The 61,676-nt window shown below is 52.9% G+C and overlaps 1 protein-coding gene across 1 annotated transcript; it reads right to left on the bottom strand.

Annotated features, from left to right (window-relative positions):
• Nucleotides 1–16,374: 16,374 nt before the first annotated feature.
• On the bottom strand, nucleotides 16,375–35,245 carry LOC119101349 (transient receptor potential channel pyrexia). The gene is made up of 2 exons (XM_037224672.1): nucleotides 35,084–35,245; nucleotides 16,375–19,270 (listed from the first exon to the last, which is right to left on the bottom strand). Exon 2 carries the CDS (start codon nucleotides 19,266–19,268, stop codon nucleotides 16,965–16,967), a length of 2,304 nt encoding a protein of 767 aa, XP_037080567.1. The 5' UTR covers nucleotides 19,269–19,270; nucleotides 35,084–35,245; the 3' UTR covers nucleotides 16,375–16,964.
• Nucleotides 35,246–61,676: the final 26,431 nt, after the last annotated feature.

The following is a 61,676-nucleotide window of genomic DNA, read 5'->3' as shown; positions in this document are numbered from 1 at the left end:
CCTGAGGCCGGCACGGGCGGATGGCTGGTGGCCTAATTGTATGTCTAATCGTGTCGGACACGCTATCTTCTCCTTTTCCATCGTCACGTTACGCCACAGGTGCCTGAGGCGGTGGACCGGGGCACGGTAGATGCATGGCTCGGCATTAATTACGCGGCAATGAACGTTGACGATACAAGACTGCATGATGTGCGAAAACGGCTTCGTTTGAATAGAGAGTCGTGGTGGATGAGGAAGGTGATAAAGCAAGTTGGCGAACCCGACCAAGTCTGCCCGCTGAATAAGAGGAAGGTCGACTCGGCAGTGGATTGTTTTTAGATGTCTGACTGGACCTCGGTTTCCGGCTTAGTGTGGTAACTTTTAACATGGACCCGCATTGAAAACATTGAGCTCGTCTTTAAAATGATTAGAATCACACTGTAGTGTCATACTATGCGGTTCGGCTGCGGTTTCGACGGGCTTTTTGCGACATCGGTGTTTATCCGCCAAACCCAGCAGGCGCACGGGACGTTGGTGGCCGCTTCGGTCGCGTCCTGCGTGTCCCGAGACGTTGGTGGCCGTTTCGGTCGTGTCCTGCGTGTCCGGGACGCCGGTGGCCGTTTCGGTCGTGTATGCGTGTCCCGAGACGTTGGCAGCCGTTTCGGTCGTGTCCTGTGTGTCCCGGGACGCCGGCAGGTGGCCTCAGATACCTACCGAGTGTCGCTGTGCACGCCTCGTGCTTGCTCGTCGTTATATCGAACAAGCGTACGTGCATGCTGGCGGTCTGCCCTGTTGATGCCGCGTCACACGCCTGTGTGAGTCTCCTTGCGAACAGTGCCGGCACTGGTGCACCGCCGGGCGTGCGGCTGTGGCCGTCGCCCCGCGTCCCCACGTGGCGGCGGCCCGGCCAGCGCGCGCGACGCCCTGCTCGCCACCGGTGCGCGGGCCGCGTGTGCACCGCCGTCTCCGACCGAGGCGTCCCCTGCCGGCAGACTGGAGCGTGCTGTACGTCATCATCGTGTCGTTCTCGCTGGCGGTGGCGGTGGCGGCGGCCGGCTGGGCGGCCGTCTGCGTGCTGCGGCGGTGGCTGGGTAGCGGCACGCGCGCCCGCCGCCCTCGCTACGCGCTGGTTGGCGACCCGGAGAACCTCGAAATGCTGCCCAAGAGTAGGTCACCTGCCGACTCGTCTGAGCTATCTGTCGCACTGACAAACACGCGTGCAAAGGGAAGGACGTGGGCGTGTGGTGGAATCGTGTAGTAAGTGCGGTGCTAGGGTGAAGTGCTGCTCCTTGGCTTTGTTTGTCAGCGGTCGATGCGTGCGAACTGCCGTTTGCGTCCTGGTGTGATTGGCGACGAAGCCTGTGGACACGCCGGCGCCTACTCCGACGTCCGCTTTGCTGCTCACCTGCCCCCCCCCCCCCCCCCCTCCCCGACCCCTACGATCCCTGTCGTCTCCTCTGCTGCCCTTCGCTCACTTGCCTTTCCGCCGTTCCTTATGCTACTTACGACCTCGACGCCAGGTCAGACGCCAGCCCGTCCGGGTATTTCACCGTCGCCGCGGAACTCACCGTCGTCCGCCCGTCCGTTACAGACGGCCATTCTGCGAGCAGCATGATGGCCTCCGAGTCGGACTCAGAGAGCGAGCCGCTGTTCGAGGCCGGCGGCCGGCGCCGCCCGCCCAACAACAACAAGCGCCGGAAGCGCAACGGTCTGCTCCGGCCGCCCAAGAACGGCAAGAAGATGTAGCGCGGCCGGCGGAGCGGGGTGCCTCGATCGGCGGGCGCTGTCCGGTCCGTCCACGCTGCCGGGGGAGCGGTCCCGCTGCTCTGTTCCGGAACGGACCGGCCCCTCCGGTCCGCGGCACAGACGTCGGCCGGACATGTCGCGTCGGTCGGACTCTGTGTGGGGACGGCGCTCCGCGGCGGCGCTCGAAGGAACCAAGTCATGCACCCAGGTCATCGAAGTGCTCCGTGATGGCCGGGCGCGGCGCGCGAGTCGCGCCTCGCGCCGGCGCCAGTTTTCTCTGTGATAGCTCAGGATGCATTCCGCTAGCGGCAGCGCCCCGGGGCCGCCCGCTGCGGTGTGGTGGACATGCCGCGGGCGAGGGCGTGAGCACGGCGGCTGCAGGCGCCGGGCGGGCGGCGCTCCTCCCGCGGACCCGGCGCGGCGCCGGGGACCAGCCGTGCCGCCCTCGCCCGACCCGCCACGCCAGGTCAGGTTGCTCGGCGCGGTTCGGCTCCGGTTGTAGTCACAAAACGCGCGCGGTCAGTTGGGCCGACGTCTGAGCCGGCCACTAGCGCCACCGGCATGGGGGCTTCATGCGTGCGCGTGATACCCCTGGAGGGGAACGGTCCCGCCCGCTCCCCTCTCTCTCTCTCGTGGCCATTGAGACCGGAGCGGCAGTGGGGCGCTTGAGCACGGGAGGCCGACGTCTGCGCGGCGGATGACTGCTGTGGGGGCCGGTGTTATATTGGGTGGTCGGTCGGGTTATGCACCCTGTTTTACTCGTGGACGAATGTGTTCTTTCAGACGAGAGGAACCAAGCAAGCCGTGGAGGCTTGTTTTATCATATGTGATGGCTCTGGTGATTGGTTTCCGCCATGGTGTTGAGTTTTGCCGATTGTATCACGCATTTGACGATTTTTGCTGACCCCAGCCCGTGCGGCGGCTGCCGCTGATTCCGTTGTGCGACAATGACTCCCAACGTAGCAGAATTAGGTCGGGCCGTGAGTGAGGTACACTTAAACCCGGCGTGGCGTGTGTTGCTGCTCGAGGCTGGGTGGAGCCAGCGTGAGACAGAACTGGCCGGCATGGGGACTGGGACTGCGATCGGGCGTATGGTGCGCTGTGCTGACGCCTGCAGCCCGCACGGACGCTGCCGACGTCGCCATGCTTTTGAGACTGTCCGGGCGAGGGTAGAGGCTATCAGCGGCCAGCACGCTCTCGCGGACGGCACCAGGGTAGCACCGGTCAGTCAGCGTCGGCGTCCGCGATGTCGAATCGCGTTGTGGCGAGCTTCGCTCTTGCCTCCGGCCGGCGCCGGAGAGCCGCGACCGTCGTGTCGTCGTCAGCGTCGGCGCCCGACCCCGTTGTGGTGAGCTTGGCTCTTGCCTCCGGCCGGCGCCGGAGAGCCGCGACCGTCGTGTCGTCAGCGTCGGCGCCCGACCCCGTTGCGGTGAGCTTGGCTCTTGCCTCCAGCCGGCGCCGGAGAGCCGCGACCGTTGTGTCGTCGTCAGCGTCGGCGCCCGTGTGCGGCGGCGCCGGCCTCGATGTCCGGCCGGCCGGGTCGTGCGAGGCGCCGGAGCGGCCGCACGCGGCCGGTGACCGCCTCCGTCCGGGATCTCGGGGACGCGGCACCGCGCTTTGTCCGCGCTGCAGAGCTAGTCGTCGCTAGAGTTGGCCGCTCGGTGTTCGTACTTATGGGGCGGGTGCTGCGCTGCCCCCCCCCCCCCCCGCCGAGACTGATATTTCGCAGATGGTGGTGACTGGTGAGTGCAATAGGGAGGCCAGGGCCCCGGCGCTACTCCGCATGCCTGTCCATGTGATTCCGTTTTACGCAAAGGCTTGTTCGGTTGAACAAGTCGTGCCCGTCGCGACGATACAGCTAGAGCAGAACCACTGGGCACTGATTCCTGTACTTGCCAGTAGTTTCGTGCCGATTGTTTTAGTAGCGGCAGTGGTATGTCGCGCCTGGCGCGTCTTGTTCGGCACCAGAGATCCGGATCGTCAGTAACCGCCGAGATCCGGGCCGTCGCTGACCACCGAGATGCGGATCGTTGGTGACAGATGATATCCGGATCGTTTCTGGCCGTCGATATCCGATCGTTGGTGACCGGCGAGATCCGGATTGTTGGTGACCGGCGAGATCCGGATCGTTGGTGACCGTTGAGGCCCGGGCCCGGTCCCCGGCGGCCGCCCTGTGTACCACGGCTAGCCCGATGTGACGACGGTTCTGCCACGTAATCTCCGTGTCGTTTACTCGTCTGATATGCCATCTATTTATATACGCGGGTCCACAAACATGAAATACAAGTGCGTGTTCGGGTAGGCGTGTTTTATGTTCCTGAAGTTTTGCTGGATTTCTGAGCTGTAAGTAGTGGGATTCAGCGTGGTCGGCAGGCCCGAGCACTGCGCCAGCGTCCGGGTGAGCTCCCGCGCGCGCCACGGACACTGCGCCGCCATCCGGGTGAGATCCCGCGCGCGCCACACACACACACTGCGCCGGCGTCCGGGTGAGCTCCCGCGCGCGCCACACACACTGCGCCGCCATCCGGGTGAGCTCCCGCGCGCGGCAGACACTGCGCCGCCGTCCAGGTGAGCTCCTGCGGGCGGCAGACGCACTGCGTCGGCGTCCGGGTGAGCTCCCGCGCGCGGCAGACACACACTGCGCCGGCGTCCGGGTGAGCTCCCGCGTGCGCCACACACGCTGCGCTGCCATCCTGGTTTTTAATGTACGCCATTATACGACGTCGCTCGAAAGGCATGCCAAGCCGCTGAAAAGCTAAGCGTATGGGCGCCAAAGCCCCGAGGACGACGTTTGCATGTTCCGCCTCTGGGAAAAGATTACGCTGTGCAACAATTTTTATGCCCTCAAATGTGCATGGTCTTGCCTGTTGCTAAAATTTTTACTTTAAGGTTGGTAGCTGTTGCACCGTGCTCCATTGCCGTGTACTAGGCGATCAGGCTGCCATGAGTTAACCTGGTGGTGTGTACGCTTCCCGAAAACGTCCCTTTCCAATGTGATCATAAAATCGGCACGGACGTTGCGATTCGTTTTGCTTTCATACAATATTCATGGGCAGAGGTTACAGCCACAATTGTTTTAGTATACTACGCCCCTCCCTGCGCATTTTCTCCCAGCCGATTGATACATGTGTGACGAACGAGCGAAAAGTGCGCCGCGGGCGCGCACAATTTTGTGGGATCATAAAATACATGGCATGTTCTCGGTCTTTTTAGCTTGACGTGTCTACCTGTATTTTTTACCCGTGAACATTTAGGCGCGTCCATATTCATACATACCATAAATTGGGTGCGAGGCGAGGCGTGTCCCTGGGGGCTACAAATCGAGAAGGTGCTGCGCGAGCGGCGGACCTCATTCATGGCTACCGGCACGCGGTCTGACGGAAAAGAGGGCACGACGACGCTCTTACGACTGCGGGCTAGAGGACGCACAAGCGCGCAACGCCCTCCGCATTTGGGGTATAAGGTCCGTTTTTTTAGTGATCATGGAGTGCGCCGAATTATAATGCATATGGTAGCGGCCACGGGTTTAAAGACCAGTTCGAAGTTACGTCTTTCCCCTGATTGCATCACAAACAGCGTGTCGAGGAGTGAAATCGATACAGTTCGTGTCGTGTGCTACAGAGTGAAAAATGTTAGCGTGTTACTGCTTGATTTTTGGGAAGAGGCCTGGTCATGAACACAGCTTTGAATAATCGAATTTTCCAAATACGGCTATTGCTTTCTCGATAACGTCGTTTAACCAGAACCTTCTCACAAACTGAAGGTCGGGTGCTTTCAGGGAACTCCTAACTCATAATGCCGAAACATTACGAGCGCAAGGTCTTTCTTGCTTATATCACCATCAAACTCATGCCAAAGCGCTGGTCGCGCTATTCAGAAAGACGACCATCCTGGTTACCCGTCCAGTCACCAGGCTTTGCCTACTCTGTCCTTTCAGCTATTGACATTTTGTGGAGGTCGTGCAGCCTCAGTTTCACTTTAAGGTGTAGGCACTTTCTGATAGCGCACGTGCAGCATTTTCCGCAGCCCCTGCGTGGGAAATATATCTCGTCTACACTTCTCCAGCATGCATGCGTCAGGCACACCATTTTGCGTAGAATTGTGCTTTTGCAGCTCGGACCGCCTTCTCTGAACAAGAAATGAGACCTATTTCTAGTGTTCAAATCGGGCCGCCTCACTAAGATGTTTTCCGTGATGTTACCAATGCTAACCTTCTAAAAAAAAGCTGCAGTTTCACGTGGCATGGAAATGGAAAATCACTCTTTAATAAACAATGTTTTACTGACCGAGATTTTGAATGCAAGCCTTGACATCGGAACCAAAATTGCATTGCCTGAGGCCAGGGATAAATCAGGTTTTGGGGTAGGTTTGGTCAACTTTATCGGCTGACCTCTCCACCTATTGAAAAAGTGACGCCCATGCCCACAAGCCACACCAACATAGATTGGAGGTGTTTGGTTCAAGCCTGACTTTGGTAGGCTTTCCCTCAGCCGGCTCCTACCAAGGGGATGGCAGCAGCCGGGAAGTGACTGACCGCCCTGCCGCCGCATTGCCAACCAGCGCCCGCGGCGGTGAGTTCACGGACGTGGTCGGCCTTTAACTAGACGTCTCGCTCCGGCAACCCACCCCGAGCGCACGGCCTCGCGCTGGTGTATTGTATTGCGCGTGTATGTCTTGAATGAACAAACACGTCAACTCGTTGTCGTGTGTTTTACTTGCGTTTGTTTCCGGACAAAATGAGCCAGTTTCATATGACGCAGCACTTTTTCCCCTTGCTTTGCGACGGCATAAGCCGACTCAACGTAGCTTTTTGCCTGCCCTTTAGCCAGAGGTAAATTCCCCGAGCGCATGTGACTCTAGGTCCGTTGGAGCAAAAGCCGCCGGAGCCCAGCCTCCTGACCACCGGGCCCGATAAATCGGATGGGTCCGCTGTATGCAAAATGTATGCGTGCGTGCGTGTGTGTATGCGTGTGTGCGCCATACATACACATTACGCGCTCGCGCATAATACTTCTGACCCGAAAAGGCCCCTTAATGGCGCACTACATTTTTAAAGTCGATACCCGCACGGGCCTTTTTACTTGCTTCATGCCGGTAAAGCTAGCTTTGGGTGCGGCTAAGTCCTCCGGTGCCAGTCTAGAGCCTGCGCCAGATCCCACAACTGGCTCTCGTCAGTCGCAGCATCGGGCTCTGCTGAATCAGCTAACTCCGCGCTCTACGCCGTCGTTAATTACAGACAGATTCCTTACTAGTCACGGGAGTCGGCAGAAACTCCCGTTATTCTAACACTAACTGGCAGATTCCTTGAACCAACTACACTCATCCACATCCAGTAATATAAACAAGAGTCAGGATCTCGGAAAAACCATGTCGGCGAAGTTGGTATGAGATTCAGATATTTGAAGGTTCGACGCGAGCGATAAAGTGTCGATCCCTTCGAGTTCCTTGAAGCCCTAGCATGATGTACCACTTGGGTTTGGTCACATGCTTGCATTATAACAGATTAACACTTTTTATGCTTTGGGAGCTATCGGTTACTGCAAATCTAATCTGTCATTTGGTTTCATATAAGCATATGATGCTTTTAAATGACACCATCCGAAATAATACTACGCCATCATCTATACCTATAGTATTTTTTTCAACGAAGCCAAGGCGTGATAAAAGGGTATTGATACGAGCTGTCATTAATGGATGCATGTTATCGCTAAATGCTGCCCCTTGCTATCTCCTCCGAACTCTAGCATGATATGCAACTGGACCTGGCCATATGTTGATATAGTCGTTGAGTCGCACTTGCAATAATTTGGTGATTATCGGTTATCCAAAATCTTATCTTTCAAAGGGCTTCATGTAAAACCTCGTTTGTTTTTGAAAATAATACCATCCAAACCGAAACTGCATCATTATATGGTATCTTATAAACGAAGCCAGGGCATGATAAAATGAAATCGATAACCTCTTGGTCGGTATGGGGGAAAACTATATGGACCATTGATGATTTCCGAACGCAGCGACTTCCTAGCATGATGTATGCATAACTGAAGCCTGGTCACATGCTGGTAAAATTATCCAGTTTCGATTCAATACTTATATTATCTTACAAATATATTATGTTCAATTCCATACAAACTTTGCAGACTTCGCTGATTTCGACGTTTGATAACCGTCACCCCGCAAAGAAGGCACGTGAGTCTCATCTCTCACTGAAAAGATAAAACGTTTTCGGTACGTCACTTAAAGAAAACTTGGTACCACCGATTACTAGCTTACACTGTCTGATTCAAACAAATACACCCCATGAACACTTTTTCGAACTGGCGAGCGATATCGCATAGGTATTACTTTTCCGACAAGTCCAAAAAGCCAGGACGGCATAGGACGCTGTTTTCTTACCGTTTGGACGCACACACGTTGTTGCTGGTCCACCTCATATCATTCGTTATAATATAATTACGTAACGCCGCAGATGGACAGTCCTGTAGGTTACTCAACTTGAAACCATCGCTCAAGCTGCATTGGTAGTTCCTGCGTCGTTATATTCCGGTTTTCACTCTTTCTGTATCCTCGCAACTGGCAGATGCGCGATCGCTTGGCGCGCGGCAGTCGATATTATCCGCTGCGCAGATAACTTTCAAATGACGTGGAGCCCACCGTCGCCAGTGCTGGTCGTATCTGGAAAGTTTGTTCGTGCCGCAACACGCACGGTGGTCCGATCTGGACCAAAGTATAATAAGCCTCTCTCTCATCCTCCACTTCAAAACAGATGAGGTTGCTGAGGTCCGCCAACGACGGTTCTCGAATTATCAGAGTTGTCAAACGACAGTCACAAGCACGTGAAAACGTCCCAGTTGTAAATGATGCTAGAGCATCAACGACATTGCAGGGGCGGCAGTGATCGATAAATTGAGTCGGCTGAATTGAGAGGAAAACAATACATTGTTTTCTCCACACTCCAGAGATGACAGATCACGTTTTTGGCTTTCACTTTCCATTTTCACTGAGTGGATGACGAAATATGCGTTCCATGGGGCTTGACAATATCTCTGAGAGCCACTGATGGCGACGAAGATGGGCCAACTCACCGCCGTGGGACAACACTTTCATACAGCGCGGCAATGTTGAAAGTTTTTAAGTCTAATGTAAAAATTAAATGTTTCCGACTTATATGATTACCAGGTGATACAATATAACCAAGGTGTCACCCGCCATTTTGTTCTCTAGAGTTGGTTGCAGCACTGACACGCCCTGGCTGTCTTCTGCCCGTCTGCGCGTCACGTGGTCTGGGTCGGTCCGGAGCTCGGAGCCGGGTTACCAACCACAGGCGGTCCCGCACACCACGCTCCAAGGCAAATACGCCGGAGCGGCCTTTTTGTGGGCTGGCCGGGGCCGCGTCTGCCGGGCGGCGACGGCTGCCACAAACAGCTCCACGTGCGGAGGCCGGTGCTGGCGCTGGAGGGTGAGGCGCGGTGAGACGCCTCCCAGGCCTCCGCTGGCGACGGGCGCGTTGAGGTTGGACCGCCAGCGGCGCGCGTGTGGGGACTCAAACGGGGAACGGCAAGACGCCGTGTGTCGCAGAACTGTGCTGCGGAAGATGCACTTATTATGATTTATTATAAGCAAGAAAGACCTAAATCCCTGTGTTTTCGGTGTCATGATTGCAGAGTTCCTATGCTGAGTTACCGACATTTGATATTCCAGCAGGTACTGGTTCAACGACAAAATTGTCGTTGGACACTGGTTAACAGCAAACATTAGTTGGCATATAACATAGATCGGCATCACTCAACGCCATCTCTAGCCGCCTTTAGTACACTATAGCAACATACGGAATTCGAAATATTTTGGGGCCCTCGATAGTCCTAGATAAGCTCAAAGAGAATGTTCCTCATTTGAAGATATTGAAACAAGCATCAGGTGAGATGACACTAGCTCACTTGTAGTCACTGGTGTATTTGTAAGTGGAAAAACTGTTCTAGACTACAACAGTTTTCTGTTTAGTGAAATGCTTCTCAATACGTCATTGTTTGATTGTGTCACGAAACATTTGTATGACGTTGAGGTGCTGCCAAACTGCCCGTGCGAAATTGCCACCTAGCACTCACTTGTGGCACTTAAATCTCCCGATAGGTTGCCGGGTGCTGATGGAGGTGTTACTGAACTAAATATCGTTATGTGCTCGTTTTTGGGCCCTTTCTATTGCTTTGTTATTGATTTTGTATCGGTAAGCTGCAGTGATTCGTGACTGAAGCTGTTAAAGTCCGCGCAGCATTGTTTCAGAGCCAAATAAAGCCCGTTATATCTGGAAGTCGTGCTCACAGACGCCAGATGTGCACGACTCGACTATTGTTTTCTTCGTGGCACGGAACGCCACTTGGCCAATGGAGTGGCATGAGTTGAATGACGTGTCTATGACGTCATGCAGGCCTGAGTGATCTTGAAAGTTTGCATGAAATAGCCTGCATATCTACGCGGACGCGCAGTTCAGAAACCAGAGTGTTTTAGGTCTAAAGCAGGGCAGGGCTGCGAGCTGCATCGAATGATCCTCAGGATGGCTATTTCAGTTCAAACCCCTATGCAAATGTGGAGCAATCCTTTTCTGATCACTCATGACCACTAAAAGCACAGCTTGAAACGTCGAGTGCTTTGTACATCACCAATGTCTGCTCTATAACGTTTGTTAACCTTCTGACATATTGAAGGTCGTTAACTCCTCATGAAAACCAGGTCAAAATGACGAAAAACTAGGAGCTGAAGGCCGGTTTTGCTCATATCGATATAGTAACCCCCAGTGCCTCAGATGCTGTGACGTGGCCTTCATGTCAGCGTTTCTCTGGAAGCATCGGGGACCCCAAAATATGTCGATGTGAACATATCTGTCATGTACGGCTGAAGACAGCAAAGTGGCCACTCACTGACGTACAATGGGATTTCTTTGATAAACAAGGGACGATGAAATTGTTGAAGGTCTCCCAGGGAGCTGTCGGAACCCAAGGCTGCAAAAGGCAGGCCTTATGACGTCATAGGCCTTCCGGCCTATGAGCCTACGTCAAAGGCGCATGCCTTCCGATCCACCCACCCGTGGCGGGGTGGGTTCGAGTCGTTTTAGGTGCTCGCTATTTGGCCTTGACAGGTATGGCCTGCGGCCGGTGGCAGCGGTCGCGCTAAAAGTCAGTCGACGTCAGAGGGCAGGACGGACCGTACCAGGCATTGCGGTACGTTAAGCTTTCGCCACTAAATTTTGCCGTTGCCTGGATTTGCGTGACCGGATGGTGGGGGTCAGGGCTCACACAGCATGCACTGCCTAGCGTGAGCGCTGATCCCAGAAATCCATCCATTCAAACGGTTCGCATCAAATTTGTACAGAAACTAAAAATAGGGCGGATACTGAGAGGGACGATGAATAGCGCTGAGGGTTGGAGGAAAAAGAATGCAGCGTAATGAATTACGATGGTTCGGAATCCTGGAATAAAGGAACTCTAGGACCGTCAGTTTTTAGCTACAATAGCACTTTCCAGGCCAAGGAATAACGTCGAGGAGGAGAGTGTACTCCGAGGCGACTCATCATGACATTTGTTGAGACATGCATGGTGATCGATCAAAGCTTGAGTGAACACCCCAGTATGTTAAGATCTTCATGCGCCGGACTAAGCACACGACGAACAGTGGCCTTCCTAAGGCGCGCTAGCAACCGTTGAGACAAGGATATCGACGTCATGATTGGCATCTACCTAACGTAGTGCGTGAAGTGACGTAATGACCGAGAACTGTGAAAACAACGACGAAGAATTAATTTAACGATCGGAGCAGCTTTGCTATGTGGAGCTTGCGACGTCTCGAAGGGGATAACAAGAAAACTGACGTTTGCAAGCCAGTTAAAGAGGATGCGTGAAAAAGCCTTGAGAGCCTAGGTTGACGGTGACGTAAACCATAGATTAGATATCACTCAGTTTAGGCCCTATGCTTCACCAAAATGTTCCACATTGTTCATCTATGACAGACGCAGTGAGATCACTAAGATTGAAGAAGATCCAGACCGACGGAGGGAATCATCGCTAATTGACGGCTTATTTGCGACTGGATTCGAAAATCGCCCCCCGGCCGCCACCGCTGACCTTGCCATGACCTTCGCCCGCCACGCGCGCCGGCCGGCGGACGGCTGGTGGTTCGCCGTCGCCTCGCACCTCGGGGCAAAGGACGAGTTCATGCCCTGACCCACAGTCGGCATGCATTTACATCTGAACTGGCGTGATGGATGGGAACGGCGCGGAGGAGCATATTCAATATTCATCACAAAGGGCATCCAGGGATCTGATTCCGATGTCAAGGAAACGGCGGGATACGCCACGTATGAGTGGCGGCGCCTGCTCTGTCAGTGAGGCGTGAATCACTTTCGCATTGTAGTGTGAGGTAAATCGAGAGTTTGAGGTAAATCGAGATTCCAATACGCTCTCGATGGCCGATGCATCCTGCTTTGGCCTTTGAAGTTATCGCGTGGCATTAAGTGTAACATAAGGGGTACTCCTGACAGTTAGGAATCATGACATTTTTCAGAGCGAGGTAGTATTGCGATTCAATCTGACATATAATGCATATATGTACTGCATATAGAGTGCACGTAACGTGGTCGGATAGCAGGTTATTACGAAGGTCACAAGCCCAAACAAACTGATGTGATCTTTTCAATAAACTGAGACGGGTGCATGCCCCTTTGGGGCAGCAAGCCAATTCTAACATCCTTAGGCTACTTTGGTTGTTTGTGTATTCGTCCATCGCGCCAGCCGTGTAGGAAACACTGGAGGTAACTGGGCTTCGGGACAAGTACACCAGCTGTCTGTGTCCGTGTGCGTGTGTGTGTTGTGTGAGCGTATGTGTGTGTGCGTGTGCGTGTGCATGGGTGTGACTATGCGCACGTGTATGCGTATCAGTGCCTATGCTTCGTAATCTGCTCCCCTGCTCTCCATTGGGAGCACAAAAGGTGAGCGCGTGTGAGTGAGACACAAGCGCTCGGCTGGCTCGCGAGCCGGCGGTGGTCGGGGCCTTCTCTTACGTAATTCACTTATTCCTAGCGTCGAATGCATAAATACTTTTGATTTTGTTTCCTGTCATGGGAATCTTTGGTACGCCCTTCGTTTGGTCAAAAGCGCGGTGCGTGGCCGCAACAGATAAACAAAAAAGACGCCCACGTAGCTTTAAGAGGGCGTCCCACATTTGTACTGAGTTTTGAACCGAGATGGCCATTTGGATAATCATTTAATACAGTTTACAGGCATGTTTTTTAATGGCTTAAAAATCCCGTGTTTTTTAACTTGGTGCCCGCAGACTTGTGCACACTGTGTCGTGCAGACTACTTCAAGGTCACCCCGGGTATTCATAACGCCGTACAAACGCCACGCAAACACCGTGTCGTCATTGGTCATGTACTGTTCAAGGTCAATAAAAAATATAATGACCGGATTATTCGTGTTCAGCGTACGTCAGCACGATTCATGGCATCAGCGGTCATCAGTGTCCTGTCGACAATTTTGATGCGTTGAGTGCAGGTTTCGAACACAAATCACGTTTAGTGCTGTATAATCTAGGGATCTTGGCAGTGGTACAAATTATGACGGAAGTGACACTGCGATTCCAAAATCTGACAGCGGCACCAACGGCACTTCGTCCGTCTTTGCCAGGAGCGTCGACCGCGTCCCCGCCGTCGAGGCGCCCCTGTCCATGCCCGAGGGCGGGCCCGGAACTGGGCGTCCGGTCTCGCCGCGGACGCCTGGAACTGACCGCCCGGTCTCGCCGCGGACGCCGTCCAGGGCGAGCTGAAACTGCTCCATGTTGCTGACGCGAAAACCTCTGGAGCCTTGATGAATCTTGAAGTACATCTAACCATGGCTGATGTAGGTCGTGTAAGTAATCCCCTGTCTTTTAACGAACATCCATTTTACGTCTTTTAGCGTGCATTCACCCTTTCCCGCTTCTTTGGCGCAACTGGCTCGGGGACGTATATCTTTTTCTTGAGGCCTGTCTGTGCCTGTTCCGGTCCAGAAATCTCTCACATATTGAGTCACGCAGACAATTTTCTTGCAGAATTTGTAAATCGCCGTATCGTCGGCCTGCTGCCGATGCGCGGCCTCAGATGTCCGTTGGGCGCGCTTCAGCCCCTGCGCTGAGGCAATACCCTGGCGCGAGCTCCAGGTTTACTCTCGAAAAATTCCAAGTTGGGAGTTATCTCTAATATCAATCCTTCTAATCCACCCTCTTGAAAATTACGCCTGCCGCACCGCATCCATTCTAAGCCGGCTTTCGCAACGCAGCCGAATGGTAACCGCCCCCGGTATACAAACCGCCGATGACGGTACAAACGTAACAAACCGGAGATGGAGTGCGTCTAATTGTAGCGCAATTATGTTTTGTTCCATCTGGAGGCGACATAATTTTCGTGGTTAGGACTCCAATGGGAATTATTATCCCATTAAAGCCAACATCCGTGAGTGGATCACCAATGATGACAGCCGCTCTGGAAATTGAGTAGGCAGCGTGTCCGTTAAAGTCCTGACTGCGTGATCAGGCAGCCCACGCCCGTTACCAACGACCGCCGTTACATGACATTTTTAGAAGCACCGGTGCGGAGCCATGCGTCGACACTTTGTTCAGTCTGACTAAAGCACCAGTGGTTGGCCATTCATTGACACCATTTCCAGCCTGACTTTCACTGGGCTCCTGCAACTGCGAATGCCGCTAAAACGCTCACCCCCATGTTCTGTGGCAGAGTTTGAGAGCTCGCGGCGGGCCATGCGACTTCAAACGTCCTCTCCCCTGCACCGGTGCAGCAACGAGCATAATACGCACCGCAGTGCACCACATGCCAAGGTTGCAGAATGCGTCATTCTGCAAGGGTTGCAATCCAACATCTGAGAAATAAGTATGCCCAAAACCTTTGCCCACGGATTACTGAATGCACTGTAATACTGGCACAGCCTGACCGTAAGCTCCGAGCAGAATGCCGATGTCAGGTTTGTGTTCAGAGCGTATCAAGACAGAGGTTAGCACTAAGCTTCTACAGAGAAAATCTTTGGAAGGCGATGTCGAATATTCAGGTCAACTTAGCAAGTGATGCATTCGTCCGAACGCATCACCGAATGTCAGAAGTCAGATAAACTGCATAATACAGCTGAATAGTAGAAGGTTTCTTCTGATGACGGATGCTACAGAGCGTAGCCATGTTTCATTTTCCAGCCTGCGCAAGAGGATATCAGTATCCGTTTTGCGTTACACATCTGAATAATTATTTTTTGGCTTGTTTCTAGTGACTATCGCAGTTTTCACCATGTCCTACAGCAGCAATCAGTTCTGAAAAATAACTATGTATATATTAAGTAAATTATGCGTGTGTATGTCAATGCGCCCGCGCGCGTGTATGTGTGTGTGTGTGTGTGTGTGTGTGTGTGTGTGTGTGTGTGTGTGTGTGTGTGTGTGTGTGTGTGTGTGTGTGTGTGTGTGTGTGTGTCCGTGTATGCGGTAGTGTTACTGGACCGTAATGCTAACGCATACGCAGATTGAATGCCGCGACACAGTGCTAGTACGCATTGCTGCATGTCTTCCACTGGGCCCAATCTGCAGACAGTTTGGTAAAAATATTGCAGTGCTTAGAGCAAACGTATGGTAAAAAGAAACATACAGCACGCATGAGTGTATGCAGTAGTCTTCTACGTAGCCGGCCACGATTTGTGGCTTTGTTTTGTTTTTTGCGGGAACCGACCCTGGTATCGGGTTGGAATCGAGGTCAGTTGAAAAGTTCAGGTCTGAATGCAGGTTAGCACGCGTTAGAATTGTCGCATTTTGTGGAGCGCCACGGTGGTTTCATGTTGCAGTCATGTATAAATAATGGCTGTCCGGCACGCGCAGTCGGCATTGTTCACTGCGTGTGCATGCCAAGGTCTGGTTGCATGCTTACATGCAGTACGTCCAAGTGGACACCCAGCCACGAGAACAGGACACCCATAGGTAGCAAGGCATCATATCACGACGCTTTCACAAGGCTACTATTTCAACACCACGCAAGGGTTCACGAGAATGCCGAATATTTCCTAAAACTGCAGGATTAAAACCGACGGCCTGCATGATGCGCAGCTGCACAGCTCAAAATAGCTGACGAGTTTGGACAGCTGACAAAGCTTCTATGGTAACCCCTGCTTGTCTCATTTCCTACCAGACTTTGGTTCGCCGCTTATCAGCAGCTGCGTGGCGTACACGGCCGCTGGTCTGCGGTGCCGAGGCCGGCCGCTATGCGTCAGCGCCGATGACCGTGGGCTGGCTGACTCGGGGCCCTATCGCGTCCTGCGGTCGCTGGAGCCGCGCTGGCCGGCTGCAGAGCGGAGGTGACAGCTGTCCTCTGTCTGAGTATGGCCGCCGCACAGGCGGAGATCCTGCCCGCCGCCTCACTAGACAGGCAGGAAATCCGGCCGTCTCCTCCCTCCCCCCTCCTCCTCCTGCCCCGGCGACGCGAACATGGCGACGCGCTCCCCGACTTCGAGCAGCGACGCCAGACAGCAGCACCGGTGATCACTATCGCAACTGCACCTCCATCATTCGCAACTGGTGCACTTCATAGCCTTCGCTCACGGGCTTTGTTCCGTCAGAGAACCAGGTGAAGACACGGAAACATTTATGCACTTCAATAAATACGCAGACCACAGACTAGCATGCATTTCTTCACTTCACGTGGGACGCAGGCGAGACTTTTCAGCGAGACCCACAGCAGCGTTTCTGTTGAAAAGCCGCCACCGAGCGCCGGACCGCAACAGGGCGCCGGCCCTACTCCCTCAGCCCCTGCCGGCCTATATTTGTTCGAAAACGAGTTCGGAGGCTCCAGAAGCAGAGCGATAGGCACCGTCTCACAGCTAGAATGCTTCGCAAGGCACGGGCACGTGATTACACGTCATTAACGACTCCAAAGCGAGATCGTTTACACTGGGAAATGGGATTGCAACGCACCAGTCCGAAGCGTGCTAATGCCCAATCCTTCTGTCTCCTCCTCTCGTCACAACCCTGACCGCCAGTCCACTGCCATGAACGATTGTCAGAACACCTAAAACAAACGGACGCGTTCACTGCTGGGGCGAGGAGTCACGTGGACGGCGTGGCTCCGCCGGGACGGTAGACTAGCATTTCGCCGCACGACCCCACTGCACCACGCTCATGTTCGCCTGACCAGTGCGGTCACCCCATAACAGAGGGCGCAGGTGTCATCAGCAGGGCTGCTCCTGCGGCTCTCGCTCGTCGCCGGCCTCTCCGGGGAGAGGCTGCGAGCCGCCGCCCTCCTTGGCCTCAGGCCAGGGGCCGCTGCGCCCGCCCACATCCCGGCGAAACTCATCCAGCTGGCGCTGCAGCTGCGCCGACAGCCGCGCCTCCATGTTGCTCAGCAGGTCCTTGATGTCCTCGAAAGAGACGGCGCGCGCCGCGGCGACCTCGCGGCCGCGGTGCATCCGCAGCATGCCGTCGGTCTCGGGAGACCGGAGGGAGGTGTTGCGACGACCAGGGGCGGCCGGCGCCGTCGGGCGTCCGCCCCAGGAGCCGCCGCCGGAGCCCGCCTCGCGACCCTCCTGGTTCTGCAGCGCGCGCCAGATCCGCTCCAACATCTCCTTGCTGATCTTGTGCTCGCGGATGCTTTTGGTCTTGTAGTCAAGGATCTGCAAGTGGTGCGACTTCTGCGGATGGTTGGGAAGGAGGAACACGCGCTTGGAGAGCACGTCCAAATGGATCGAGTCCAGCACGGGTTGTGTGGCGACCTGCAGCCACTTGCAACTGCACAGCGACTTCATGAAGGCCGTCATCAGTTCGGTGTTGTATATGAGTTGTGACTGCTTTTTGAGGCGCTCTAGGTGGGCGCCCTGGCGAAGGCCCTGCACGTCGTTGACGGCCAGCGCCACGAGCAGGTTGGACAGGATGATGGAAACGAGGACGAGGAACAGGAAGAATATGATGTGACTCGTGCCGCGCAGCGGAGGCTGGGTCTTGTCCAGGAAGAGAGCCTCATAGTCCACCTCTCCTAGCATCAGGGTCAGCGTCTTCATGAACGAGTTGAACGGATCGGAAAACGCTCCCTCAGTGCGGAAGGCCAGGTGGAAGCTGATGGAGAACGCCACGAGAAGACTGAAGTAGACGAAGAATATCTTGCAGAACACATTGGCGACACGTATGAACATGCTCACGTAGATGCCGCAGCTGGGGAACTGTCCGACCATGTGCATGGTTTTGGACCAGAGGAAGAGCACGTAGAAAGCCGCCATGTGTGTCTGCCAGGCACCGCCACCCTTGGCGCTGACGGCAAAGAACATGAGGAACAACAACCAGTTGAAACAAGACACGGCATTGGTGAAGTAGTTGGACGCGGACGAGATGATGTTGAGGACCTCGTGCACCACCAGAATCGCAACCATGGTCACGGACGTCCAGTAAAAGCCCGCTTCCCACTCCATGATTTTGGCCGTGAACGTAGAAGTTCGTTCCTTATCACTGTCGCCAGATGCACCTGGGGACTGCGTGCCCTCACTGACGTTGTTGGCACTCGCGTTCGCCGCCGGGTGGATCACCCGGTTTTCTTTCTCCCACACGAACTTATTGAGGATGAAGAACGTACTCACAACCACAAACACCATGTAGAACAGCAGTTTTAACACGAAGAGTTTGACCACGCGATGCCACTTGAGCGCCAGGAACGCCTGGCACACGGGGTGGATGAGAACGTCCGACTCGCCGATCCGAATGAAGTTCCGGAGCATGTCCGTGTGGCACATGGCGTCGGCGCGGATCAGCGGCTTGAAGTTGACGGTGATCTCGAAGTTCTTGTTGTTCTTCGGCAGCTTGTTCGGCACCAGGCAGTGGTCGAGGATGCTGTCGAGCGCGTTCGGGATGTTCCTCAGCATCATCGCCAGCGCCGTCTCGCCCTCCGAGTTCTTGGCCTTGAGGTCGGCACCGCCGTTCAGCAGCGCCACCGCGTTCGGTATGGAGCCGGCCTTGGCGCACTTGTGCAGCGGTGTCTCGCCCTGGTTGTCGGGTAAGTTGACCTCGGCGCCGGCCTCCAGCAGCTGGCGCACGCAGCGCACTTCGTGGCCCAGCGCGGCGTCGTGCAGCGGCGAGTAGCCGCGCATGTCCTGCACGAACACGGCGCTGCGCCGCCGCGCCAGCAGCACGCTCAGGCACTCGGCGCAGCCGGCCACCGCCGTGAAGTGCAGCGGCGTCTGGAAGAACTTGTTCTCGATGCTGGCGTCGGCGCCGCGTCCGAGTAGCAGCTCCACGCCCTGTCGCCATTTGACGCGCGCCGCCTGGTGCAGCGCCGACTCGCCGAAGAAGCCGTTGACGGCGTTGACGTTGGCTCCGCGGTCGAGGCTGGTCGTCACCAGCTCGAGGCTGCGCTTGTCGATGGCCTGGAAGAGCTGCTGGTCGGCGGCCGTCGGCTGCGGCGGGTTCAGCGGCGAGTGCCGGTGGCTCATCTGCCGTCGGCGCGACATCTCCAGCCAGCCGGACGTCTGGTGGCGCAGCGACCGCGCCATCACTGCCGCCGGCACAGAACGGGTCAGCATGCGTCATCACATCTCGGCACGAGCCAGTGCAGGCTGACGCGGTTCGGGTCACGCCGGACACGGGTCAACAAGGGTTAAATGATTTCAGCAAGAGGTGACGGGTCAAGTCATCATAGGCCAACAGAGTGAATCAAGGGTCAGCACAGGACTGTAACCAAGGGAAAGTACAGGTAAACACAGGTCAATACAGGTTAGCTAAGATCGTTATGCATCAGAACAGGTCAGAGGCAATCAGCAAAGGCCAACACAGCCATCACAGCCATCATAAGCCGTGAAAGGCTGACACGGGTCAGACTTGATCAGCGCATGGCATTGCAGAACAAGGGCATAACAGTGTTGTCTGCCTTCAGTTCGGCGGTTTGGGAACAGTCAGTGCGGACCAGTTCACAGGGGATGAACACAAGTATAGCATGGCGACCAGGCAAGCGCAGTACGATGAAAGATTTAGAACGTCAGAGGGGGCAGCGTCAGCTGAAATGAGACTCACTCTTGCGTGGTGTTTATGGACAAGAATGATGGTTTGCACAAGACAGCGGTTGACTCTCTTACTCACCTTAGAATATCGCGGACGAATAATGAGCATGTACTTTTTTAGGTTCAGTATTTTTACCGCACGCCGAAACCTCTATTTCTGCCAGAAAATTTGTACTGGCAGAATACAAACATATTCGGAGCTGCGACTCCAGCCCAGTGTTAGCAGACCATTGTTTGCCAGCAGCCATGACATACCGGCCATGGCTCTGATAGCGTTGCGGGGTCAGGAGATCAGCGAGGGACTCCATCTGAGAGCGGCCGGCTCCACTCGAGCGAGACGGCCGCGGTACGAGCGCGCCGGCGCCGCCACCGCCTGACGGGGACGCGCTGAGCGGCGGCTCACCCCAGACGGTGCCAGGCCTCACTGACGCCTGTCTGCCGCAGACGGGCGGCTGCAGCGCTCCCCTGACGTACCGCCGCAGGTGGGGCGGCGCCCCAGCCAGGCACGCCACACGCTGACGCACGGCCGCGGGTGGGGCGGCGCCCCCAGCCAGGCACACCGCAGCCTGGAGTACCGCCGCGGGTGGGGCGGCGCCCCCAGCCAGGCTCACCGCAGCCTGGCGTACCGCCGCGGGTGAGGCGGCGCCCCCAGCCAGGCTCACCGCAGCCTGGAGTACCGCCGCGGGTGGGGCGGCGCCCCCAGCCAGGCACACCGCAGCCTGGAGTACCGCCGCGGGTGGGGCGGCGCCCCCAGCCAGGCACACCGGTACAGGCACACCGCCGAGGCGGCGCCCCCAGCCAGGCACACCGGCACAGGCACCCCGCTGAGGCGGCGTCCCCAGCCAGGCACGCCAGCACAGGCACACTGGTGAGGCGGCGCCCCCAGTCGTGTACGTCACATCCCCTCACGTTCAATGACATGTAATGATGACCTGCCCTGCTTTCGCTGTCGCCTGACATGGCCTATCTATCTGCAGCTTTACCACATCATTTGTATCTAAACCACTGTCCGGCATTGCAACGGCGTTGTATTTCGGCATGAGTGCATGCCAAATGTAATACGAATGCTGTGGAAAGTCGGACAACTCTAACGGCTGTAGCTGAATGTCTAGGTAATTCTCTTAGCTTCGAAGTTTCTTTAGTTTTAAGTTTAAAAAGTGTTTTAATTCTCTTCCATTCCAATATTTCCAGCGGCTTCTTTTTGATGTAACAGCAGATGACATTTTACAGCATTCCGGTTCCAAAATACCACCGCCACCAATCAGATCCTAGTGTTTGATCCGGCAGCCTTCCAGCATTTTCAGCCAGTCAGTGGTCGGGCTGGTGCCGCTGTATGATATCACAACAAACCCAGAAAACACCGTTAACATCACAGCCCGTGCCTCGGACAAGTGCGTGACGTCATTGCGCACCCTGGCTCAGCTGACAGCCCGCCGTGCTTACTTTACACCAGATTTAGCCTCTGTCGCGGCCCCATCCGACGGCCTCCCGGACACAGCGCTGTCCGCGATTTAGCCTCCGTCCCCGTCGTCGCGGCCCCATCCGACGGCCTCAGGGGCACGCGAGAGCGCGACACAGCGCTGTCCGCACCCGATATCCCGTGGTTTGGCCTGTGACGTCAAAGACTGCGCAAGTCACGACTCGCGTGGGGGACAGCGAACAATTCACATGTCTGCGTCACTCCGCCACCTGCCGTCATCTCGCGCTAGCCGCGACCATCGCCACTCGGCGTCCTCACTTTGTCTCCAGGGGGACGCCACCGCAGACGACAGGCACGCTTCACTGCCAGTCAACAGACGACCACGCTCATTCGAGCTCTTCGGGCACGCGCTGGGAGGGTGTGCCTGCACCGCGGGGCCGCCGGAGTCGCGCACGGCCGGCCAGGGACCCCCGGAGCGCGCCGCCGGCTGCGCCTCGTCTCGGCGGCCAGCGCGCCGCCACTGACCGCGCCGCGCCGCCACTGACTGAGCCGCGCCACTCGGTCAGTGCCGCGCCCAGGTGCGAGCGAGACCGCCCAGCACACCTCAAACACACGAGCGTGTTCATTCACCGGCACGATTAGACGATAAACAAACATCGGCTGGCGGAGTCGGGGGGCCGCTGCCTCCAGCAGGGGGGTCGCTGCCTCCAGCGGGGGGGGGGGGCCGCTGGTGCGGTGCTGGCCGCCGTGCCGGCTCGTTGCCTGGCCCCTGGGACGGTGGGTTGGGTCATGGCAGGTCACGGTGGGATAGTGGCAGCGGTATGGGAGGTCGCGGTGAGATGGTGGCGGCGGGATGGAAGATCAAGATGGGATGGTGACGTTTGGGAGGGAGGTCACGATGGTTTGGCGGCGTTTGGGCAGCAGGTCACAGTGGAATGGTAGTGCTGGGATGGGAGGCCACGGTGGGATAGTGACGGTGGAGCGTGAGGTCACGACGGAATAGTACCGGTGGAATGAAACGGCTCGGTTTGATGGTGGTGGTGGTGGGATGGAAGGTCACGGTGGGATAGCGGCAGCGGGGTGAGAGGTCACGGTGGGATAGCGGCAGCGGGGTGAGAGGTCACGGCTGGATATCGTCCGCCACTCCTCGCCAAGAACGGAGCGCCATCCCGGGCCCGCCGGGTGGACGGGCTCCGAGCCGTGACGGCTGGCTCGGGTGGACATCAGTCGTTCGCAGCGTCCGGGATAGGCCACCACCTGGTGGCACGGTGGCGCGCCGCGGTGTGTGTACCGAGCCCTGCGGCGATTTGGGGCAGGATCTGCCTGCCGTTTGTTCATTCTCGTTCGTGTTGTTCAATCGAGTGCGCTATTACGATATGTTCGCAATTTGGCTGAGTTAAGGATTCTGATGCCTAATGACCAAGGTAGGTCGGTGTTTGGTCTGGATGCCAGCAGCCATGCGCCACGTCTCGCTATTCATACCGCCCTCGTGCCAACTCATCTCCTAACTTTGTGCCGCTCCGCCACTTAAAACAGGAGCCGGGTGGTCGTTTACCGGCAGCCGTCGGACGCGGGCCCCGCATAACTCGGTGAAATGGCGACGGCAGGTGAACTCGATCAATATCGCACCCCACACGTCACTCACCTGACACCGAATTCACAAACACCGGCGGCCAAAATGCCACCGGTAAACAGGAAACCCGGACCACCTTTTGGGGCTAAATCTGGCGCGCGAAGAGGCGGCCCGGTCACCAGCAGGAGGAGGCGGCGGTCTTTCCGGCCGCGTTGGCAGCCTGCGCCGACGCCGAAACGTGTGTTCGGCGTCAAGGTAAGTCGGCCGCTGCCTATTTCCGCCCACTTCGGCTGGATACTATTCTGGGCGCCACCCACGGCGGCGGCGCTCTGTCGTCGGGAGCCATGCCCCATACCCTCTCCATTGTTCGCACGGCGTCTGACGAGGTCTGACGGCGCGGCGTCTGAGGAGCGTCAGCGCCGGCGTTGGCCAGCTCGACCTCGGCTGGCGGCCAGACTCACCCTCCTGCGGCCGTCCCAGACAGACGGGCACGCCCAGTCTACAGCGAGGCCTAACTCCGGTCTGAGTACAGGTCAGACGGTAATACGGGTGGCTGTCTAAACAGTGCCGGCAGCCGGACGCGGACCGCGCACCGGACGCCGTCGGCCAGCGATCGCGGTGTGCGCGCCAGCACACGCTAACCTCCCACGTTGCGACGCGCCCCATCCGGCGTTTCTCCGGGATGGAGGTGCCAACCAACGCTGGCGCAGGCGTTGCGCAAAACACTGCTGATGATTCGGCGGCGTGCGGTGCGAAACTCCCACTGCTGTCTCGCCAAGCCCGCTGAGAGACTGCCTGGTGAAGGGAGCGGAACCGAGTGGTGGCGTCAGTTAAACGGATGGCTACACAGGAGAACGGGGCCTATGTCGCTACGGACGACGCCCGGAAAATCATAGTTTTCTGCTTTCAATATATCACGCATCGATTGCGCCGGTCTGTGACAAAACATAGTTACATCGCCAAAGACTGGAGAGACTTTAAACTCGTCAAAGTGCCTCAGAGCTGATATTTGCCACACGACTGCATCTGGCGGCGACAGCCAGTTGGCTGGCAGTAAACCGACGTCATCCGATCAAGGCGCACCGCTAGCACCGCGTGATCACTAACACTGATCTACAGGCTGCTAGCATGGGTCTCCCACATCCGGTATCATAGCAAAGCCAGGTGATTTTCAGCCAAGCAGACTTTCTCTTCAATGCGCCAGTTTCACTTGTGCTGAACCGTCAAAATCTGGTCATTTTGGCGTACAATACCTCAAAAAGGCGAGCGAGAATGAAGCAGACAAATGCCACAATCCTTGAAGTCAAACTCGCTGCATCACAGCTCAAATTTACATAACGTGCATATGTGTCATAGCCCAGCGTCTCACTTGCATGGTGCAAAAGCTGCAGCAATCTTTCGCGACCTCACACGATGCTGACCTCCGCAGTTATACGGTCAAGGTGCCTCCTCTCCGCGCGTGTGGTCCAGGCCCGGCTACCCGCTGACAGCTCTCTTCGCCGCTTTTCTCCGACGAAAATTAGCACGTGCCCTCAAGCGCACACGAATGAATATATTCTGTGTGTGCATACAAATGTGCCGGACGGCGCTGCCGCTGCCCGGCCGCGGTGGAGCTTGCGCCAACCGGAGTGCCGAGCTCCAGGTGCAGGCCAAGCTCGCACTCACTGGGGAGCGTGCTCCAGGTGCAGGCCAAGCTCGCGCTCACCGGGGCGCCGAGCTCCAGGTGCAGGCCAAGCTCGCGCTCACTGGGGCGCCGAGCTCCAGGTGCAGGCCAAGCTCGCGCTCATTGGGGCGCCAAGCTCCAGGTGCAGGCCAAGCTCGCGCTCACTGGGGCGCGCGCTCCAGGTGCAGGCCAAGCTCGCGCTCATTGGGGCGCCAAGCTCCAGGTGCAGGCCAAGCTCGCGCTCACTGGGGCGCGCGCTCCAGGTGCAGGCCAAGCTCGCGCTCACCGGAGCGCGTGCTCCAGGTGCAGGGCCCATCCGCCCGACACCGTCATCCAATATAATGTACGTGTATTAATAAGCACGTCGCGGTGGGCGGCTTTTCACGTTCATTAAGTCCGACCAAAACGGATAGTTACTGAGTTTCGAGAGAAGGTCCATTAGGGCGTTCGGTTTCGAAACCGGCCGGAATACCAACTTGGCCCGTCGGCTTTTGTTATTCAGATGTCTTCGGCCGCAGGCCGGTGGCGGGCCGACCGGCCCCTGCCAGACCCGCGTCGGCGGGGGGTCGATTGAAACTGTGTGTCGACAGCCATGTCATAATTAGTGGCGACGCCGGCCCGCACCCGCCCACCGGCGCGACACGTCGCCGAAGTTGCAATGCATGCCAACAGGTGGCAGCAGCGGGGCGCGACCGACAGGGTGGCGTCGCGTGGCGGCGCGACGCGCGTGCCTGGTTGGGAGCCGGATATGGCAGAAACCTCGAGGCCATCTGCGTCAGGTAGAAATTAACGCGCCTTAAGCTGCCAGCCTGCTAACGTCGTGAGACTGAGCTGTTGACAGCGGTCGGTGAAGTAAAAGCCGAGGGCATATCATAGTCGCCGGACATCACCGCCGATCGCGCATCGCTGTGGACACAGCTAGATAACGCACGTAGCTGCGAACGGAGAATAAGCCGTGGCGCATACACGCCAGGGCTGGTCCCATTCATGGAACGAGCGAACGTGCCACAACGCCCCGAAATCATGGCAGGATACGCATGATGCGGGCAGGGAGTAGGCGGCGGTACAAACGAGATTCGCCCTGACCTTACGATGGAGGTTGCGACACAGAATGAATGTGGGAACCACGTCCGCAGACCCATGAGCCGGGCCATCAGCGTCATTCATGTCGTAGTTTGACTTCTTTACGACGCAGGTAAATAGTCGGGTCGGACGGGCATGACCCTTCACATCGTCTGTGCCCGCGCCTGCACATACTGCGCCTGCACACTGCCTGGGGCTCGGTGGCACGGGCAAACTCTGCCACTAGTGACACCACGTCCGCAGCAACAACCCATAACACCGCTGGGACTGAATGGTGTCACAACCCGGCTTGGGCAGCACCGGCACATTTTCACTGGTTTGAACGGGCTGAAGGACTTGTCTTTCGTTAGGCTGAGCGCACCCGAAGAAACCGGGCTCATTTGTGGCACTTCCACGCATGTGCCAGGCTGGAATACGTGACTTAACCGCTGACCTTTGCACTCTACGCCTCTGCGTCTCAGAGCCAGTCATGCAGCGGGCAGCCGAGTGGCTCCCCCGAAATGGACTGAGGCACACAGCACCCACTCGATTTTCTCCGACGCGCCGTTAATCGGCCGCGGCGAGGCGTCGGCCACCACTCGATCATAATGAGCCGATCACACAATCAGGCCTTAATCAGAGCGGTGTTTCACCGCGCGCACCGTGTTATTAATATCGCCGGCAGGATTTAGCCGTGCTGCGGCTGATGCGCTCATCACGGCCCTCCCGCCGGCAGGCGACCATTACCGGGCGTAATGCCGGCGGACCGGCTGGGCAGGGCGGTCAGCCGGCCGGCCGCTCCCCCAGCGTGCTGGCGACCGGCCGCGAATATGACGTCAGGACAGGACGGCGGCGCGCGCGCCTTGCGTCACGGCCGGACAAAGCGCGGCGGCCCGGCGGGGCGTCCCATCGGCCAGCCGCCGACTCTCGACTCTCCCCGCAGCCGCGGCGGGGACAGCACGTCCGTGACATTGCAGGCGCGGCCAGCACCTGGCACGTTCGCCGGTGCCGTACGCCGAGCCGTGCAAATAGTCCCGTGTCATTGGCGCAACATTGAATAGGAGCGCTTTAGTATATGACGCCATTCATCGCACCGGCTGCTTAAGGGGCCCGTCGAAAGCAGTATTTACAGAGCGGTTTCTCTCGTGACGGGGCGACCATCTCCAAACGGGCGGGTCCAGCTGGCACTTGGGCCCGGGTCAGCCGCCAGCCAGGATCGGCACCACGGGATCACCTCCGGCGCGGCCGCTCAGGATCTGACCCATCAGTGAAGTACCATTCACAGAAGCAGGCGGAAAAAGGCAACGTGCACAAAAGGCAGACGATTTTTTGTGTAAAGTAGACCCGAGCCGAGCCGAGCCGAGCCGAACTTCCCCTCGCACTACCGGACGACCGGTTACGATCTATCAAAGCTTGCGTTCGGTGGAGGAGGCTCAGCGACGGCTCGAGTCCAACGGCATGGAACTGATCAGCTGAAAAAGACGCCAGCCACGAGGACGTCAGCGGTCCCATTGCCACTCAGACGTCCGGGCCGAATGGGCTTCATTGCTCCTCCATCTGCGGCGTGTCATGCTGGCATGGATTCTGAACAGAGAATTACTGAAACCAGTCCAGGCCCATTGTCCACGTCACCAGCGGCTCTGGTTATCAGCAGCGGCATCAAGGCAGCGATGGCGCGTTAGTTGACTGAGCTGACTACACGGACCCGGTCGACGGCGCTGGGTGGCCATCGTACTTCTCCCAACGCTTGCCATCGTGGCAGTCACGCCTGCGCCAGTACAATGCCGCGTCTGATAGCAGTCGTTAGCTCGGGCAGACGGCAGCCAGACGGCAGGTCGCTAGGCTCGGGCGGCGGCGGCGCGGTTGCATGCGGCAGCCTCTCCATCAGAGCTGACTCGGTCTTGAGGCGGTGGCAGGCGGACAGTGTGAGCATTGAGTCAGCGCCAGTGCCTCGTGTTGCGTCTCGCCGCATCCGCAGCAGACATCGCCCACCCGCTCGTTCTGCCCCCGCGGCGCAGTGGATGGCGGTCGGCAGAGAGGTCACCTGAGCGGTGCACCGTCTTGCTGGTGGGTGACCCCCAGCACACAAGAAAGATGGCGGAGTAGTATCGCAATACAAACATGCGAACGGGGGATCTCTAATTAACGGTACAAAATAATATAAAACACTCTCTACGCATACGCTGAGAAGAGAGTGGATGGAGATGGTTGGATGGACTTGGGACGGAGGACAGTAAGAAAGCATGGTCGGCATTTTTTTCAAAATGGGCAACCAATTTGTTTGCAAGATCTACCACATTCCTGTAAGCATGCATATGAATACCTGCACATGCAGACGTTCACTGAAACTTTAATTCATCAACTAGTTCCAAAATGCGTACGAAAAATAATAAATAGCCATTGTCTCATCTGCGTCTTTTGTGGGGTGTCAGCCTCAGCAGCATCTTTTGTGGAGTCTCAGCCCCGGTACCTCACAAAAGATGCGGCTGCCTCGGAAAACAAGCTACACGTCAGACATTAGAACAGTTAACGACCACAGCCCGGAAGACACACTTGCGTACCAGTGTTGCCACGGGCCCACGCATCGCACGACTTGGCGCATCAGGCCCAGACATCCTCGCACGCAACGCAATTTTGTGAAAGACAGACATGTGCTCCATGGCACAACCAGCATGCCGGCAGTAGTCCTGGCCCACCAGAAGGCAGAACGTATTGCCCCAGCTATTCGTGCAAAATGACCTCGAGCGAATAACCTTGTGAAACCACGGCAGTTCAGCAGCGGAGGTGCACGAATGAATTATGTGAATAGGAAGACATCAACCTAAAACGTTCGTCGTCGGTTTACCGCTGTGGGTTCTGCTTGACCGGTTGAGCAGCTCAAGGTGGACTTGCGTGTGAATAGGTGTGCAATTTACTACGGTTCTGCGACGATCTGGCATGACCCAGTTTCTGCTCCGCACCGCTTGGCTACACTCTGCCCCTCCCCTTCCATTGGAGTGCTCGTTCTTGGCTGTCGATGCGTAACTGCGCTTGCTTGCTTGTGTTTGCCGTCCACTAACCAGTAGTCGATGACAAACGGTCACTAATAGCAGGGCTCCTGAGCCAGCAACAGCACATCGCAGCCACCGTAAATAAGACGAAAGCGATTAGCTCAAACTTTTACTTCTTGAGCATGGCCCATTTCAATAGCAAACTGAGGCAGCCCATTCCTTTGCTACAAAACTCCAGTCTCTCCGAGTCGACTCTCTCGGGCTGAGGCATGGACCGCACACCTCAGCAGCCGGATCGCCGAGCCGACTCTCTCGGGCTGAGGTATGGACCGCACACCTCAGCAGTCGGATCGCCGAGCCGACTCTCTCGGGCTGAGGTATGGACCGCACACCTCAGCAGCCGGATCGCCGAGCCGACTCTCTCGGGCTGAGGCATGGACCGCACACCTCAGCAGCCGGATCGCCGAGCCGACTCTCTCGGGCTGAGGTATGGACCGCACACCTCAGCAGCCGGATCGCCGAGTCGACTCTCTCGGGCTGAGGTATGGACCCGCACACCTCAGCAGCCGGATCGCCGAGCCGACTCTCTCGGGCTGAGGTATGGACCGCACACCTCAGCAGCCGGATCGCCGAGCCGACTCTCTCGGGCGCCCCGCTTCGCCGAGATGCGGGCCGTGCCGTGGCATACACACCGCCGCCTGATCCGGCTAACTCCAGCCAGACGGCGCCGCGCCGCGCTGCGCCGCGCCGCTGACGGCGCACGGCCCCGCGCGCACGTACCTCCCACGCGGAGCCGCCTGTCACTTCCAGGAGAAAACCCCACATAACAATTTCATAGAATTCGTGCACAAGATGTCATCTGCACATTATTGTATCGTATACTTTTGTAACGCATTTCTTCGCATGCAAATCTTCGCGAGCACAAAACTTTGTTCGGACAGATTTTAAAAACGTAAGACCTTGTATCCGCAAAGCTATTTGTGATTCGTTGCAACTCATTCTCCGCGTAATGCATTGTTGGGTGCACGGAATTCTTTATACCCTTGTACCACATTCCTTCTCGTACGCAATGCCTTATATCGCATTTATTGGTACACGCATCTCTTCGCACCACTATTTCCTGGCAGACGTAATTCCGCATACCTGCCTCTTCATACGCGTCAATATTCGTATCGTAATTTTTCGCGCCCTGAATTCATCGCATTTCTTTAATTTAAATTTGTCAGTTTTGGCTGAAGACGTCCGAAGCGTTTCAGTCAGGTAAGATGCAAGCTAGTGCGTAAACCACGTGCGATTCTCAAATTCGGAGTCGCGGCGCACGGCACGCGCGCGCCTCTGCGAAGTTGAAAACCACACGCGGCTTGCGCGCTGACTTGCGCTACACGACTTGTGCGCACTTGGACTCCTTCAGCTAAGTCTCTCAGTTCTTTACATTGACCAGTGCACCACAACCAGCTTTGCTCACCACTGCAAGCATTTTATGAGACCAGGAGGGTGGGACGGATTTATTGAAGGAAGAGGCATATGGGCATACATCCCTCCCCAAACTCACGGAACATTGCTCCGCGCGGAGTACTGAGTTCTGAGAGGAAGGGACGCTTCCTGGAATTCATGCATATCTCTCCTACAGACCCAAGGTAAAACATCGGCGTTGGTAGATCACCACCAACAGTATTTTGAAATAGTATCTAGATTAAAGATAACATGTCTATGGTCCCGAGGCACCTGCCTTGACCTATGCAGAATAGCTAACGTCATTTTTGGACTGTCTTACAGGATTGGAAACCATTATCTCATGTTTACCACCGGCGCTAAGGGATAGAGGCATGGGAATCAGCACAGAGCCGCGCCAAACACCAGCCTCATGCGTTTCCATCGTATGGAGCTAGAAGGTCCTGTACTAAGACTGAGCATCATCGCATACACGGTCGGTGATGGGACCCTTCTACATGCACGTTTTATAGCTCAGAGACAACTGGAGAGCAGCATTATGAGGAATGAAGAGCCAAACAACGGAGAGAATAAAGAAATGCCAACGTTTACACTGATAATGTCAGATAGTTCTCGCGAAGGATTACACCCGCCAACGCACACGAATCAGAGAGTTGTTGACAAAGGAATGCAATACGATGAGATGTGATGCGGAGAACAGCGTGTATGAAGATAAGCGATGCGACAAAAATCGGGTATACGAATAAATGCGACACGAATAATCCCAGGTACGAAAAGGCGTAACGCGAGGAATCGCGTATGGAAAAAAGCAATGCGAAGAATCTCCTATGCGACCAAACGCGGTGCCAAATCATGCATGCACAACAAAATGCGATACAAAAAATGCAGCAAAGAAATTCGTATGCAAACATGTCAGACAAGTAACTGCGTGTACGAGTACCTGTAATAATTGTGTACACGAAATATTGCGGATACGAGTATTTGCGCTAGAAGATTTACGAGGAGCCTTTGCTAGACGAAGACTTAGGCTCCTACCAAGATTTGCGTACAAATAAATGTCATGTAACTACTTCCGCACCATGTTTTGTGCCCGAAGTAATTACGCGCCACGCACAAAATTACTCATTGTTGCGCCACGAACTGTTGCGCGGCCACACAGCCAGCTAACCCCAGCTGGAGCGTGACCTCCTAATGCAGCGTCACACGCTCCGCCGCTGCAGGGCGCGCGCCGGCCAACCCACGCGACGTTGATCAAGTCGCCACCGGAATCTTCGTCAGTGAACATTAAATGCGTGTCTCCAAACTTTTAGTAACAGGTTATGTAAAAACCATTCTGTGGTGGGACCTAAACGTGTACATTGGTAAAAAGCAAGCATCAAAACATAACCACACCACATCCAGGTGCATCAGTATACTATTATCCCTGCGGTAAATATCAAGGCACAAAATACAAAATAGGCACATTGCAGGACCACATTCACATTACACGAAAATCCGCAAAAGTTGACCAAGTCCAATTCAAATGTGAATAAATGGTCTGGATTAATGTCCAGATTTCCCGACGTTACCTTCGCCCGATTCATCTCCAATATCTCACCCGAGAAAAATTGTTTTCCAAACGTTTGACGTTGCCCCGGACAAATAAGCACCTGTCACTTCATGAACACGCAGAAAATCACGTGGCCCACCCAGATTTCATCGCAAGGCGTTAAAACATGTGGCATACGAGCGGATATGACTTCGTTCTTCCGTCCAGCGCGACACGAGACAAGGGCTGCGGCGCTACTGGTGCCGGCAGAGCGAGATGCGCCCCCCGCCGCGCATTGGAGGAGCACACGAGGCTGCAGCCAGGTGGGGCGGCTTGACCTGGTGTCGACACTCGACGCCGCAGACCTCCAGCACGGCAGGCTGGGGGCGGGCGGACTCGTAATGGCGTGACGTAGGTGACCTGAGCAGATCACCTGCACGTCATCAAGTGTCCGGTCATCCGGCAAGGCCACGGACCGGGCCAGGGCAATGTGTCACGCGACAATGTCCAGCTGTCTGACCGTCGATAGCATCTGCAACGATTACGCCGCCGTTACGTGAAATTAGTCCTAAATTATCCCGAAATGGCACGTGTTGCGACATAATTGCACGTCGTGTATGTAGAAGGTTCGAGTGGATCTGATTGGTAGTTTATGGGGGTGACGTGACCTCCAGCCCAGCGGGGGACCGCCACGACCCGAGCCCGGCACAAAGCCGTCGGCAGTCCCGCGTCTGGGCTCGGTGACGTAACTCTTCCAGTGGCCTCGGTGCAGTGCGGACTCGGCGCTGACCCAGTGCTGCGTTGAGACACGTGCGCCGCGTCACCACCTCGTCGCCCGATCCCTGTGGCGCCAGGCCCGCCGGCGGCGTGCCATCCCGCTGGGAGGCAGCCGGTCAGACTTCGTGTCATTTGTTTAACGACGGACAGGGCGCTCAGTTTGACACCATCCCGGCTCCGAGATATGAACAAAGTCGACAACCAAAACCGCGGTTTATGAGGAATGCTTGAGAGAGATCAAATGAAATTAGAGCTTTATAAGTAGGTCGTTTTTGCAACTTATAATCAAAATAATCACATGGCTTATTGCAGTCTCTGAACTGCGCGCGCAAGTTACAAACGATTAGAGATTAAAGCATGGGAGCTTTCGCAAAGGAATCGCGATGAATTTATGAGACGCAAGCAGAAGCATCTCCGTGCTCTCGGAAAGTCAGGGAATGTCAATCCATAGAGCACAGTAAAAAAATCAATCGGAACCCCCTGAGAATTATATGGAAGCAATGTATGGAACAATGTATAGCTTAACGCATAGAATACACAGAACGTACCTCTCGAAATACGTTGTTAAAAACAAAGGAAGGGAAACAAGTGGGAGGGAGCAAATAAAATTTCGCGAAGAAATACACCATATTTTACAAAGACTACACTGCGCGCAATTTATTGCAACGGTAAATCAGCGTTATCAAATGCAGGCCTTATTCATGGCGATATGAATCAGCCATGCTAATAACGGTTCCCCTATGAGGCCAGCCGCCAACGTGCAGCAGCGACGGGACCCCCAGTTTGGAGGGTCGCAGGGCCAGCCGCTAACGTGGAGCGGGGACGGGACCCCCAGTTTGGAGGGTCGCAGGGCCAGCCGCTAACGTGCAGCGGTGACGGGACGCCTGGTTTGGAGGGTCAGAGAGCCAGCCGCTAGCCCCGAGCTGGGACGGATCGCCTGGTTTGGAGGGTCACAGGGTAGGCCGCCAGCCCCGAGCGGGGATGGGACGCCTGGCTTGGAGGATCGCAGGGCCAGCCGCCAACGTGCAGCAGGGACGGGACGCCTGGCTTGGAGGATCACAGGGAAGGCCGCCAGCCCCGAGCGGGGATGGGACGCCTGGCTTGGAGGGTCGCAGGGTCAGCCGCCAACCTGGAGCGGGGACGGGACGTCTGGTTTGGAGGGTCACAGGGCCAGCCGCTAGCCTCGAGCTGAGACGGGTTGAGGCGCGTGCCTCAACAGCGGGACAGGCTTCGTTATCAGAAGCGACGCCCCCCCCCCCCCCCCCCACCAACCGGCGGATATCCGCTGCCTGCGACCTTCGGGTCGGTGGGGCGCGCCAGCGGCAGGCGACTGCGCAGCAGCGCGACTGAGGTCCCTAGAAGTTGTGGAGGCGTCTCAACCCGCTTATTGTGGTGCTGGGAGAGAAGCCTGTAGTAAAGTGGTCAGGGAGCAGTTGACTTCTGTGTTAAATTACTGGTCAAAATTTTCGAGTCGGCTCAGCTCGGAAAATCGAATAACCAAAGATGAGCAGTGACGCACGATTAAGGAGTCAATAAATTAACGGCAGCAAATTTACGTCTACTTTGAATTGTTATGGTGACGCATAGCACCCATATCAAGTATGGCTTATGCGTCATCAATAACTATTTTGCCCCGTTGCCATGCCTGAAAGAGTGCAATCCAGTGTCATTCTTGCTCAAATTTTTATTATTTGGCCTGCTAAAAGCATGAAATAAATGCTTAGAGCTCATGCCTATTAATGGCAACAACGGACGAAAACATCTCAGCCAAGCTCATAAACACTGCACATATCTACATAACTCGAGAAAAAAAGAGCTTCTTGCGAACACTTTCATGCATTAAGCAAAGAAAACTCACAGCGGGAAAGGAAAAAATTTAAAGGGGCTCATTCTTAGATGTGACAGTCTCATCCAAAGCCGCTCGCTCCTGCGCTCTAGCATTACGAAACGATGACTGATTAAATCATGTTGGTGTTAACGAACAAGCGCTTTAGTTGTACACACGACTTCAGTTATTCTCCGAACATGTGAATGCACGGCATGAACGCTCGTGATGAACGACCTTTCGGAGGCGAGAACCTGTGGTGAGTGAACAGCGTCCTGCCACCTAAAAGGTCAAACAGATCGCATTTCATCCACGGTTGAGTTGTGTATTGCCCGACTCATTTGTTCCTTCGAATTCTCAATGGCCTGCTAATTTACGCCAGCAGCTTGTTTGGCCCATCCAGTTTGAGAAGGTGGCGTAGCTACGACATTTCAGACACGAAACAAGCAAAACATGTGCGGAACAGGCGACGAGAATGCAAGAAACGTGATCGAGGAGTCGAGCGATAACACCAGTGAGCAACGCGGCGACTGTGGTGATTACAGGGCGCACGGGCCTAGTCAGTCTAATGCGTTTCCTAAACCGCATCATTCATTTGTCTTCCTTGCGGGCTGAGACGCCAGTCGCGAGAGTAGCCGCATACGTTATGCGTTATGCGCGTGTCGACACCAAGAAAGAAAATACGATCTATGGTCTGAGAAAGCTCCAAGCAGCGGGGGCGGGGGACGAGACATCATAGCACCATTTGTAAGTGTCACCGAAACCTCAGTGTCCGGTGGTCCCTTGCTCGGGAAAGGCCAACCACGCACCGCGTAGACCATCGGCAGAACGGCCGTGGGAGTCACGTCACCGCAGCAGTCAGCTCGTGCGGTCGAGCTGCGGTGGGCCTCGGGTGGGGCGGACGTCACCGCCGACCAACTCACCTGACACACTGCCCAGGTTCGGCACGGTCCACCGGGGTCTAATGGGCGGGCTGCGGTGGGGCTCAGATGGGGGCGGACGTCCCCGCCGACCAACTCACCTGACACACTGCCCAGGCTCAGCACGGTCCACCAGGGGTTGCGCTTGCCGCCGGGCCGCGGGTGGCCGCGGCGGCCGTCGCCGCTGCCCTCATCCGTCACGTACACTTCCACCGCGTGCGGCTGCAGCTGGTCGGAGCCGCGCCGCCCGGCCCCATCCACCGGCGCCGACATCGCCGCTACGTCTGTCGGCCGTGCCCGCGCCGTGCCCGCGCGCCGCGCTCCGCCCGGCGGCCGCCAGCCCGCGTCACCGCCTCGCGCTCTGCGGCGGGCGTCGCGCCGCTCCGCGAGCTCTCACGGCGCGCCGGCCGGCCGGCCGCGTCCAGAGGCTGCGCCGAGCCGGCGTCGCCCTGTCAGAGGGTGTACCGTTGCACGTACGCGGCGAGGTGGACCCAGCGGTCTTTAACTGGCGCCCTAATTGGAAGAGCGACATGCCGGGTGCCGTCGGGGGCTCCTGCAGCCGGCAGGTCCTCCGCCGCGCCGTCGCCACTGTCACCGGGCCAAGGTCGCCACGACTCGAGTGTGCTCGGCGCCACGGACACCGTCGCTTGAGCCTATTTCTTCTAATACGGTCACTATGGGAGGTCGCACTTCCAGCTCTTACTGTGGTGCACAATGGGCACACACCAGTGTGCGCCCGCGTGATACAGGCATATCAAATACCACAACTAGTGCGTTGTAATAAAGAGCAGATTTAAGGAATGTTTCCTCTGTCTTCATGAATACCGGATGAAATCTTCCAGATTTCCAGCGGGGCTAGAATCCCTGGTGTGATGAGTCACAAGGAGATCAATGCTTTTCATGCGTCATCCCGCAGGCACGGCTGACGTCGGCTCACCATCTTCCCCGAATCTCAATCCCTGGGATTGGGACTGGGCCCTGGATTACGGCTGCATAAGCTTCTCATTAGTACGCGATAGTGTATCTAACAAACATAAATTATCTCCGAAAGATCAGCACCCAAACCATGCCCGTCAAACTTGTAGGATTACTGGCACTCAACGTAGCGAGAACCGCCATCAACTGCCGCCGCTGACTGATCCGTTCCCAGCCAGCACGTCATATATAAATTTGGCGCAACGATGTGTTGTACAAGCATTTTAAGCACCAAGAATCCTTCTTATATATTCATGGTACATGAAATCTGTATGCTGACCTCCAATAACCTTTCGTGAGAGTTTTGCGTGAAATGAAAACAGTTCCGAGGGTCAGTGAAGGTTGCTTCTGCCGCGAAACGTATGTCACGGGGTAGTCGATAATGATTGGTCGGTGCACGACATGGATCACTAACGCGGTCACCTGCCAGCCGAGGTGTCCAAATGAGGCCCGTGTAAACCGCAGTGGTCGAAGACTGGGTGAGGCGGTACTTTTCCGTGGTGGGTGGGTGGGGCGTGGGGCGAGGTATCGAGTGCTCCAATGGTCCCGCCGGGGGATGGAGAGGCTTGCAAAGCGCCCCTTCCGTCCAGAGGGGAGCATGCAGGCTAAACGTACCCCCCCCCCCCCCCCCGCAAGGGCTCTGACTTCGATCAGAGTAGCGATCAGCGACCCTTCGGCCCAAGCTTTTAGTTTCATTAGGGTTGCCGGGCTCCGTTGGGCTCCACAGGAGCGATAAAGGGCTCCTGAGTGCTGAGGTGGCCGCCTTACGGGTCAGTCTCGGCTACCACCTACAGCAACCAACAATCTCGGACCGGATTTGCCAACATGTGGGTGCCTCTTGTCGACCCCCCACGCGGGTAGCCGGCTTGTCAGGCGCCGCCTTCGTACAGCACTGGCCAGGAGCCAAGCAAGTTGAGCGACAGGCGCCGAGGGAAGCCGTCGGGTGTGGTGTCCGCCTGCTGCTGCAACTGTGGAGCTGATGTTCCAGCTGCCCTAGCTCGCACCGAGGAAGTGCTAGGCCAGCCCCTCGTGAGTCAGGGCACTGGCTCCCGCGGACTCGCGCCCGGTGGCTTCGCGGCAGCACTTTGAGCGTGCGGGTTGTCTTCTGTGGCACAGAGGGTGAGGGGGGGGAGGGGCGATTCAGCAGCAGTACAACAGGGGTGGGGGGGGGGGGGATTCCAATTCAATGGTCGGGGAGCCTGTGCGTCGAAAACCAAGACAACTGCTCACGAATCACCATGCCACGAACAGGGCTCTCGCGGGCTTCCAATACACAGTGTCCCCTCCCCAGCAGGGTCCGAACCATGGACCTCGTCGACAAGCACTTAAATGCAGCGCGGCGCGGTTCCCAGTCATGAGGAGCGAGCAGGAGAGACCGAAACAGCGAGATCTGAGCCCGCTCCGACGCCTGGGCGGCGTGCTTCTAATGACCGGTGAGCCCACCTGGGGCCAGGGGCAGGTCGGGTGGCCGGTCTTCGCGACGGTCTTGACATGAAAAACAGTGAGAGAGATTCTGATGTAGACATAATGCAACTCTAGGCGGCGTCTCGAGTGTGCAGTGTCAGGTTTCTGTCTGACGTCATAATACATTCGACAGCCTCTCGAATCGGCGGCAAATTCATGTTTATGCTCCGGCGGTCACAAATATGTTCCATCTAATTTTCAAATATGTGCAAGATAACGCACTCTAAATACGAAGGCGCCTGTAAAAAACTTAGTCACCACCACTTAGTTGAAATTATCAGTGCGCCGGCCTTTTGGAGGGACCGGCCCCGCCTGGCAGCGGGCGCCGGTCGCCGGTCTCAGGGTCAGGTCCAAACCGGCCGGGGCCGGACCGGCAAGTCAGCCTGTGTGCCCTCAGCACTCACATGCGAGCGGTACCTCGCGGGGTTCGGCCCGGTGGCGGCCGGGTATTCCCGCCGTGCCACCACCTAGCCACTACACTATCGGCACTCTCACATTGGTTATCTGCACATCCCTGATGAGTAGCAGTGTTTTTATAAGTAAATGCTCGCACACGCTGTTTACCTTATTTATTGTCACAGCTACATTGATGATGTGAAATGATATTTTGCTTCTTTACAGGCGCCTTCGTATTAACACGCGCCCGGGCCGCCGGTTGGATACCCTTCGCTCGGGTGGGGGTCTATTTGCCCCCACGAAGATCTCACGAAATAAGAGAGATAGAGACACTAGATTTACAGGGCCTTTTGGCCTGTACCTGGACTCACCTTGGTCGATGTTTGGAGTTCCTAGATCATGACTTTCGAGTCAAATAGGGTTAAATAAGGCCAATTTCAAGACTGGTCTCTAAAATGTCCCAGAACCTAGATGTCTGTTTTAAGCAAAAGGTCCCATGTTCATTTAAGGTCAGTGACCCTTTTTGACCTTTCGAAGGTCATGACGATCAAAATTATACAAGACTGCTTTGAGTATTGCGTTTGAAGAAGCGACAAAAATAGCGCTAGGCAGTATGTTCCCAAAAACGAGATGTTGACCTGGGTCATCTTAGGTCATTGTCCTATCCTGACCTTTGGCAAGTCCATGGAAAATGTATATGTGGTTATTCATTATCTGTTATCAACAACTTTGAAATGAGCACTAGAAACTACCCAATACAGCAAGCCCTACTTTTAAAACTGACCTGATGTCAACGGAAATTGTTCATTCAATCATTGTGTTGCCTAAGAAAGCGTTGCGGGGGTGTATGGCTTCGTCTATAACTCTCCGTTGTTGCGTCAGATTGAAAGATTCCCTAGAAATTCCCTTCGCAATATCCATGGGCTGACTTGGACCTGCCGTTGGTCAGCGGCCTTACAAGGTACATCTAAATTTTTAGTACCAAACGATCTGTTCTTCCATTGTCTACAGCCATTCGCAAACCATTCTGGAAAAACGTTCGGTGTAGGGTAAATTTGACCTACACCCGAGGGCGTGTTGAGAGTGCCCTATCTTGCACGCATTTGAAAAATTCACGGTAACATATTTGAGATCAACGGAACATGACCAGGAGTTTGCCACCGATTCGAGACGCTGTCAAATGTTTTGTGACGTCAAACAGAGACCCGTTAATGCACACTCGAGACGCCGCCTAGAGTTGCATTATGTCCACATCAGAATATCTCTCACTGCTTTCAATGTAAAAAATTGTAATCGGTGGGTGAATCGCGTGTTCGTATTTATGTTCTCAATATATCAATCACTTGAGGAACTCCAGGTGTTTTACCTTTATTGCGAGCTTTGTAAATCACCGCTTATTCTGTGGCACTGAGCAAGACCTGAATCGGCTTTGTGTCCTGTAGTAACCTGTGACTGTACATCTAACCGGAAAACTACTTGATACTGAGTTAATGTCTTTATTTTTGTCTGAAAAAGACTTGCACGGCAGGACAATACCAAAACAGGTATTGTCGTTGAGATGAGATATTTCGTCGTCGCTTTCACAAAGGGTGCAGTCACTGGTGTTAAAAATATGTACAGTAAATATAATTACATGAGTCGTTATTATCCTTCTCACAACTTTGTGAGACTACCTGGATAATTTAATAACTTTGTAATGTAAGATCGTAGATACACATTTTTTGTTAATTCTTTCACTTGTAGTAGGCGTCATCCACAAAAGTCAGTATTGTGGACCCATTGTCTTTCGTTTTCTTACATGTGTTATTAATTTTGTCTGCAGCACCCCAACAAGTAGCGAGTAACAGTAGCTAGCAAAATCCGGCTGATGCAAAAAATAAATTTAATCTAAATGGAATATCTCGCCTTTCGGAGGGGATCTCATGGGCTGCATTTTCTGTCTTCTAAGGTAAGCGACGTCTGAAAGCGTCACAGCACATGGATGTCCTTGCAATACGATACTGTCGTTATATTCCTTCCCGTGTAACCATGCCGGCATTTTCTGCATTAAAAAGACATCCAATAAACCACAGACCGCAATTATCCAATGGTAAAACACATGTTTTGAGCTTTGTGTACTAAGAGATCTACATAGTTACTCTTCCTAACTCTCAAGGTTTGGTTTGTACGCAGCGTTATAATGGATAAGCAGCTGTATGATATCCTTCCAAAAGACTTTCTTAAGATGCGACTTCCGATATAAGTGGAGTGCAATGTCTCTCAGGGTCTACCAGCTCCACATATACCATGATGGTCTAAGTGCCTGTTGAGTTTGTCAAATGTTGTAAAGTGTATTTCATATTTGTATGAGGTTTTGAACTGAAATAGACGTGTTTGAAGACCATTCGGTGCAGTTCATAGCCCTGCGCTTTTAAAAACCTGAACCCGTCACGTTTCTGATCTACACACCCGCGAAGATGTGCAGACTATTTAGGGTAAACTATTTCAAGATCACCCAGGCATCCATGACGCTATTCTATTAAAACGTCATTCAAATCCTGCCATTCCGTTGGCCAAGCGGGGATCAAGACCAAGAAAAAGTTCGGTTGTCGAGTCATTCATATCTGGCGTTCGTGAACACGACTTCCAGATATAACGACCGTCAGTTGTCTCTCAATCAATGTCGTGCAAGGTACGATAACGTGATCAAACAATGACGCACTGACGAGCATATTTGATGAACAAAGAAATTGTGTTGTCTGCGGCAGACTTTTCCATTCAAAAGTATACCGATAGTTATAAGTGAGCTTAATTCCTGATAGCTGATGCATGTTTCAATATATCCAACTGTAGAGCATTTCCTCTAACCATAACCGTTGCCAACTGTGCATAAAGGCTGTCCAGCTAATTACATGGAGGCCATGGTGCCATGGTGCTGATTAAACTGCATTTTTTCAGTCGGATCCGGTCTCTCACTTCATAAGAAGCTGCAAAATATTTTTGTGACTTTCGTCATGCACGCTAGATAAGGTGTTCGGAACACCATATAAGGGTGCACCAGTTATGAGAGCGGCATAGCCCTTTCATTATTATTCCTCTTTACGTTTGTGGAATGTGGTCTTTTTCATTGAGATCATTTTCTAACAGCGGAAACTTTTCTCTGGAATCGCTCACGTGGTTTGATGAATACTGCTTCTACCGTGAAAGCCTACAATTGCAATTTCGCCGACTCATTCCGAAGTGCTCTAAAGTGTCCTTTGGTATAAGCGAACCAAGTGGCACGCATGATGTTTTGTTCCAATTGACAAGCCTGCCAGGGAAAAATCGGCGAGCTCAGGTCTGGTTCCTCACAGCGAACGATCAGGCCTATCTAAAAGCAACACGATATCATCTTCATGTTGACTGATACGGACTTCTACGTTTGTCCCAATTTGAATACCACTCAGTTCGTTGGGCTTTGCTATTTGAGTTGCAAGATTTTCTACAGCTATGCTGAATGAGCAACCGGAAACGGGATCACCTTGTTCTGCTCCTTGATGCGGGTAAATGTTATCACCAATTTCACCAATTTGCTCTTTGTTGTACATTGTATTAACCTACATGATAGCGTCTGTGCTCAAGTCTAATTGTTCTGCGCGTGCGCATTGCTTTTTTCAGGCTTTCCAGACTATCGGTCCTGCTGCCTCTAAATCTGCTGTCATAATCAGACCCGACTGCCTTGTAGATTTACTCCTGTTGCCACATCACACGCAAAGCGACTATTCTCGCCGATCTATCCTCTGCAAATATACTACTGGAAAGAACTGTCGACATAATATCGTATCGACGTGCAGTAGGGGCAGCGGGAGTCATCTTTTCAGTTAGTGCTTCGGTTGGCTCTTTTGGGTATCAAAATTTTATATCAGCATCGGAAATGCTACTCCTTGCAAGACACAATGAAATATGCTCGATACAAAACGAACTCAATTTCTTCCAGAATATTGAAGAAATCGACTAAAAAGTCGTTGTATTCAATGATTCTGCCTTTTCTATGTCCTGTATTGCTGTAAGTCAGCTCTTGTACGGTTAATTGTGCCTCAAAGTCAAGTAAACATTCCATGCAAACGCTAAGTCTGGTACAATTACATCAGCCACGGCATATTTTTAAGTGTTTTAGGAAATGGTTACACAAATATTACTCATTTTGTAATTGTTTGACCTCCTTTTTCGATATGTGGCACGGGCCTCCGAGCAATGTTCCGAACTGGAAAATATACCAATCGAAACAATTTCTTAAGATAAAAAGTACTTGGAATTTTTCCCGTCCTCCTCATGCCACTATATTCGAGAACGCTCAATCAGATTGTCTAATAAACTTTGCCACACCCTTGTTGTCATCTTCTTGCTGTTTGCTTTTGTCCCGATTTCTTTTTTACAGTAATTGCACCTTTAAAACCGACTTGTTAGCTTTAAAGGCCAGATACGCTGTGTCCATTCTGCTTCGCAAGGTTTTTGCTTCATCTCGCTGACGAACAGCTTTTCCTTTAAAGTACTGTGCAGTTTCTACTCTAATTTAGCAAAAGTGCTTCCTTAAATTAATTGATGTCATTTGAAAACAACAGTGAAGTAAAGTGACTTAAGTTAGTGGCATATTTCTCGGCATGAACGGGAATAGCATATTGTAGAACAGTATCTCTGTTACACGTTTTTAAAAGTAATACGTCTTCTGAATCGCGTAATGCCGAAGTTTAAACTACCCAATCTCGGCCCTTGTTATAATTTTGCGACAGGCAAAGTCATTGCTAATTCGTTGTGATCTGCCCCATACTCGGGCCTAGCTGATATCTCACTGACAAAATATTCTGCTGAACGTTAACAAAAAGTGAATATAATCTGCCACATTTCAAAAGGATTATTTCTGGTCCAGGTGAGCTTTAATTGTTTTGGATATTCTTCAATTGTTTTGGATGTTTCTCTCGTCATATATCTTCAAACTCATTGTGACTGATCTAAATTAAAAGTAAACCTGTTGCATTTACGTTACATTCGCGAGCATAATTAAGCGAATCGGCTTGGGGATCCGCCACAGAATTGAAAACCCCGGAAACTCGCCTGGAGCTGGGCGCAGGGCGTCCGCCCCCGCCCTTTGCGAGCGGCAGCTTACGGGGTTCAGTCTGGTGGCGGCCGGGTATCCCCCCGCCGCTACCGTGTCCCCCGGGCGAACACAGGCTTCTGGGTAGGGTTTGCTTCGAGACGGGGAAACCGCCTCGAACCTCCTCAAAGAGCGCCGCCTCTTACGCTGGGGGCGATGCCCCCCCCCCCCCCCTCCTTCCCAATGTCACCGCTAGAGTTGCAGATGGGGACTAGATGTCGTTCCCTGTCAGACGCGGCAGGAATCGAGCGCTCCCCTTTGGCCAGTGTCCCCCTCCGACGGCGGGAGTCCGAAGCCCCCCGCCTGAGAGTGCGATCAGAGTCCGCCTTCACAGTAAACCGCGACGTCCAGCAATGGAAGCTATGCTTCAGCTCAAGGACGGGAGTCGAGTCTCATTTTGAAAAGAGGAGTGACTCTGTTCCCTGATTTTACCTTTCCCGTGAGTGTTTATCGGCACATTGGTAGCCTTATGACACGACCGGCCATTTTGCGAAAGGGATGTTTTGGACTCGACCTGATCGACTTGCAGAGGATTTTACACTCCAGAAGACCAGTTGTGACATGTCTGCAAGAACAAAGTTCGCTCCGCACACCACTCGCTCTGTGAAGTGCTACAGCATATTCCGAAAGTATGTTGGTACACACGCCTTCGCCCATAGTGATACCGCAATCTTAGCCCACCACGGAGTCCCGTGCGTAAGCGTAAGCGTCCAAATCGCTATGCAAGCAGCTCTGGTGATAGTGATCTTGGCTCGTTAAAACCAGCTGTTTGTTCCGCATATTTACGACCTAGAGAAGAGCGTGACATCTCGGCCCTCCAGCATTCATTTGATCAGTTGCCGCACCCTTTTCTCCTCGTTGGTGATTGAAGTGCACATAGCGGGTCTGGGCATCGACTACACAGGCGGCACAGGCTGTCGTGTCGTCTCGAGGACGTCCTGCACAGCTCGTGTGTTCTGAGTACTGATCACCACGCGCGTACATCACTGCCATCTGTAATCACCTCAGCCATTGGTCTTTTAATAGGCACTCCAACTTTAGGCGCACAGTTCCCTTGAGATGTGGATGGCTGCCAGACTAGGATCATCGCCAGGGTGAGATGAGTGCCACTGTCGAATCTGACTTCATCTGAATGGTCCCCACCCGGGAGTCAGACGGTGCCAGTGGGACCTTCGGAGGGCCGGCTGAGGAAAGCTTACAACTGAATACGTCCTCAGTGTTGAGCCCGGAGGTGCTGACACGGCTATAGTGCTCATACATTCTGTCAACCACGCCATTCTTTTAGCCGCCAGGACATCAATCTCGGCCATGTCATGCAAACCCAGCCGTGCTCCGGTGCCATGGTGAATGGATGATTGCGTGGCTGCCATCCGAACTAGGAAAAGACTCCTAAACGTTTTAGTCGTTCTTCGACGCCACCAAACCTTATCGCGTCTCAGAAGGTGAGAATGCAGGCGGGGTGCCAGTCCGCGGGGCAAAGTGCTTCTCATGGCAAGACTTCATCAGTGGTATCGACCAATCTATGCCCTCAGCTGATGTGCGGAACCATCAGATCTGCTATTAATGGCCGTCAGAGGAATTGCTATGACGGGCAATTCTGAGCTTGCAAACGCATTGGACCGTGCATCGCAGGACGGTCCGAACTGGGCTCAATTGATCCAGTGTCCATGCATCACAAAGCCACCAGGCGAGCGCTATCCTCTGTGCTTTAACTCAGATAACAAGGAGACGTACATCCCTGTTCTCATAATGGCTGAGCTCACAGTTTCGGTCACTAGCTCAAGAGACGCGGCACCAGGCATGGACAATATTGCAAACGACGTGCTCAAACACCTGACAACCCGATCGTCTGCGTCTCTAGTAGGGGTTTTCAACTTGATCTGGGTGGCCGACACGTTTCCACAACGCTGGGGCGAGTCGTCTGCTTACGTACGGCAGGTTTTCGAGGGGATGGGGATGTCATTCTGTCCAGACTGATATCATTTCCGGAGGGAAGGAATCTCATATAGCATATACAGTGTGGTTTTAGGAGAGTTTGATGTACGGTCGACCATTTCGTCGTTCTCGACACCGTCGCTTGAGAAGCTTTTAAATCTAAGCAAATGCAAAGTTGTTTGACGTCCAGGGCGCCTTTGGCGCAACTTGGCGTCGCGGCATCTGATCAAAACCCCAGAAATGGGGCATTCGGGGGTACATAGAATGGTTTTTAGCAGGCCCGCTTGACTGCTCTTTCCAAGTTCGACTTGGTAAGATGTACTCACATGGACTTGCACAAAACAACGGTGTCCCGTAGTGCGGCATTGTAAACGTGGTTGTATTTGCCATGACGAAGGTCACACACTGCTCGCTCACGACTTGAATAATACGTATATATATATATATATATATATATATATATATATATATGTATATATATATATATATATGAAAATTGTACAAAGCATGTTTATAATTTTAGAACTAATTTCGGACTACCGTTGTTGCTGCGAAAGCTTTATAACCACTCAGAGAAGCGATTGGGGATAAATGGCATTAATGTTAGAATGGTGTATTCCGAAAATTTCCGGTGTTGATAACGACGACGATTGTAGATCGCGGCCCATTATTTATTATAACGGTTAGACTGAATAAACACTTCAATTGTCTTTTCATAGCCCGCCGCTTCGTTTTCATAACTCAAGTCAACTGGAAAGAATGACTAAATTTTCTTTGCGTGCAGACATCCAACGACATTCCGTGAAAAACATGCCACGCTTCGGCCGGAATAATTTCAAGGTACTTGGTCGCTTTGGAATTTTTGCTTTCGACCTCAGGTGTTCACCAGAAATTTCACCAGCGACCCCAGTCCTGAAAATTATTTTACCGACCTCGTGTGATATTATACAATCTTAAACCAAGGGATCTGGAATATGACGAGTTCACGCCCTTTCATAACATGCGCTCGGGTGGGATCAATTTAACCCTCCTCCCCGAAGGTTTTTCGAGAATGGTTTCCGAACGGCGTAGTGTAGGCGCACCAAAATCGGTATGGATGTAGGCAGTTGAATAACGGATCGTTTTTGTCAAAAATTTACATGCACCTTGTAAGGCCGCTGACCCGTGACAGGTCAAATTTAGGCTATGGATTCCGCGAAGTCAGTTTCTAGTGAATCGTTTAGTCAAGTGCAACGACGGAGTGTTAGATGAAGCCATACATCTTTGAGACACTTTCTTAGGCAACACAACAATTGAATGGACAATGCCATTGGTTTAGGATTAGGTATGAAGGTCAGATCAAGGTCAAAACCAACCTGTTTGATTATTCTACGGCTTGTTGTGTAGGGTAGTTTCTGGTGCTCATTTCAACTATATTGATAACAGGAACTGCGAAATACGTCTTCCATGGACTTCTTAAAGGTCAGAATAGGTCACTGTCCTACAGTGACCCAGGTCAACACTCTTTGTCATTAGGAACAAATTGCTTAGTGTTATCTTTGTCGGCTATTCAAATGCAAAACTGAAAGTATTATTGTGTGATTTTGGTCACCGTGACCTTAGAAAGGCAAGTAAGGTCACTGGCCCTAATGAGCATGTGACATTTTTCTTAGAACAGGTGTCTAGGTTCTGGGGAACTTTGAACGCCAACTTGGAGTTTAACTACGTTTGACCTCATTTGACCCGAAACTCATAAACTAGGAACCTCAAACTTTGACCTCAGTGAGTTCAAGTACAGGCCAACACACCCTGTAAATGTATTGTCTCTAGCTCTCTTATTTCCTGAGATTTTAGCGTGGTCAGCTTGATCTCCACCTGAGCGAAGGGTATTCAATGTGTCACCCGGGCGCGTGTTCAAAATATTCAGTAATGCGCGTGATAAGGCACATGTGGTTATCGGATATTTTCCTCACCATATCGCCCTTCCCTCACAAAGCCACAAAGCCTGCACAAGCTTAAAGTTTTTTTGGCATCACAGAAGTTTAACGACCACAATAACATAAAGAACTAATCTATTGTTAAACATTCCGGCGTGAAACCAGTACCTATACCAACACCGCCTCTATTAATCATACAACGGCAATATTTACAGTTAACCACAAAGTTGTTGAAAGCCATTGAAGACGTATTAATTTTCGCCAGCTGCGTAGCCGGGCTAGTCGAGCTCGTTTCACCACATGCTCGAATAGTTGAAATTAAACGCACAACTGTTGAAGGCACTGCTGACAACGCATTTATCTTCACCCGCTGCAGCATTTGGATCAGCTCGTATTTTCCTTGCACGTCTGTCTCGCTGCTGGCCGACGTCCATGCACCAATTGCGGTCAACTGTGCAGCGTCTTCCGAATGTGCACGTCAGCCGTAGCGTAGGATGCCAACGGTGTTACTGACCTGTGCCCGTCAGGTATAATGCCAGCTGCAAGCTGCAACGAGCGTAGATTGATGACATTAAGCGCTAATAGCACTGACCTGACCGACAGCATTGAATACACTGACACTTAAAGTGTCATCTTGCAGCGGCAGGGGTTCGATAGACGAGCCGCCTACTTTTTTCTCCTATTCGCTTTTCCCTCTACCCACTTGCTGACAGCAATCGCCAAAAAGCACTCTTCTTCTGATCTTTCTTATCTACCAGCCTACAACTCTTTGACAGCAGACAGGTCAGTCTTTATGGGTTAAGGTCATCAATCTCCTCTCAAGTAGAGCGGCTTACCTCAATGTCGTAATTTGAGCACTACGTAAGCTGTATTGCCGTTATGTCAACAAAAAATGTGAGCTGAAAACGGCCTTGAGCTAAAGTACCATCTCAAACCACAAACATATAGTTCATTTTACAAAAAGCAAAAATTCGCTACAATCTACACTTTACAAAAAAATGTAAAGCAGTGAAGCCTGTGTTCGGGTACGACATAGAACAGTTAACCACGCGGCTGTGGCAATCTTGATTTAAACGCCTCTCCTGCGCCCATGGTCCTTGAATGAAGATTTCCACACCCACAGGGATCAATCTATCACGGCATGATCTCGAAACGGTTCTGTTGAACTATTCCTCGACACAATACGCTTTCGTGGTCATGAGAAATTGTCAAATTGCCTGAAAACAAGCAAACAAGACGAACTTGGGTTTGATCTCACCTGCATGCCAGCGCTCGCTTACTCACTTCGCTCGCCACTTACTTATTCTAAATAAAGAGGTGAAATTAGACACATGGCACCACGGTCCTCAGGCTGGACCCCGAGAAGATGAGGTAGCGGTGACGGTCTCAGATTAATCGGACCTCCAAACTAATAGTGAAAAAGATCGCACAGAGGGTAGCAGCGAGCTCTGGCTAAAAATCCTGGGGAGGTCAGGAAGCACAGGACGGGCAGGAGTTTAAAACGGTCACAGATCAGAGACTAGATAACCGGCCCAGATAAATGAAAGGACCCGTGGAAAACCCTGTTTATCGATTTCGACAGCCTTTGGCGATTCACCATATTAAACCGAGGACTTTTCTAGCATCGCGGCCGACCGAACGTGCCCCATACGAGATAAGCAAACGGGAATTAGAACACCCTGTAGCGGCAAGATATAGTGCTGACAAATAATAAAACATTGGTGCGAACTGTTCCAGTGAGGCGCTTCCAGCTTTCCACACAAAACCCATGCCCTTTACAGCGGCATCAATGGGCCCAGCGGTTCGGAAATCCTGGAGCATGTTGCTCGCGCGAATAAATATTAATCACGTCGCTATCACTTCTTCTGAGCAACCGGAACACCCCGTTCTATTCTGAGCAGCCGTTCCTTGTAAGCTGGCGTGCCGGGATATCCACTGTGGCTCACACTCAGCTGGCAAACGACGGGCACGGATGTCCGGCCACGGACCGTCGCAGCTGCCTCCAGAGAAGTCCGCTGCGTAAATAGAAGTCTGGCCTGCTATTTACAGCCGCAGTTGTGAGATGCGTTGGCACTGTGTCCGTATTTGGAATTTAAGCACTCATGCACTAGTTAATTTTGATCTCATTTACCATGCACATCACGGTATCAAAAGGGATGACAACATGGCGGAGTTTGGCGCACGGCTAACTTCGCGCTAGAACATCAGGCTGTGGTCAATGTTGTGTCCGAGTAACAGTCGGTCCTTGAGAGCAGCGGGGACTTGTGTCAGAGGATTCTGCCATAGGACCCCTTTACAGGACTTGGTCAGCGGTGGCCAAGGCTCGGGACGAGCTGGCACTGGCTGGCTGCTCGTGAGTGGGACGAACCGGAGCCCGCCCCGCTCTTGCACCGCACGAGGCAGACCGGCTTCTATCGCACGTGCTCCGGCTGGGGTATCCTGATGTGGCGTGGTAAAGTAACCACTCCTAGTTTGGATGCTCCGGCTGGGACATCCTGATGTGGCGTGGTTAAGTAACCACTCCTAGTTTGGATGCTCCGGCTGGGATATCCTGATGTGGCGTGGTAAAGTAACCACTCCTAGTTTGGATGCTCCGGCTGGGGTATCCTGATGTGGCGTGGTAAAGTAGCCACTCCTAGTAACCACTCCTAGTTTGGATGCTCATCCGTGTGGACGTGACCACGCTTTGGATGCTGCCGGGTTCATTTCTGGGTCAATGCTATTTGATTTTGTCAAAGCACAAAAATAGTCAACTTGCTCAAAACATGACGAGGTTTGATCCAACTGGTCCCCGAGGCGGTCACACCCATGCTCGTGCATGTGCTCGCCGAGGGCTTCGGTAGATCGTAAGCTGGTTGCTGACATAACGCATGACCGCGAGTCTTTGTTATCACGTTTGCAAACTATCACTGCCTCATCGCGACAGTAGTGCGGGCGACACATCACTGGCATTAGAACGCACGTCAATGGAGGTCATGCCATGTTTGAGAGGACCAGTAATCATTTTTCCAAGCAACATTCAAAAAGTTAACGTTACCTTCTCCAAAAATTGAGGAACTCAGCCCTTCCCCTCCCTCCGGCCTGCCTAGTTCTTGCTCCCCTGGTAAATATGGACCGTCTTTCGTACTTCAAACATAAGGTAGCTGTTTTTATGAATGTAGAGAATTAGATGAATTGGTGAATGTCACCGGCCTACAGGAGTATTTTTTGTACCATCATTCCCAGCGAGAACTTGACCGGCGTCGGCGACGAGCAGCACCGCCCCGACTCTTCACCGGTTGGCTGTGCTGGCGCAGAGCGCACTGGGCAGCCATCTTGCCAGCCCCGCCCGGGCTCAATTTGTCATAGCTGAGATGATGATGACCGCGAATTCGCAGATTGCACTTATTTCATGTGAGCACCGAGGAAAAATAAACAACCAATCTTTGCGCCTAACTACAAATGCCTAACTGACCTGAAGTTGCATTACACAGGCAATAGTGCCGGAGGTGAAAGCTCCAAAAAGAGAGCTGGCTGCCCGCACCACACCTGGGCCTAGTGCGACAAGACCAAGCCACGTTCCACCCGGAGATCGCACTGCGCACCGTTATGACCCATGTGCCTACCGTATTATATTTAATTGCACCTTCGTATCTTATTCCTGAGTAACATGGAAATGGAAATATGCAGGGAATAACATATTTGCGGTCAACACATTCACACGGCTTTACCTTGAAGGGCTTGAGTTCGTAGTTCGGTCTAGAAAACCTTGGCTCCGGACCAGCGCGAGAGGACGGTGGCTTGGAGAAGGCCACGCGTTTAAAGACGGCCGCGTGTGTGGAGACGGTCACGTATTTAAAGACGGCCACGTATGTGGAGACGGCCACGTGTTTGGAGACGGCCACGTATGTGGAGACGGCCACGTGTTTGGAGACGGCCACGTGTGTGGAGACGGCCACGTATTTGGAGACGGCCACGTGTGTGGAGACGGTCACGTGTGTGGAGACGGTCACGTATTTGGAGACGGCCACGTGTTTCCAAACGTCCCCGCGTCTTTTTAACAGCATTCTGCATATCCGCCTGTTGAGACGCAACATATGATATGGGCGATCAGTTTGTCATCGGTATACCATCCGTAACCTTTCATGAAATGCTTCCCAACTTTGCGTTGATTGACGCTCTGCTTCGAGCTCTGGACTCTTCGGGCGCTTTCTGGACTCGACGCTCTATCCGCTGCTAGCGCCCCCTACAACGCTGTGTGTGGGGCCCTGGCGGCGGTACTTCCGTGGTTGACGGTGAAGACAGTGATAACGCGGAGAAATTACTCCAGATTCCAGAGTGTTTCAAATGAAATGTTGGTTGTTCAGTTGTTTGGATTAGAGCCCTTTCGACCAGAAATGATAATTTCAGAGCTATGGGATGAAGGAGAATGGATAACGGTGGGACAGGGCTACATGCGCCTGGGGAGACAACCGCCGAGCCTTAGCCCGCGCAGGGACCCCTCAGAGTGTGCGCTGGGCGCCCAGTCGCATTTCCCCTTTCCAGGGACTTCTCAGTCCACTCGTGGCTGACGTATGCAGCCTGCCCCGGATAAGCGGGACTTCGCGAGGATTCAGGATAAAGTAAGAAAAGGGGATGGGAGGGTCGGATCCAAATGAAATGTTCTTACGAGATTTAATACAACGGTCAAGATGACAAAATTATGGTCGATGTCAGTATATTGTATTTTTATTGATCTCGAAAACTAGGCGCCCGGTACAGCGCGCTAGGCGCGTTGTGAAGCGAGGGAATGCAGGCAACGCGTCGCCTAAATTGTGGTTCTGGGTAAGGTTAGTGGTGCTTAGTTCACTTACTGAATTTGCCTTTAAGTGCTTGTTCAGTATAGTGACGGCTTTCACCCGGAGCCAGAGTGCCTAGTTTTCCGGACATGGCGGCAATAGTCTTGGCACATCTTAGCAGATAAGCATAACTCAATGTCCTTCACCTAACAGGTGTACAGCACGGCAGTATATAGATGACCTGAACCCGTATAGTACTGAACTGCTTGCCGTTGAAGACTCGTATGCTGCTAGATCGGTGCACATCAGAACAGGAATGGGGGGCACGAATTTTCGGTGTTTGTCATCATCAGGAAAGAAAAAAAGAGAAAAGGGTGAAAAAGGCCGTGAAATACCTATCCTACACCTACCACTTCCGGTGCTGGACTGGCGGTTGGCAGAAGACCATTTTGACCATTCTTCCATGACCATGACTTCCGGCCTTTTTGACGCCGGCGCTGCCATCTAGTGGTGACATGGTGGTTGAACTGAGTGCCGATATATGATGCGTAGTTAAAGGGTGACAGATAGTAGGGACCGGGTTTTGAGCACACACACGCACAGAAAAAACTGTATGGCAATTGTTCGGAGGATAAAGTTAGTATGACTTTTGTTCGCCGGGATAAGGTGGGTAGGGTATTAAGTTAGCAACGTCAAAAAAGTTCGCGAAGTTAAAAGTGGCTAATGTTAACAATGCGCATCGGATATTCGTGTGGTGAAATGTTAGTCAGGTCAAGTTCATAACGAAGCTTTTGGTACGCGCAAAATTTAGCATGGCAAAAGATCGTACCTGATAGTTCGTGCGTAAATGTTCGTGAGGGATAAAGCTCGTACAACGGTGCGCACGCAACATGCCGCATTCCAACGTGTGATTTTAAGTCGACAAGGATGGAATAATTGATCGGAATGTTGTCCTCGTATAATATGCTGGTATGTGCACGTTTCTACCAGTAAACTTTCCGGCCGCCGTCAGGTGCAATGAGGTCTTTGGAAGAACTGGATAATGTTTGGCATGCAGCCATGTACGCTGCACAATTCAAATAATTCCTTTCCATTGCTGAGATTCTAATCAGTCTTCTCATTCCGAATCTAGTGCTCTGCCAGTTGAGCTACAACTGCTCAACTGAGTGCTCTGTCAACTGCTATTCCCAGTAAACTTCATTGGTAGAGTACAGTACTCGCAATGAGGAGACCCTGGTTCGAATTCCAGCGATTCCAAGTGGTAGTTCGGGTTGTGACGCATACACGGCTAAAAGCCGCACACCATCCAGCCCTGTAAGGGCTCCATTGCATCTGACAACGGCCGAAACGCTGTGTGCAAACTATCACACCAGATGAGGACGAGAGTCCAAAAATGGTTTTATCCGTGGTCAGGCGCGCAGCGAGAGCCTTGGCAAGGGACGGGAAAAGGGTTGACAAGGGGCCCCCTAAAAATAAAGCCCCCCCCAAAAAAAATCGCCAAATGTGATCCAATTGTTCATGAAAGCGTGTTTTGGTGATGTTTTTATTTTTGCCCTCTTTTACCAGAAAAGAAGCAAGAAGCTATCACGAGATCAATTCTACCTGAATTTTACAGTCAATCAACAACCGCTATATCAATTTAACTACTCAACTAGTCAATCAAAATATAGACGGAAGAAATCATAAGCTACACGACTGCATAAAATTCATCGCCGGCGATCTTTATTCTACAATAGTCGAGTACATTATTTCTGACGGAGCTCAGACGCTGGATAGAGGCTGGTAGAACTCAGAAGCTTTATCAGAATCTTGATCTGGGCTGTACAGAGATATTAAGCGTCCTACGAATGCAGATCGAAACGGGTCAACAATTGGTTTAAGCATGGTCAAGTCATGATTGTTTGGAAATGTTCAACATTCAGTCAAAATTAACTAGTATTACAAACTATGTAACATGGTTTTGAACATGCGCGTTCGCAAATCTTCGCAACAGAAACCTCCATGTCAAGCGTAGGAGCCTCCATAGGACGCGTGGCGTCGGCCCCGCGGCTAACACTAAGCGATGGCCAGCAGGTGAAAACAATAACGAGTTTGAAATAAGTACCTTTGAACGCTTAAGGGCATAGAACGGTACATTTAGAAAGAAGTCGGCGTGTACCTCATTCGTGCCATTTTTAGATTGATGAATTGAACGGATCGGCCTTTACAGCACCACGAGGTGGTGCTGAAATCTGGTGATAAAGCTGGAGGAGTAATGGCGGAATCTCCACTCTTCGTGTTGCTGTATTTGCTAATCTGTGCAGAGGACAATCTCAAAGTTGTAAAGAAGATATGCCCAGCTTAAATTCTTAATGGTGCAAATAATTTTTTAGGACATTCGGAAGTGCTGTTCCACGACGGTCGCTCTCATGGCACCGCCGCACGTGCATGTGCATGTGCATGTGCATCTCGTGTGCATGGCACCGCCGCCTGGTGTTCTTTGCAGTGGCCAACATCGTTCGGTTTTACAGAAACTCCAACCCAGGCCATCGCTAACCTTGCCTGCGAGATTACGGGCACGCAGGCTCAAACATTTCGATAGTTCGTTCCACTAGTCAATTTTGCAAAAGAATAGACTTTCTTTGGCAAACATGGGGTGCTCTCGTTTGTTTGTTGTTGTTTTTTTAGCTCATTTCGACCCACTTTGTTCAACACTAATGTGACCCCTCATTTATTTCCAGGAAAGCGGCCTCATGAGTGCAACACTATTGTGCAAGTGCAACAACATTATTATTCCCGTTCAAGGACTGAAGGGCCTTTCTGTAGCATCGCAAGCACACACCCTCCGTTGGGCGCTGTGGACCCCTGGCAGATATGGGGCCCTGTGTAAATCACTGGCCCCGGCTTTGTACCTGATTGGGAGGTGGGAACTCAGGCCCATACCGATACGAACCCGACTGTGCGGTACTGGTGCTCCTTGACCGACGTATAGACCAATATCGACTCGGGGTATCCCTGATCGGCGCAAACGACCCTCGGACTGTCATTCGAGGCCAGGCCGCGCAGGTCGGGCACTGTCCGCGCAGGACGGGCCCCTAAATAAGACTCCAACCAGCCCTTTGCGCCCTTAGATCTTGCAGTCGAGCCCTTGATCGACGAACCTGGTGGACCCTCTAGGCCCTTCGGGCCTCCTCTCGACTTTTGGCCCCTTGCCAGCGCAGGGCCCTCGTTAAGCGCTGTGGGACCCTGACCTATGTAAACCGCCGGCCCCTGCCTTATCCATGCTTGGAAAATGCGTCATTAGACCCATCCGCCATGGAGCCGACTGTGCGTCACTGGTGTTGTCTGACTGCCGTGCAGGTACTTATTAATTCAGGGACCTCTGATTAGCGCGCAGGGCCCTCTGCCTGCCCTTGCATTGTCCAGCCCTGCGGGCCGAAGCCCCTGAATATGACAGGCCTTTTGGGCCCATGATAGTAGGTCCCGAGGGGCACGAAAGGCCTGTTGAAGCTTAAGGGGAGGACACACGTGTCCCCGTCGCCCCAGCCCCCTCCCCTCGGCTGCGCTGGTGGCAGTGAAGATGATGCCTCGTCTCAATCTTTCCGTAAAGCTCCGCAAGGTATGCATGGAAATATTTGCCAGGGATTAAGTTCGCTTGGGAAAACTTCGTAAGCAAAAGTTCGCATCCAGTGGCGTATTGTAAGTTCAAATGTACATCTTTGGAGATCAGCCGGCACCCAATGTACGTTCGCGGTCACGGCCGCAAGTTACGGTTCAGCGCCCGTCCGGTAGAGGGCGCGCCTCACGTCGGTTTTTTTGCGCTTAGGTTGAGTCCAGCTTTTGTCATGCATCTTAATCTTGTGTCAGTACACGAAGCTGAGTGCAAGGGTTCAGAACCACGGTTTGTTTTCATCTGTTCGCTGGTTTGTAGCCATGTATCTCATACCTCACTTACATTCTTTTCAAGACGGCAGCTACGCCTCCCCCAGCCCACCTATCAACCCGCCGTTTGATCGGCATCGCGCAAATGTCGCCCGTGTTTAATAAACAGGCTCCTGCACCGGTACCCGTATTTTTATACCCTTATCGCGAGCAGTTAGGATTCTGACCTTCGTGCCCGGCCTCGGATGCACTGTCACTGCGAGAACCACCATATCCCGTTGAATGGAGACGGGGGGGGGGGGGGGCTACGGGTGCCGCTAGACAGCAGCAGTTGCGTAAGTCAGGTAAACTGTGACCGGCCTAGCTCTTCACGACATGGAATTAAACGTCTTCCGGAACCAGCAAAAGGACCCAACTAAATGGGAATAGTGCCAAACGATTATGGGATGGAAGGGGCAAGAGGATGAAAAACATAAATGTCCACCGCAAATTATCCAACATATTTGCTGTGTTCCTCTTCTTTCTCAACTTGGCTACTCCTCTGCTGACGCCTCCCGCCCGACGCCTGAGCGCGCCATTGGCGCCTCCCGCCTGACGCCTGAGCACGCCACTGGTGCTTCCCGCCTGACGCCTGAGTGCGCTACTGACGCCCCCCCCCCCCCCCCCGCCTGGCGCCTGGGCGCGCCACTGACGGCAGCGGACGGCTGCGGCGAGTCAACTGCCTTGCGGAACGCGACGGGCGGACGCGTGAGTGACGCCCGGCCTACAAGCACTCATGTAAAGCAGCCCAAGTTCGAGAGAGGAACTGCACCTGCTGCGTCAATGCACTTATTTCGATTAGGACTTTGTTTGCACCCAGCCTAGCATTGCCCGAGTCAGCAACTCTGAACTGTACTACGGATAGAAATAAAATTGCACAGTTGAATTTTACACCGCAGACCAGCACGTGAAGATCAGTATGGGAACAGGTTCAATTTACGCTGGAAGAGCGTGTACTAAAATGAATATGCAAGCAATGCGTCAGTGTGCTCCTCATTTTTCAGTAGATGAGAACACATTTGCCAGGAATTGGTGCCCATGCTGGTGGCCATGATGCGCATGAGAACATGAGTGAATCTGTCATCTCTTTGTTATGCCATAATGCAACGGAAATGTGCTGAGCAACATTAAGCTTGAAACCCTCTTTGCACAGCATACCGCCTGCCAAGATCGGGGCTTGGCACCGCCCTCGCACGGCCGATTAAAAACAAACTACAACAATAGCTCAGGCTGTGCGGGCCAGACTCTGCCCCTCCCGCAAGGAACGGAGTAGACTGAATGAACGGTACAATGGTGTTCAGCTCCAGCTGCGTCAATCAATCATGCCTTGTGTTTACACGACGTCAGTTGACAGCGTGCCGACTGGCAATAGGAGACACGCTCAAACTACATACAGAAACAGACGTGCATTATTTTTGTAAGTTGTTCAGTGCATTAGCGAGGAACATTATTCGCAAAGATAAGACAGTAGTATTAGTTTTATTACTCAGAAAAGCCAGGAGACTGGAGATATAGTTGGGTTGATATTTCGGCAGCATGCCTTTATCGAAATATCAACCTAATTATGTGTCTATTCTCCTGGTTTTGCTTGGGAATAAGGCTAATGCTACTGTCTTATCTATGCATAATTTTTGTGTTTACTGATCAGCTTGACCGTCCACCGTTGGCCGCGTCCGGCCAGCCGATATTTTCAGGTAATCATCAGTAACCGTCGCATCTGAATCGGAATAGCTTTCCGCACCGCCAGCGAGGGAACTAACACAGATTGCAGACTCGCTCTGCCAATGGAGACACCCAGAGCCCTTTCAGGGCGTGGTCGGGACGGCTTGATGCTAAAAGCCAACGAACGCGAACCCGTTAGACACGAGCCAATGAGAACCAGAAACCAGGCTTATGGTCTGTCAAAAAAGCAACAAATGGAAGCAGGATCCAGGGCCGTATTTTCTTGAGGGATCAGTGGAGACCAGGATCCGGGGTCTTCGTTTGTCAAAAGAATCCGTGGAAGCAAAGATCCAGGGTTTTGTTTTTTTCTAGGGAACCAGTGGGAATTTAAAACCAGCATTGGGAACGGGATACATGACTAATCCTACATCATAAAGCTGTGCTCAAAACACACAAAGCTATAAATCATTTGGCTCAGAATCAAAAAGGGAACGCGTCTGTGTATGCTGCACGCTGCTACTTGACATGGTTGGATAGATATTAGCACAGGAAGCGGAAACTCGCCTAGTGGAGTTAATTTTTTAACCTGGCAACGTAAATGCAGGAAATACATAAACCTGGAGGTCAATTACGAATATAGCCTTTTAGTTGAGAGGTAGCCTACCAATTGTAGATAGCCAATGGTAGCATACCATTTTTCTACAAGGTTCTATCATTCTTAGTTTAAAAATGGCAGGCTGAGTTGTTGCATTCGCTTTCAGGAAAATATTTCCCTTGATCCGGTCTGGTGGGGTTAATTTTAGACATAGCAACATAAAATTGAATGTCAATTGGGAGATCTTGAAACTAGCCCACCATTTTTCCGCTGGGTTCTATCGTTATAAGTTTGGAAGCGGCGGGGCTTACACTGAGCTTACTTGTGAATTGCCTTATTTCAACCCTCCCCCCCCCCGAACCAACGTTGGGGAAACAATCGAATGAAGAACTAATCAAGCCTGCAATCTGTCTTCGCTCCGGGAAACCAGCGACCTGCAACGTAGCCCGGATACCATTGTGACCGTCTTACCAAGCGAACAATAGACAGTGACAAACATCGCCATCAGCAAGGCTTTCATCACGCGTCTACTGCCACCAGCGCAACGCATCTACCACCATCTATACAACTTATCCACTACCATGTACACAACGCATCTAATACAATATACGCAACGCAAGGGGTAATCACGGCGAGAAAAGTGGGCTCTGTGTTTAGAAAAGCATACGACTTTTGAGGCATCAGTACCTAAACCTGAAAGTTAAGCATGTGAGGTCAAATGTGCTCCTCCTCTCCTCGCTGCGTGATGCTGGTTTGACCTCGACAAAGGGGCTCGCGAGGAAATCGGTGGCGCCCTTCCCGGTTAGGTCTGCTTCGCCACCCGCACACAATGTTACATGTGGACATAAACCAGCTCTTGCCTTCCGTCGATCGATGCTTCAATGGATTGCGATATTTTCCTTTTTCTCACTCCAATTTTGATGCATTTCAATAACCGAAATCGTACCAAATCACCAGTGAAACCCTCTTACTATGTTATTATGACTTGTTAGGAGGCTGCAAAAGATTTGAGTCATTACACGAAGAGCCATCACGTTTAAGGTTATTGGGGGGGGGGGGGGGCGAAACTTGAAGCAAACATTCAAATTCAGCTTAGAAAATCATCGTTGGGATTTTCCCCTTGCTGTTTGCACGCGAAACAGCAAGCTAACAACACATCATGTGGCCTTATTTATAAGCGCAGAAGTTGGCAATTTCAACTGGTGAAAATTTATGATCACCTGACATTTTGTGATGAACATGACTTGTTAAGAACGGAACATGTGATAAATATAACTTATTTGGGATGTGTTGAATGTGGATGTGGCCGAGGTTTGAATCTCAGCACATTCGATTCATCAGTATGGGCATATAAACCGTAATATGTCGGTCATGCGATCATGACAGCTGAAGGTTGCTGTTCATTTAACACCTCAGGATGATGTATTTTTGCCCTATCTAGATGCTTTTTGACATAAAAGCTACTCCAAACCGTCAGACAATCGTATTTCCTGTCGAAATGCGAAAGCATGTATAAATGTCATATGTTACAAATGTGTTGATGTAATACAAAATGAGACTGCACTATGTCGTACATGAATGTTTGTTCGTCATTTTGTGCCTAATGATTCATGGAAGATTCATATTTTAACCCTACATCCATCAAATATACCGTATCATATGCCACACCATATCACATGTGAGCACTACTTGGATGCCGTACCACCCTTGTACTCTCTCTTCGGTATCTCAGTTGATTCTTTGTGTCGGATTCACCCAGCCGTTGCAGGGCGGCTTTTCGTCGTTTTAAGCGCTCCTTCTTTGCGCCTGCGCTAACCCTCGGCCGCGCCGTACATCACAACTCGCCAAACTTTCACCACAATGATACGCCGCTGACCGAGAGTCTCGGGATTGGACGGCATATTGCATTAGTTCACAGCGCCCGATTCACCGCTGCTGCGACGGAGCCACGTTGGCGCTCAGTTGTGTAGCGTGGGCTTTAGTGTTACATGCGCACATGGAGTAAACCCATTCCAGTCGATTCACGCTTCCATTCGCAACGGTGACTGCTCGCCGGGGCAGTGAAGTCAAGCGATCGCTTGCCGGCGATTTGCCCCTTTGGAGCATGCTGACAAACTCGACTGTTCGGAAGCGCAGTCCGGCGGCCGGTTGTAACCGTGACGCGCTGCAGATGAAGGACGGCCTGCTGCAAATCACTGAAGCTGAGTGCGATGACTGTGACTCGGCTCGCGTTCCTTAGAGCAAGAGGTGCAGGCTGCAGATGCACAACCTGGTGCATCTGGAATATTCCGCACGGTTTCCAGGACGGTCGTGTCAAACGGAGCTAGCTGCGAACTGCTTCTAGGACGGTCTTGCCAAACGGAGCCAACTGCGACGAGCAGCGCGCCACCGTCCGCTCTCCCGAGCCTCTCCACAATGTCTTGGAAGGCGGCATAAGCCATGCCAACCGCCCACTCGCGCGAGCGGGGTATGAATAGCCATGCGACTGATGCAAGCCTTCACCCGCCAGGTTTGCAATGACGTCCGACTGCAGCTTCCTGTGCAGACGGCCGAGCGACGCCGCCAATAATTTCACAATCGTTTGATAAAGGACGTAATGGTAGGATGCCTCCGAATGTCACTCATGTTGCATGGCGTTAGCGTGGGGTTATCAGACACGAAACGGTCAACCAATATGCATCATATTGTGACCATGTGACAAACCGGGATTTGGACCTGTGACCCATTTATCCTTCATGCCGCGTTGGTGGAGCGTTGTGCTAACGCCTCACCAGGTGAGCTGAGATTGCGGACTTCTGTACGGTAGAACAAACACTGTAAAAGCTCCGGTGTTGGTTGCTGTCTGAAGATCGCCCTATGAGGACTTGAGCTCTACAAACAAAGAAGAGGTCATCCAATATCTTGTGCCCCGTGGATATGTGTGGTGCTTTTAATTATGCTCAAAGTCCAGAGACCAGTTGCGTATGCAAACTCAGGCGAGTATGTTTCTTAGTGTAAAATATTTTCGGCATTATGCAAATTTCCTCATGGATGTAATTCGGGTTACACCACAAAAACGAAATCACATGCGTAATTTCCTAAATCATCCATTAACCACTGTTATACGCTTCAAAATATAGTACCGTTAAAACATCCGTTTTTACAAACAATGCTGCAATATGCTCAAGAAAATACTGCACAAAATTGGAATTGTGTTCTCGGGATGGTACATTTTTCTAACGTACCGAGAAAACTCTTTATGTCTAATTCCATGCATACTAGGATTGATGGGTAATGTGGGCCCATCAGAGCATGTCACCAAAAAATATCATCGCACACAGTTACAAGAACAGCAAATTGGAAGAGTATTCAAGAGTCAGTATTCAAGAGTTCTTCTATGACTATCTATATAAAGGGTGGGGATGGCATACTACTGCATCAATACTCTGCCTTGGCAGTTTTGCTTCGCCATTGTGTGTCCTCGCGTTAGTTGGATAAAACGATAATTATAAAGAACGCGCCCTTATGAAGACTGTGGGAGACGGCAAGAACGTAGCTTGACATTTATGATGCCCAGGGGCACGACGTTTTCGCTCGTCTGACCGTGCCCACCTATCACCACCTGCTCAGTCCTCACGCCGCTGCAGGAGCCACAGCCAAGACACTGGCCTGGATCGAGAGGTGCGGGATCTACAGGCGCGGGCCGCTCGCTACCATGTGCTGCTTGCCATGCCTGACGAGGAGCGCGCGGTGGTGGAGCGGGCAGAGATCCACCGAATTATGAATTTCCACTTGGGGGCGGGGGAGGGGAGGGCTAGGTGAAGGTGTTATTCCTTACCCGGACAGTCGGCTGGTTCCAGAGTGCTCCTAAAAAATAAATCAAAAACTGTAATCCGTGCACCGAACACACTTTAACGTACTCAGAATGCAATGCAAAAAGAAGAAACTCAGGAAGAGTGGGTGACTAATGCAAAATGTTCTACGGTGGTTATGGGTGTTCGCTCA

This window comes from Pollicipes pollicipes, unplaced genomic scaffold (genome assembly GCF_011947565.3).
Source record: "Pollicipes pollicipes isolate AB1234 unplaced genomic scaffold, Ppol_2.1 Scaffold_4881;HRSCAF=5763_pilon_pilon_pilon, whole genome shotgun sequence".
Taxonomy (NCBI): domain Eukaryota; kingdom Metazoa; phylum Arthropoda; class Thecostraca; order Pollicipedomorpha; family Pollicipedidae; genus Pollicipes; species Pollicipes pollicipes.
Note: the sequence above shows the minus strand (reverse complement) of the source record. Positions and strands in the feature narration are given on the sequence as shown.

What these genes read in the sequence shown, in the direction of transcription:
- LOC119101349 (XM_037224672.1), bottom strand. Translation starts at nt 19,268, where the DNA reads ATGGCGCGGTCGCTGCGCCACCAGACGTCCGGCTGGCTGGAGATGTCG.